The 62,069-nt window shown below is 40.9% G+C and overlaps 2 protein-coding genes across 5 annotated transcripts in view; one reads left to right on the top strand and one right to left on the bottom strand.

Moving 5' to 3' along the window:
* Positions 1–3,658: 3,658 nt before the first annotated feature.
* Positions 3,659–37,095, bottom strand: ANKRD29 (ankyrin repeat domain 29). The gene is made up of 10 exons (XM_017830714.1): positions 37,028–37,095; positions 31,146–31,256; positions 29,201–29,299; positions 27,258–27,356; positions 20,526–20,624; positions 17,703–17,801; positions 11,820–11,918; positions 11,251–11,346; positions 10,093–10,191; positions 3,659–8,475 (listed from the first exon to the last, which is right to left on the bottom strand). The coding sequence occupies exons 1-10, from the start codon at positions 37,046–37,048 to the stop codon at positions 8,392–8,394; spliced, it is 906 nt and encodes a 301-aa protein (XP_017686203.1). The 5' UTR covers positions 37,049–37,095; the 3' UTR covers positions 3,659–8,391.
* A 20,696-nt stretch (positions 37,096–57,791) lies between these two features.
* Positions 57,792–62,069, top strand: part of LAMA3 (laminin subunit alpha 3) — a 106,917-nt gene continuing 102,639 nt past the window's right edge. For all 4 annotated transcript variants that reach the window (XM_017833417.1, XM_017833411.1, XM_017833427.1 and 1 more), the window contains exon 1: positions 57,792–57,900. In XM_017833417.1, the coding sequence (XP_017688906.1) occupies positions 57,853–57,900 (48 nt within the window). In that variant the 5' untranslated portion in view covers positions 57,792–57,852. The remainder of the gene's footprint in view (positions 57,901–62,069) is intronic.

Below are 62,069 nucleotides of genomic sequence, written 5' to 3'. Positions count from 1 at the left end.
CCCAAAAGAGACCACTCCCAGGCCTGGCTGCTCTTTTAGAAGGACATTTATCAAGTTATGTTTTACAAGGTTCCCTTTTAAACCCAGGATTATGCATAGCTGCTAGGCACTGTCCACTTGGAAGGTTAATGGGGAATACTTATTCTGCTTCTCAGCAGCACATACAAAACTAAGTTTTCCTGCCTGGAAGAAGAGGCCAATACTAATTCATTGAACAAGTCCTTTAATTGGCCATTAAGGTTAAATTGGTCCTTTCCCTCACTGGGTACCCTGAACAGTGTAAAGTTGCCTGCCAGGAAGCTCATATAAAATAACTGCCAGCTTTGCTCTGTTCTGTGTCTTTGACTGGAAGCCCTGAGCGTTTCCTTCAGAGGTGGAGGCTTTACTGTGTATCCATCCCTTTACTCAATACAGAAATGAAACTTGTGTTACTGCTTCCACCAGAAACTGAAACACCTAATAGTAATGACCTTGCAATTCCCAGGTGGCAATCTGTCTGAAGAATTACTTGTGTAAGCCAATGGAAACACAGTACGTGATCACTTTGCAGCAAAATCAGTTAAAATGTCCATCGCTGCTTATTCCCCGTAATTTTTTATGAGTCTTTATTATTTCTATTGCGATAGCACCCAGAGGCACTTGCAAGAATTTGGAGCTATAATAAGGAACACCTTGCATATGGGAAAGCACGATATTCTCCTTGGATGTCTTGCAATCTTGCAAGCTGCAACAGGTGAGTGAGAAGTTTCACCCAGTTTCTCACACCTCCGTTTTTACATAGACCCAGATGAAACCACTGTAGCTTGTTCCAAGACTGTTCTTCCAGCTAAACCAGAATAATGCTAGTACTAAACAAACCTGGTGTTTCCCATTTGGTGTTGTAAGTGAATCACATTCTTTTCATCAGCCCTCATTTGTCTGCCTTCCTCACCTGTGGAGGCCTGCTTGGCTTTTTATTATACATGACTCAATGTACCTATTCTTTGGTTAGATGCTCTTGGATTCACCAGGTGGGATCAAATCAGAGCCTGATGCTGCCACTACCCAATTAAACATACAAATAGTATGTCAGGTGATGCTTAATCAAGTCTTTTCCTCTTTCTATGTGTCCTAGCATATTTTGCTCTACCAACCCCATGCCAGTGTGTCCCTATCTAACCTTAAAAAGTCCTATAGTCACTCTTTAAGATCACATCCTTTCTGCATTTATCACTGCAGTAATTGAAACTTTTTTCATTTTTATTACGATCAGGTAAAGTTATTTATTGCCTTGTAGCAAAAGCTGGGGAGTTGATTCAATCGATTCAATGTTTGTTCTGGTTTTGCTATAAACTTGCTGGATGTTCTTGGCAGTGCAATTCCTCTTCCGTAAAGGGGTGCCAATTGCACGACAACATGTAGCTCAAAGTCTCCAAAACCAGGTGTCAGCCACTGAGCTGTTGAAGGAAAACACTGTAGAAACACAGCTTATGATTACAGCAGTCTGGAGACGCTCTGCACTTGTTGCTGTGAGCAAATAAGTGCAGTATGTACTTATGCCAGATACTGAGGGTATGCTGATAAATTCAAAGTTTGACCTACTAACAGCTGTGTATGGTTTGTATTATCAGTTTACTGAGGCCCTATAGCACCATGCTGCCACATGGTGAGGAACTCAGGATTTGCTGTCGAAGTGGAGAATAAGGGCTGAACTGTCACAGAGGAGTCCATAAGGGCACTACCAAAATCTGACTTGGCAGGAGGAAAAGGAGATGGCTTTATTAGCTACAATTTATCTGAGGAAAAGCCTGATTATGATTAGACTTGAAGACATTTTGTCAGTTTTACAACACCTTGTCCCAGTGCATAGGGTCCGATGCAGCAGCATGGCCAAGGCAGCACATGCAGAAACTGTTCTTGGAGTTTTCAGAAAGTGGAATAATTCTTCTGCCTCTTCTTCACACAATATAGTCCAGGCAAGCAAATCAGGAGGTTCTGGTATCACTGTTCCGAGGGGGTTATAGGAACCTATATCCATTTGCTGGATACAAAGTACGTATGCATAGGTGCACATGTATATACCCCATAAGAACACACTTGTGGACTATATATGAAATTGCAGACTGTTTCAGATCTGCATTGAAGGTTAGTGTCATGCTTCATCTGTGCAACCAAGCCAGTGAAACAGCTCCATAGAAAAAGTTGCATCCCTTGTTCTTTCCTGATTTAGCTGTGTTCTCCACCAGCACACCCCAGATGGCTCTGCTGATTCCTGCTCCCTGGCAAGGTGCAGCACTACGCAGCACTTGTGCCAGTTCTGAACCAACTGACTTGACATTAAAAGTAGGACATTAAAACATTAGTCCAGCTAAAATGCCTTGTCAACATTGTGAGAGCGAAATGGATTATTTAGAGACAACTTAGGTATGTGTCTCAGATTTCATTTTGCTGTGCAGCTACAGCCAGAGTTGCTAGGCATATGGTCTTGTTATTGATCTCATGAGAGCTAGCATCTCTCTAAGTCACCGAGGAGATGAAGCAAAAAGTATATTGATTCATATATTTTAAGATCAAGGGGACTCTTATGATTACATAATGTTAGTTCCAGCATATCATATAATTTCACCCAGTAATTCCTGCATCAAACACAAAATGTTTCAGGTGAAACATGTCTTACGTCTTTCAGAATGAAAAGGATTTGTTTGTTGTTTTTTTTTAAACTCAAATTATGAAGGAGTCATCTCAACAATTTGTTTCTTAAATAATTATCCTCACTCCTGAAAATCCACAACTTGAAGTTTGAATTTGTCTAGTTTCAGCCTCTTGATATTGTTTTGATATGCTTTCATGTGCAAAATTAAGGAGCTTCCCACTCCCAGAAGTCATCCTTTGTAGTGATTTAGGCCATGAACAAGTCACAGCACTTTTCTTTGATATTCTCTGAATAGAGGAAGATGCTTTACTGAGTTGAGGCTGTAGGAATTTTTGATAATGACTTAAAATGTAGCTCAACTCAATAGAAAATTGTAAGAATAAGGCAAAAAGCCTGGGATGTCAAACACAAGATGAAAAATATGGTTTTCAGTGCGAACTCTTTGCCCCTTTTATAAAGCGCATAATCCATTGCACACCATAATAAGCATGTCAACAGGGTGTTGACTTTTTTTTTTAACTGAGGTAGGAACATCAGATCAGTGTAAGGGCCAGTTTTACATTTAGGAATAATAACAGAACCACCAAGACACAGTTGACTAAAAGTACAGTCTTATTCCTTTGATTACTATGTTGCTTTTTATAATCTTCCCTTCAGACAGATCTGGCCTAATGGATATTAATGTCATGGGGAGTTTGTTAGTGACATCTGGATCTTTGAAGCAAACCTTCTTATGTCATGCTAAATTAGGTTTTCCTGTTTCTCAAGCCAGGGCACCTGTTTTGTTTTGGTTTGGTTTGGTTTGGTTTTTATTTCTTTCCCATGAATGTCATCTCATCTGCAAGAACCTGGAAAACAATAAAAGCCTAATCAATCAAGTGAAATATAGCAAAGTGGTCTTTGCATAAATAGGAAACTAATTCTGGTATTGTACAAGGAGAAAGAGTAGAATACAGAAGAAAGAAAAGAAATGTTAAATATGCAGAACAAGATAATCCAAATAGTATATTTTTATTGAAATGATGGTATGCAAAGCAACATTCCTGTTGCAGAATATTAGTCTTATATGGAGTTACATACATTTTTATATGTTTTATCAAATTCATAAAAGGTCAGGTCAAAACAAACTGTGGAATTCAGAAAAGTATGAAAAATCATGACATTCCCGAGGGCCAAAAGCAGAGCTGCTGTGAGAAGGCACAACTCCATTCAGTCCTGGGTGTGCAGTACAATATTCTGTTGCTGGAAAAAGGAGCCTTGTGTATTATCTTTGGTTAGGCTCGCAGCAAACATTAACATTTTAACACCGATGACTCAAGGGTTCCAGGCAAGGGCTGTATTTTATGTCCATTCAGTGTTCATATCAAATTAAGTACAAATGGACTGGGGTTTGTGCTACCTCATTTTCTGTACAACAATTCTGAAATTTCTGAGACACTAGATTTGGTTAGCTTATGGCTTTTCCAATAGTCACCGAGACTGGCTGAATAAAGAAGTGTGAATTATTCTTGCAATTAGCTCTGACTCTGAGGCAGATAATCATCGTTGTTAAAGTGCATTAAATATGACCTGCAGCTATTTGATCTTGTGCTCTAATCCTCTCAGCTCTTCTAAACTAAACAAAGGTGGGTGGATCAATAGTGAGATGGTTTCACTCCAGAAGAAGAGCATGTGCAAGTCACGAGGTACAATATTGCCTTTTGTATCATTACGAAATAGATGTTCCTGCACACTGCACTGCAGTGATCATCTAAATGAAGAACTCCATGCATTTGAGGCATGTGAGGCTACACCACTACCGTGTCACTCATGGTATGCCACTTCTCCCTATACCCCATGAGCTTTTCCTTGTGCTCTTCCCCATCCTACAATGGCTTGACACTAGTGAAATAAAAGAAAGATGCCGTATGCTTTTCCTTGACTCACTGGTGTAGCCTGTTGTTTGGTTGCACATTCTTTCTACTCATTTGCAGCTGATGGGAAGCCACCAAGCTAGTAGCACCTGCCTAAATCCCATATGAATAGAACAACAGGCTAGGCCCCTGGATCTGAATGTGCAGAGGAGCAAGCCTAATAGCAGTATGCTAGTGGAGCTGATTCTTTTGGGGTATAAGATGGGTATATATATGGCACTTTCTAGTGAAAAAAAAACTCCAAACCTAATTCAAAAACCAGTTTGGCCTGTTAACCTTTCCCAGTTCTATTTCACAACATTGTATTGTACCAGGATTCATCCTGCCATCTATGAAATAAATTTGCTGCCCCTTAATTTCTAGTCTAAATTTACTCTTATCTATTGACATGAGCTGATGAAGAGCTGCTTCATTTCACTGGCATGTGAATGAAATCATCTATTTCCTTGCTTCCCTCCACAATGCATTTAGGAACTTACAAAGGTAAGAGTGTCCACAGAGCACTTTGAAAGCCTTACACAAAAGGCACCACGACTATGCAAAGGATTACTGTCAATATTAGTGAATCACTTCAGCCACCACAGGAAAGCAGGTTTCTGTTTTAGAACAACAAAGAGACCACAGTGGTATTTACTGAGCACTTTGAAGATAACAACAGCTACATAAATACTAAGAATTATTAAGGTTTCTTTGTGAAAAAGTTAATTGCATGGTGATAAACAGTATTGCAACTTTCAAGCCCATCTACAGGCAGAATAAGCACCTTTTGGTTACAGGGAACCCAAAACTAAAACCACCTCTCTCTCCAAAGGCTCCAAGATGAAACAAATGCTCCCAGCAGGAAGGTTTCCACTAAAAGTCCTGTTTTGGTTGAATAGTGTCTTTGATGAAACTAGATTGAACTTCAGCCTGAGCGGGGCAGAGAAAGACTTGACAGGCAGTTCTCCACCGTGCAGCTCCCCCTAACCCCCAACCTGTGTGCTCTGTCAGCCAACACTAAGAAGAGCAATGAGGGAGCAACAAGCCTCTCCCTTCAACCTGTACTAGCCCTACATTTCAAATTTTATTTAGAAATAACAAAAGCCAGCTATAGCCCAATATCACTGTCTCAAAAAAAAAAAAAAAAAGAGGACCGGGTAGCTGCATTCTCTTGGAAGAAGGTCAGCAGATGCTCTGTACGGGACACAGCACCCCAGGTGTTCTTCACACATCTCTTAAGAGCCCTGGCTGTGGTGACCTTTCACGGAGGCAGCTGGACACAGGACTTGGAAATTCCTACTCTAAATGGTGGGGAGCAGACGTGCATGTTCCATGGACAAGCATAGCTGAGGAAGTTCTTTGCTGAGTAGCTACCCCCTTTGGGGTGAGATGACTCTCCAAAGAAAATAAACCTGGCCACCAGCAGATACTCGACACCGGCATATTGTTTTCTCAGTTTGCTTACTTCAGCAGTTGCAGGACCACTGTTGGCTTGCCTTGTTCTCTTTCCTATGCTCTGCTATCAGGAAAAATTTGGAGACCCTCACCAACAGTGGATGCTTCCACATTGTTTAGAAAGACTGCTTGATCACTACAGCCCATCTGATATTCAGAGTATTTACTGCATGGCTACTGAAGACCTTCTAATGATTATTCATCTCCTTTACCAATACGAAAGAGCTTTTCTTCTTGAGTGTGTGGTTGTTCCCAATTGTTGATCTGAAGAAAATTCAGGGAGAAAGTTCAGTATTGAGACCACGCTGCCCTAGAGTTCTTCTAGTTTTCTTCAAAACAATACGTTCATATTCAGCCAGGCTCTAAATAAACCTGTCCTCTCCAGTGTTGTTTGTTAAAGAAGTCAGAGTGCAGTCCCATCTAATGTTGTGCAACTTAAGTTCTCAATACAGCTCTTGAGATTTCTGCATGCTCAGTATTTTTTAGTCTTTGCAGAACTTAACTCTGGATATAGCCATCCTCTAAGCATCTTGGATAATTCTTTGATTCTGTACCAGTTCATCTGCAAGTTTCTCTTAGGCACAACATTATTTTAATTTAAAAGCAGCATAAATTACCTAAACAAATAGACTTTTCTGGTATCCTATTACATTGTTGGAAAACTTAACAGCTTTCCTCTTTAATGCTGAATAGAAATTGAATAGCAATTCCAGCATGCAAGCAAAGGTACATCCACTTCTGTTCTCTTCACCAGAGCATTGACTTCTTACCTAACTTAGAGATAGAATAACTTTATGATTTGGTAATATATATGGCTAATTTTCACTACACAAATTACATTCATTTGTGCTAGCTCACTAAAAGATCTCCTTTTAACTCACTAAAGCAAAAGTGCAACAGTTCAGCTGAATCCTAGGCAGACATTTTTTAAGAAAATAACATTTCATTTCCTTACAGTCTTTGAAGGCAGGTGAAGTGCCTGTGTTTACGTACTGAACTAACTTTTTACCTCAACTCACTGTAAATTAATCTCTAATGTTTTTGTGGCCAACAGGACATGGTATATACTGTTTATATGGCAAAAATGACTGGATTTTAATGGGCTGTCTTACAGTAACATGGTTAAAACACAGCTCTTTACAAACCACCTGCAATTTGCACTGCCTTCCCCACACAGGCACTAGTAGCATGTCTAAGTGTCTTAACCACAACAAAGGCCAAAACTGCTGCTGAGAGTTCATTTTCCATGCCTGCATTAATTAGTGGGCCTGTTCAGTATGACTACGTGTTACCCTCACCAGCTGTTGAAATACCTGTCTACTGTGCACGTCTCCCTTAGCTCCTGTCACAGACCTGTGGAACAAGTGTGTTGCATAGTAGCTGTGGGTACTAAACCATAGTGTCACATATCTGTGGTTGCAGAACATATGTATACCACCTGCATAGTGTCTGTACTGTTTGTTGTGCCCAACAGCTAAATTTCTGATGTACTTGTGCCAGTGGATTTATGTCCTTGTTGATTTGCTCAATAACTGGTCCTCCCCTACCCAGAAAAATGCACATATGTAGACTGTAAGGTTGGGGATGGATCCCCACAGCACTGCATAGGCATTGTAAAATCAACTGCTCCACTGTGTTTCTGTTGCTGGACAGACTGACAGATCAAGATGCTACAACTGAGAGGACATTTCCTTCCTTTTTGTTTGGTTGATAGCTTTTGGCATCATTTGTAATGCTCTTGATCATTTTTATGGAGTTTCATGTAGTAGCAAAAATGTTACCAAACCCCTGGGCTGGCAGGAGGACTTTTCCTGTTGTGATATTGCAGGCAGGATCTCACCCCTAACCTCACATGGCACTTGGAGATAGAGAGGAATGATCTGAGCTAGCACTGTCAGCAAATGGAGGGCAGCAGCACCATGGGGCCGTGCCAGGACTGTCTGAATCCAAAGAGCTGCAAGGTCTGGGCATCCTTCTGGCACAAGGGCCGAGTGCTCCCAGCCCACACATGCACCCCCAGGCACCTGTTACAGGTATGTGGCCATGGGGATGCGTGTCTGAAACAGCAGGAATGCTCGCCTGTGTGGGGATGTGTACGCTGGAGTCGTGGAGGAGCAAACGTTGGTGCTGGGAGTGGTGGGATCCTGGAGTACAGGCAGGGCTGCGGTGCAAACGCAGCTCCTGGACCGCCCCTGCTCTTGTCATAGTCCTGCGTCTAGTGATGCCGGGCAGAGGCCTTAGCCCGTGGTAACCCTATGGCAAGGGCATCGTGCGTTCAGGGAGCATGTACTGGAGAGGCTAATCAGTTCTGCAAACTGTTCCAACAAGCCCTTCTTGGGTAGCCTGGGTTTACTATCATGCTGCTGTGGTCAGGGCACATCTCTGTCAAACTGCATTTGCTACAGGGCTGCATTAGCTTTTCCTTTGCTTTTCCTTTGCACGGAGCAGTCGGAGGATGCGTTCATTTTTTGTTAGTTCTGCTGGCAGTTCATTTGCCTGGAACAAAAAAAAAAACTTTGAGGTTAGCAGAAAAGAAAGAGTATTTCCCAAATGTGGTTTAAAAGCATTAAACTCTAAAGAAGATGGAACTGGGCATTATAATGATGTGATGTTTTCCAGCGTTGTCTCCTCCACTTTTGAAGGTACCTTAAGAAATTGTCTTTCATGTGCAAGTCTCACTTAAATCTTCAAAATAATCCCAGCATAGAATTTGAGTGATCAGCTTATTTTGTGCTGACTATCCAGGCTAAATGGTATCCCTTGGCCTCCCTATGCTTCTGCCACAGAAATAACAGAGAGCATAGCTGCTGATTTTTTGTGGGAGATGAGGCAGGTCTTTATGTACTAAAGTCCATAAAAATCTGAGGGAAGACTTTAATGGCTATGGAATAGTGGTGCTATGCTGTAAGATTGGTAATAGAATATGAGTTTGGATGGGTTTTCTTCTTAATTTATTGAATACAATTTTGGTAACATAAAGCATTTATAATGAAGCTACTTCTGAAAATCAGTAATTCTGTCCTGCAGATACACTCTGTTGTGCCAAATTGAATGTTATTTAAAAAAAAAATTAAAAGTCAGTAGGAGAGGTTACAGCCACGGACTTTTTTATACTAAACACCCTGCTGCTGCAAATCATTATCAGTAGCAGAAAAATCTTGTACATCGTTTGGATTATAGTATCAAACCAAAGTGCATACTAATGAAGACTACTGTGTGAATGCTGTTAACTCTGCTGCCATCAAGTGGAATAATACAGAAATTAACAGCCACAGATATATTAAATGCGCAAAATATTTAGAAGGTGTGTGCCTGATTATTTGTATTATAAGCTTTCATTCACTTAGTCATAAACCAGAACTTAACACTAGACCATCCATTCACAGCTTAACAAACCCAGCTATATATCAAACGCTATCAGCACAGTTCAGAAACACGTCAGAGGAAAGAAAACATTTTCATTGAAATTATCAAAGATCTAAAGTTAAAGTTAAAACACTTTACAGAATAAAATCAAGACAAGTATTGTACAGATACGTTGCCATTATAAAAAGAATGCAAAACTACTTAAATAAACTAACAGCTTTACAGTATGATATGGGAAAGATGCATGTAATTTTGGAGTGTTTTTTTTTGTATTAGTAATGCCCTGAATTCTAACCAAGTTTTCTCATCAAAGGTACCTAGATATGCATTTTTCTTTCTGCAGAAATATCCTCCTTATACATCATCATGGAGATACGAATATAACTTACGACTTATCAAAACAGTAACAGATTACTGTTTCCCTAAAATGCAACCTAGCTAGCGTATGACTAGTTATAGTTAACAATTTAATCTGTGGTGCTGTAGTGAGTGAGTGAGTGCTTTGGTTTATTCTCAGATTGATGTAAATTCTCAAGACCCAGCATCACCAGTGGCACTGCCTATCACCCTTATAGGTACTTGTATACAGAAATAAATGGACTAAATGGTGGTGCTTCAGGACAGGATCAACAGGCAACCACAGAACAACACGGAAACATGGGCTGCCCACACCTCCAAGGCACACACGGCTCCACTGCTCAGTGATCCCCACTTGCTCCTCCCCTGGGATGGTCTGCCAGGACATACCTTGTTCCTCAGGCATGGGTCCGCTCCTGCCTCAAGGAGCAGTGCCACTGTCCTCACGTTGCCGCTCAGGACAGCTGCGTGGAGAGCAGAGGTCCCATTCTAGAAATGCCAACGGAGGTGTTTGTACCAGACATGGGAAGAAAGTAAAAGGCATTAAAACACAAATGTTTGTAAAGAACAAACCTATGAATGAGAGAGAAGTAACACAGAAGAGATTAGGCCATCAAAGACCTAGTGTCTGGTTTAGATAGGGTGCTGGCAGCTAAGGGGGCTATGAAGGAGGTGATTTTAAATGCTTTAATAAAAATGAGAGTCAAGTTCACTTTACCACAGCAATATTTCCTTTTAAAAATTACCCTTGTCAATAGATTAGAGGTGAAATGAACATAGCACTTGCTTCTGCCTGGCAAAATCAGTCATTAGCAAGTGAAACAGAAGCGCAAGCAGGAATGGAAACCATCTGTGCATTTTATCTTCTTTTTCTGATGATTAATGGCCTCACTGTCAGACAGCTGAATGGTGGGGTTTTTTATGGCTGGCCTTTTCTTTGTGGTTGCAAACTGACAGTTCAAATAAGTGTGGAAGCTATTTCATACTTGTAATTAACATCACATTATCAAGTACATCAAAGTTGCCAATCTGTTGCATGCACAGAGGCTATCAAAGTATGTGACTTATAGACACATAAAATTAGGTCAGCCATTAAAAAGCAGCTTCCAAATATCTGTTATTTTTCAAGTCACTTTATGAATTCAGAGAAAAACAAAATCAAGTAGAGAATCTGCTTGCAACGTATTTCTTAGGACACTATTTTGCTGACTAAATGCAAAAGAGGGCTGAGTATAATGCTAAAAATTGCACTGTCAAGAGCAATTAATTTACAGTAGAAATAAAATCAGGTGACAAAAAGCGGGAGAATTCCTTCTATGACATGATGTGCTTCCTCATTCCAAAACTTAAATTCCCAGATTTGTTTGAAAATATTCTTTTATGTGTGGCATTAAAAGTTAAATAAGATCATTCCATTTTTCTCTTGACTTTTTTTGGGCTCAAGCTCCTATGGTCTTCCACTAGCACAGTCATAAATTCCAGGTCTTTCATCAGACCCTTTGCCTTCTTGAGATTTTGTCTAAAAAATCTGTGTGTTTAACTACTAACCTTGAGGAGGCCAAGCGTAGGAGAGAATTTCAGCAACTCTTCTATCACATTGTTGTATCCTTTAATGGCAGCCTTCAGTAAAGCAGTTGTACCATCCTTTAAAAGAGAGAGGAGGTCAGTTCTGCTGTTGCAGATGCTTTACCTGCATTCCCCTTGGCTGGAGGGAAACACCAGCTCTTGCCTGTGCCTCAGAGAGGAGGATCGCCTCTGCTCATCATCTTTGAGGAGGCACCTCCACAGCATGTGCTGCTGGTTTTAGGGCATCTGGAGGATTGTTCCTCTGGCACGTGAAAACTTCAGGGGAAAATGAACCAGTGACACCATATATCCATCGCCTTTGTCTCTCATCTATGTGGACATTTCCATTCCCCTATTCCAGAAGGTACCTCCAGGAAACTGTCCCAGACACAGCAGGAAAAAGGAAACCCACGGTGGGACTTTTCAACCTGGCAAACATGGAGGACTCTGGGGACAGGGACACCAGGCCTTCAAACAGTCTGACTTATAGTCCCTGGAAAAGCTAGGAGGCATTAAGCTGCAGACAGAGTGCAGGAAGAAGTGCTACTCACATCCCTCGCAGCGTCTCGCTCAGCACCGCGGAGCAGCATGACTCGCACCACTTCACTGTGACCCATCTGTGAGGCGATCCACAAGGGAGCTGTCCCATCCTGCAAGAAAAATAAGACTGCTAATGGTTTCACCTCAAAGTCCTAGGTTCTCTGATATTTTACTGCCCAAGCCTACTGGAACGGATGTACTTCAATTACTCAATGAAATCCTGCATCACAGGGAGACATATGCAGAGCTGTGTCCAAAAACACTTGGGAAGTTGGTGTGTCAAGTTAGAACTGCTTCAGTTTGTGGAGTAGAACCATCCTTATCTGCTTTCTTTTGCATAGTTGGACGGAAATGTGCATTGTTGTGTGAACAGTTAAAGCCCAGTCAGGCACCAGCCGTGTTTAAAATACACCGGTAAGTTTGAAACACAAAGACTAAGGGTATCCTGTGTACTTTGAACTCTAGGTGGTTAGATGTGACAGAAGATACAGACAAACCTCAGCATGCACAGGAAGATTCTGCAGCTGGGTGTCTGTACATAGGGAGTGAAAGTTGTTTAAAGAAGCTAGGGAGCAATGCAAGATGATCATCAACTTTCAATATAAGGTTACATTATACACCCTCAGGGAATCTGGTAAAAATGTCCTGCCCTACAGTGATGGTGAGCATTTTACAAATTTCATCTTCAAGAACTCCACTAGAAAACAGAGCAATTACCAAGGAATCCAGCATGAAGCAATCTGGTTTGGAAAAATTTTCCTATGCAGGCATTATTTGAGCATAAACTCCTAGAAAATGAAATGCACTTTCAGAATAAGCTAAACTTTGTGATGGATTTCCATCTCAAAGGCAAAAGTGAGTTGAAGCACTACAAGTATTTTTCACTGTAGTTAGAATTTAGTTTTGTATCTTCTTCTCCTTTTGCTTCTAAATGGACTGATTCTCGAGATTGCAGGAGGACTTCAACAGTTATGTGGTGCCAAACTGATTCTTGTGGCCCTTTAACAAAAGGCTTTGGCTGTTTGGATTTTAACATAAAAGTGAGGCCTCACATTGCAGGGTGTCTGCTTCTGCCTTCAGCGTTTGCCAGTTCCCCTCACCACCCTTAGCAGCCTGAAGACTTGGCCCGAAAGTGGAAGACAAAATATACTGAGGCTTACAAAAGAGTCTTAATGAGAAGCTTCAGAAGAAATCAACTTTTTACTTTAAATAAAATATTTCCACCTTGATCAAAGAAGTAATCTCTCTTCTCAGTGCCAACTGACTTGGATCATGCAATCCAAAAAACCATTATTGTACCAGTTTTCTGCTTTCTATGGGCTAGACTTAATCCTTTCGAGGAAACAGAAAAGTTATTTCTTCCTTTGATATAAATGTTCTGGGTTTTTCTTTTTCTGATTCCGAGAAAGAGCAAATGCACATCCCGAGATCTTTAGTATTCTGAAATAGCGAGGAACAGGATCTTTGCCCACTCTTGTATAATTTCTCTATAAATTAACTCTTTGAAATTAGTGACTGACCTCATTCTAGTATATATCCTGTTATTGCTATGAGTGTTCTTTGTGATTCAAAAATAACAAAGGCTGTCTTGTGATGTTATTGTGATGGCAAAAACCGTCCCTCTTCAATTTATAGTGTTTTCCCTACCAGTAAGTTGACGCTTCATATTTTTCTAATCTCCCCCCACCAGAGGGCTCTAGAAAATAGCAATAAGGACCCTGGAAAAGCCTTCAAAATTTGGAAAATATCTGAGAGCCGCCTACAATTTAATCTATGTGAAGAATCAATGTTGTGCAAATCCATATGTGTATTTACACAAGAAATACAAACAGAAGCTCGGGGAACATAGCAGCTTTTTTTCAATCACAGTGAAGTCTGTAAGAACAACTCTTATTTTCAGATATAAATGAAAAGGAGCAGAAGGAAATACAAGAGTTGTGTAACATCACTGCTACCATTAACTGTCCTGAAATAGTATTGCTGTTAGACATCATCCTTGGTGTCTCAGTTACAGGCTAGAGGCAAAAATACATTATAAGAAAGACTGGCTGTCTTGAAGGATTTAGCCTGAAGAGAAGAAAGATGCTAAAATTGATGGTGAGTTCACATTGACTGTGGTCATCTTCTTTCTCTAGAGCAAACAGCATCTAACAGGCAGATTTATACAAATATGTAAAATATTTATACAGAGTAGATGAGCTTCTGTCCATTTTCATGGTGAATGGTGCAAAAGAGATATTACATTTTACTAAGAGGTCACATGGGAATTCATGTGTAAACAGATAATAAAGATTGGAGATGAGTCAGGAAGAAAGTCCAAAAACTACTTTCCTTTCCTTGTCCCTCTGCCCACTTAGCAGACTTCAGACTATTACGTTCCTAGAACAATGTTAAACACCCAATATGTTTGTAAATTGTTCTTTTTTTCTGTATTTGATTACAAGCTAGTATATATGGACTACACCTTATTACATCTAGCAGCCAGCAGTTCCAAAGATACTCTGACTGAAATTTCTGATCCTCTTACCCATTAACTACTGACTTTGCTTTGCAGCTTTAAATCTCAACTTTTGCTTATGGCTTGAAGTTTTAGAAAAGGCTGGAGTAGGGTGGGAGGTGAAAGACCCCTTGAATTACCAGTAGGGGATTCCAGGGGCACAGACCCCCTACTCTCAGGCTACTCAGTGTTATCTTCTCCACCGCTGTGCCCATTAGTCCACTTGTACCATTACACCTAATTTGCTAATAGCAAATTGCTTTTTTGCCTGAAGTCCACTCTATATAGGTTTACTGGCTTACATGTAAGTGTAATTGCATATCACATGGTAAGAAAAAAAATATTATTTTTCAGATTATTTTGAATCTGCTTAGCCAGACAGACTAAAGCCTGCTGGGACACAGGCTGCCAAAACAGCATGAAATTCATTGGCAAAGAATCTTATAGCTTTGTTTTTTGAGTTGGAGAAGCATAGAAACCACTCCTGCACCAGGCTTCAGACACTGCGCCCAGCTCTGTCTAGACAAAAAGATGACAATAGAATTCCTGCCCTGCTCCTCAATATTGGAAAGAACAGAAGGCAAATAAAACCCAAGAGAATTCACATTGCCAGGAAGGCTTCACTATTTGGTCTTCTGAGAGCTGAGCTAAAGAGCCTGCACACAAACAGCCAGCACCATCTGAAATGCTCTATGGTGTCATGAGCAACGCTGTAGGATGTGGGAGGTGGGACACCAAACTGAAGGGGAACTGGTACCACTGCAGCAGAAGGAGACATATAATGCAGATGCATGTGCTCAGGCACATGAATTAGGTCTTCAAATTCACAAGGTAGAGAGAAAAAGCTCTATACCATGAGGAAGGAGAAGCATAAACTCACACCTGGCACTCTTCAGTCCTGTATTTGAGGTAATGTTGCCTGGAAATTTCCTACCACAGTGAGAGCAATGTAGCTTGTTACTGACAGTGAGAGTCATCCGGCATCAAAACTGCCCCATCTAGAGCTACATTCCTCATGACCAACACGCCACCTTTGAACAAAGTATAAATTGGTTTGTTAGTAAGAAAGAGACTTAGATCCATCCAACCATTACTTGACTAATTAAACAGTAAAAAAATTCCATTTGTTAAGGAAATGTTTCAGATTACAGTGGGCCCAAATACAAATGCCACGCACTTATCCAGGCATAGTCTTAGCAGGGATTGGAGGTACCCTGAAGCAAAGTAAGCCTGTCCTGCTGGAGATGAAACAGAGGAGCCAGGAGGAACAGTCACACAGAGACAAGTCTTTGCCTCAACTAAGATTCAAAAATGCCTCGTGAAACATTATGTTGTAGAAATTGGATTAGAGAGTTAAAAAAATAGTGTCAGAAAGAATTAGCTGGTGCACTATAATTACAGTTAGCAGAATGCAGTTTTTATGGCAACATGGTTCAGCTAAATCTAACGCTCAACAACTCTATTTTGAATGACTCAAAAGGTATTAATGCATACTTTAGTCTCTCCTTCTACACTGATCTTTTAGACTGTGTTAATTAACAGGCCTTAACATTTCTTAATCTTTTTCTTGGGAGACAGTGTGAAGGCAACTTAGGAACAGCTAATGCATTGATCCAGGGAGTAGCTGCCAGCACAGCTCTGGTGCTGGAAGGTGGGAGGAGGGACAGAAAGAAAACTATTTTAGTTTGGGCACTTAAAATACTAATTTTGTTTCCTTACACCACAACCAGGACTGTACACAGACACCTATAGATGCAGCAAAACTCATATATAGCTCAGTCTCTGTTGCCAAGCTATGATTTGTCAGGCTTTCAGGGTAGATGAAAGGAAATACTGAAAATACCTGGCAAAGCCTGTTGCATGCCACGTTGTTCACTGTTATTAGAGTTTTCGCGTTCATTTGCTCTTGCCTGCTGATTTTTCACTTGCTGCAGTCAGTGATCACAGCCACCTGGCAGCCATACATGACTGATTGCGAGGACAAGACCTTATCCCATCAATTTCAAGTGTGCAGTGAAGACCCAGGACAGCTACCTTGCCTGAGGGTTTCAGCAGATCACAGTGGAGGCTCTCTCAAAGCAGGCAGAGATTCCTGAGAAGCCCTGTCTCTAACCAAACATTTCTACATGCTGGGTTGTAAAGCTAGCTGTGCAACTGCCACATCTGGCTGTTTCGGCACTGATTTTAGAGTCAAGAAACAGCTAAACAATTATGAAACCCTTTTTTTGCAAATCAAGAGAACTTTTATATATGTTTCTGTACACCATGCATGCTTACCTATCCCATGGTTAGTTTAACACCTTGAAAGCCTTTTGCACTCTTATCCAACACCAGCATCCAGTGATAACACCCTACCAGGGACCTCTGAACCAGCCACAAATCTAGCTCAGATATATCACTTAATGATCAAACAACAGCCCCATTGCTTGCAGAGGAGCTAATTTCATGCTTATGGCTGCCACTGGTCATATGTGTTTACAGGATCAAGCCCACTAGAGTAACTAGTTGGAAATGGGGAGAAAGGCTTTCCACATGTATCAAGAACTTCCAGAGATGAAGGTAACATTCATGCTCAAGTTTCAGAGTGCACAGGGATGAGAAAGTAAAACAAACAAACAAAAAAGTAAAACTAAAAATAAAAGCTTTTGTCAAAGATCAACTTTGACATCAAAGCCACAGTATTGCAGCCCTGGAGATTTCAATATATAGATAATATACTCCTACTAGAATTCATGATTTTCAAAAGCTTTTCCAAGGATTTCCAAAAGAAATCACGGATGTGGTAGGCTGTGTAGACCTTCTCAGGTAACATGGTACCACACAAAGGGATCAGTAGTTGCAAAAGGTAGTGCAAGGCCCTTATATTATTATATACAGCTTTATTTTGATTTAGTTTAGTCCATGGCCCAAAGGTGCACGTAGTTCAAACCTGTTCAAATGAGCAGTCAGTGGTTTGATGTGTTTTAGAATCACAGAATCCTTTAAGTTGGAAAAGACCTCTAGGATCATTGAGTCCAATCGTTAACCCAACAGTGCCAAGTCCACCACTAAACCATGCCCCCAAGTGCCACATCTANCACATCTACACATCTTTTAAATACCTCTAGGGGTGGTGACTCATGGGGTGTAAGCACAATGGGTGCAGACCTGGAACAGAGCTTTCAGTTTCACTTCTTCCAGAAATGGTCTAGTTTGTGTGCGAGCAGAAATGACTGAGATACTCACTTCAAAATCACATTACCAATCTGAACTAAAACACAGAATGTGGGCACAGCCACAAACTGCCTTCTTGTGAAACACCTCCATGGGAACCTAATGCCTGGACAAAATTCCAGTGTTAATTTTTCATAACTGTAAAAAATTAGAACCCAGGTCTGCCCTGAGGTTTTGAGCATACCTGCCGTGGCTGGTTAACCTTTGCTCCAGAAGAAAGCAACAGTCGGATGACATCCAGATAGCCTCCTTGTGCCGCCAGGAAAATTGCAGAAGCTCCATCCTAAGAACAAACACAGCCACCTTACATCGTGTTGAAATGATGCCATTTTTCTACACAAAACCAAATCAAACTGAATCAAGTTCTCATTCTTAAGTCAGTATGCTGTGTAACAGCAGATAAAAAGCCATGCTTAAGAAATAATTACCAAAATCCAAAGTCTAGTTCATAATAAACTATGGTAACATTTTCATTCAGCATACGCAAGTATATCAAACTGAGCTTTAAATCCTGGGTCTGGAATACTAAGAATGTAGTTCTTTGAAGCACTGATCAACATAACTAGAAATTAATTCCTGTATAGCAATATAGGTTCATTTAACTTTTATATGTTCATGCAAAGTATTCTGCTACTTAGACACATGGTGAAAACATGTTCAAGTACTTTGCAAAACTGGAGTTCTCAACACTGAAGTCTGCTCTTGAGGCTGAAGGAGTAAAGACTGTGCCATACTCCAGTGTTTCCCCAGCAACTACCATGCCACTGCTCTGGCACATCATGTAGAAGAGACTTCACCTGTAATATAGCAATCTAAAAGTATTTCAGAGCCCTATTAGAAACCAGAATTTTCCTACAAAAAGCTTGTGAAAGAATAAATTTAGAACAAATACAGGATTTTATTTTTCTTCAATATGTCTTTCATGTGCAGATGTTCTCAGAATTGGACTTCACAGAAACTTCTCCCCTGGGAAGAAAATTTAAAAGTCGTATTTCATTAAGTTTTTTTGATGAAACATATTCAAACAGCGTTATAATCCATCCAACCAGCTAGAAATAGAAATCTGTATTGAGGGTGGAACAGGTGTTTACCCATCCTATATCCACAGCACTCAGCACAGAACGTGCTCGGGCAAGTTTTTCCAGAAGCTGAGATTCACTTAGTTTAAATAGAAACATGAATGAACCCCCTCACTGCATCTCAGATGTGCAAGTACACATCTCATGCCAACTCAGGCAGATGCTTATCACAAAATATAGGGCATTTTAATGAAAGCCTGTTGTTGACCTCACTGGCATATCACCAAGTTGGGATGGAATGCTGTTGTCTGCAGAAAGAGTGCTTAGCTACTCCTCTTCCTGCAAAACTCAGCACAGACTCTGTGAAGCATGAGCTGAATATAACGCCCCAGGGACTGAATTTAGAGTGTCTGACATTGATTGCAAGACAAATGTCCTGGTAAACAAAAGAGGTGTCTACTGGCACTATAAATGCACACCCCTGTGCTCTCTGAGGGGCTGTTTTCTCTGGTTGCTATGTGAGAAAAAGGGTGATGGTATCAGAGCCTTTGCAGGCTTCCCCCAGAGACAGATATAGTGAGAACATTTCAATTTAAAAAGTAAACAAGGTTGTGTAATATTAAAAAAGGTCTTTATTGTAGCATCAATCAAGATGGAGAATCTTGCATTTCCTGACACCTATTTGGTTTGAATTGATACTGCAATGAGAAAGCTGTCTTGAGGCTATAACATATTTCTGCAAGAAATACTATTTAATTAAGGTATTCTCTTGTCTTCTGCCCTCTTGAACCCTCACCTGAGTCTATTTAAGACTAAAACATAGATCTCAATGGTTCTGGGAGGAGTATCCAAAGGCATGCTGGAAATCCCTCTCATTTGGTTGCCTGCCAGTGAAACTGCCATCCAGATACCACTTTGCAAATGCAGCTTGGCCATGTCCCACAAAACACTTATTTTCAAGAGATTGTGTTCTTATATTCTTAAGCAGCTGTTTCTGACTGGCTTTGCCCAATATCTGTGAGCAATAAAAATATATTTCTAAATCCAATTGCAAATATAGCTCATTTCCAGGAGACTAACAAGGAAGTTATTTTACTGCCTTCACCTCTGGGTAAGTGTCTGCAGGTGTGGCAGCACAGCTATTTTTAAACTGAGTGGCAACCCCTGGGATTACCGTACAGAGGTATGAATCACTGCCCTCAGATTAGAAAGACAATTGCTATTTGCACAGCAGAAAGGGAGGACCAGCCTTCTTTATAAATAAAGGGTGAGGGCAGCACCAAGATGGGGACCCCCCATATGACCGTGCACAGCCCCTAACCCCCAGTGCACAGCCCCCAGTGCACTGGTGACTTCTGCAGTCAGCAGCCCCTCAGCTGGGAACTGAGAGTGCAACAGCACCCTGCAGATCCAAAGCCAGTGGAAACAGCTGAAAAAACTCGTACATCCTGGGGAAACAACTTCCTCTTTGTCAGTCTTGAGTGCCCTGGGGTAGGAAAGAGTGGTGGGAAGCAGAGGGAAAATCTGCCACTCGTTTCTGTTGAATGCTGAAAAGTTCGACTTATCTGTGTCTCTGTTGGAGTAAATTAAATCCAGAGCTTCATTGGCTCAATCCAACCTTCTGAAAAGTCAACTAAATAACATCAGTTCAGCCACTTTAACCATTCTTTGCCCAAAACACTGACAAACTGGAGATTCACAAATACCAAACAACATAATTCAGACCCAGATTTAGTACATATCCTTCATACAGATAGCAAACCAAAAGGCAGCCAAAGCACCTTTTGTGATTTTGTGCTACTTCTCTCAGCATCATGAAAAGCAGACAGTTAACAAAATTAACATCTTAGAAGAGCAGAGTACTATAAAACCACAACATTTGGCAAATGCCTCTCTGTGCTGGAGCCAGAGTGTCTGCTGTTGTCCAACCAACAGCACATTTGTTCCACCACCATCACTGTCAATATTATGTGTGTCGAATAACTCACGTAGAGCTGATCGTGAATGTTGGCGCCGTGCTTCAACAGAGTTTCCACTACTTTTGCGTGCCCATACTGACAGGCAGCCAGAAGAGCTGTACCTCCATCCTGTGAAAAAGCAAAGAGTGGGTACAGCCAGGTGAGAGGGCGCGTGCCAAAGGCTTTAAGGCTTTTCGGAATTTGGCTCACGGCAGTTTTATAGTGACTAGCTACTGAACCTTTCATAATTTTAATACCAAGTCTTGCCACATAAATCTTTAAACTTGGCTCTGTCATTATTTTTCCCGAGTTTTTTTAGGGAGGGATAGGAACTAAGAAAATTCTGGGTTTTTTCTTCATTTTCTGCTTTGCCACTAGAAGTTTTGTTCTCTTCAAAACTCCAAGCACCGCCATGTCTCTTGCTTTTACAGCCAAATCCCTCGTGCCTGCCAAGCTCTTCCACTGATGGAAGGACAGCACACCTTTCCCCTGCTCCAAAGCCTATGGATTATCTGCTCTTCTTTGGCCAAAACCTTGTGCCCTGTTGTGTCCTGCCTCTCATCTTTGGATTTTTGGACTGAAGACAAGTAGGGGAGGAGGGGGAAGCATTTTAAAGTATGCTAGCTGATTGCAGAAGTGTGAGTTGGACCAAACCCATGATCCCGTTACCTCTGCTTAAGAAACAATCCCTGCAGGTAGGATCAATCCCAGCCAGCTATAGTTGCTGCGTATCACCACTAAAGGGAGACCTAGGCACATGCATTAAATCCTGCTCATAGAGACACTCTCTTGGGAGTCATCTGAGAAGGGAAGCACCTCAGAGTTGCTGGCAATTGACTCTGAACCAGCTGAAACAAATGAGATAGCAAACATAGGTCTTGCCATATTAAGTGCACTGTGACCTACTCAAAAATTACCAGTATTTCTGACACTGATATGGAAGGGAAGTTCTTCTGCCTGGGATGGAACCATGCCATCATGCAGAGATGATGCACAGCCCAAAACATCCACACCACAGGTCTTCTCTCTCCTTCCCTGCATTCTCCCAGTCTCCAGCCTCTCCTCCACAAGATAAGCTATCTAAAGTTCAGATAAATGGTTTCTAGAGCTGTTATTAATGTGGCCACAAGACTGTGTTTTGCCTCAGACTTGTTCTCTGAAATAGCTCCAAAGTTTTGTCTGAAATTTTCCACATAGACAGATATCCAGAAAAGCAGTTACAGCTTGAATGGCCTAAATGGATCTTTTATAATGAGAAGTGCCAATCAAATTTATTAATCAGAGGTGCTATTTCACGGCTATATTAGCCTCATGAAAACTCAAGCTCTGACATGACTGAAACAACCCACGGGCACTGTTTATAGCTATTCTCAAAACCTCGTATTTACCCTTCCTCCCTACAACATTGAAAAGCAAAGAACGCTTGAGTGTCAGAGAAATCACAGATGTAAGGCTGTTGTGTGACAGTCTAAGGATTGCCTACTAATTCTGGATTATTTGAGTAAATATAGTGTGTAATCAGGTCAGTGGAGTTAAGTTTCTCTATAAATACAATGAGACATTAGACATTCCTGCAAAATTAAACTACTGTAATTTAATAGGAGCTGCTGGAACAAAACACAAAAGCAATCACTATTGTTCCTGGATTAAAAAACACCTTATACACACTTAAAAGACAATGGAAAAGGTAATAGCTTTGTGAAACCTGTTTCCTGTCTCCAACCAACCAAAAGCCTCTTTGCCTGAGTGGTGACTTACCAGATCAAAGGGCTACAAACAAAACCCAGACATTTTTAAAGACTCTTCCCCCCCAAGAAAATTGAGAGAGAAAGGTTAGTGAATTAAGAAGAGAAACTATGATACCCAGATTGGAGGTTCTCTGTGGAGAGGCAGGGAAGGATGAGTTTTATGAACCTTAAAAATGCTGAGGTTTCCTGTATCAAGGGTAAATAGGCATGCTCAGTGAGTTGCATATGGGAAAAATTTGTTTATTATTTTATGATCTGGCTTTTGTTTTCTAAAATTTTTGTGTTCCCAATAAACTCTTCTTATTTTTAGAAGATTGACTGGTTATTACCATAACTTCTGTAGGGAACCGAATGACAGGTCCCAAATAAAAGACAGGCCTGCAAAGCTAACCACAGTTAGCATGGCAGAGTTAAAGACCAGCTTGGAATCCAAATGTGTGATCCCATCCTGGGAGATGTGATAGCTTGGGGTTTAAGAAAGGCAATACTACCTCCCAAGAGATGTCTAAGTGACTCAAAATGGAGATCCTGATCAAGTGTTTGATTCAATCCAGTGAATGGCTTTAGACAGAGACTTTTTTTTTCAAAGAATAACACAATTCCAAAATATACCATTTGGATCTTTCAGATTAGAGGGACCAAGTTTTCCTAGATCAGCCTGATCAGAGTCCAGGGGTCAGAAAAAAAGTATTGGGTGGTTCCCAGTTCCATCTGTCCACTCTGAGTCAAATATTTACTGTGTCAGAAAGAACTGGGTAACAACTTCTTGGCTCAAAGATTTGGTCCCTGATCAGGAGGACAACTGAGCTCAAAGACCTGCTCTACTGCATGTCTGATGTATGAAGCTGAATACATTCAACAGAAGGGACTGGGATTCCTCTGCATGCTCTAAGTTGGGGGTACCACTGTGAAAAAGCAGATATAGATCTTTCTGTAATAAAGGCAAGTTGGGGGCAGGAATCTTTTCCACTGACCATGTGGTAAGACAACACTTAGTTAAATCAAGGAATTGTTAAACAGTGTAAAGGTCCATTGTTTCTTAGAAGGAGAAAACTCAGCCCCCCTATCACCCTACTGAGCTTCCATCTGGCTTTCTCTTACACTTTACTCCAGAAGGCTGTAGCTGGACACCCCAACGTTTTACAGACCATGGGAAAGCAGATAAGTTATGGGGGGGAAAAAACACCAGTAAATTACAGAGTTTTAACATCCCTTTCAGCCACGTGATTCCCTTTTTCCTTTTTGGCTTCAGCTGAGACAAGTAAAAAGCTGAAGCAGCATCTTTGATACTGGCAAGCTTCTTGGAAACTCTGAGCAGAGTAGCAAGTGGGAGCTGGACACGTGAGCAAGCACTGAGGCACTCCTGGGGCACTCGCCCTTTTGCAGTGGGCAGGAGGCTGTTGGTGCAGCCTCTGAGAGAAAGCACGTGGCCTTGGGTTCATGTCATGCTCATATCCTGTTTTCCCGACACAATGAAGCTTCTATTACTCCTGCACGGCAAACCCTCCCAGCTCAGATAGGAGCCAGTTCTCTCAGCTACCTCTGTAATTCTTCCCCAGAAAACATTTCTCTTACGCCCAGTCTGTCCTCCCCACTGACAGCACATAACAGCAGCCGCCAATCTCCAATGTAAGGAACTGAAACAGCAGCACTCAGTAAGACCACTCTGTCTATTTGCCTACCCTTCCTCTGCCTGTCGTCATTGCCTGACAGTAGTTTAGAATTATTTTTGTTTTACCATCTCTGAAATATGCTACAGGGGAGGGGAACTGATCTTCTGCAATCACTACTTGCTGCAAAATAGCCTCTAACATACCACTTGACCGGCAGTACTGCTCAGAAAACAGGGTTTGCCACTATGCAAACCCTTTTAAGAACCCACATGCTTATAACATGTATCGGAATAAAAGAAAAAAAGTTTCAATCTATGTTACATACTTTTATGAATGCCAGACTGGGACAATGCAGAATAATATTATTGACTTATATATATATATATATAATATATAATAATTAACCTTCAGTAGTACTATCCATTCTCTTTACAACATCAGCTTTTATTGCTAATTATTTTATTACACTGTGTTAGAATGCTTGCTTTGCCTGCCATAGTAAATATCAACTCTAATGATACAAGGGGTAACAAGAATTGCATGCCTGTATTAAGATAGTTCTCCAGCACTCTCATATATGAGTAACAAATATAGTAATTACAATTTACAGGTAAGTGCATGAAAAGGTGTTGGGCTTTGCATTTCTTTGCTTTAAAATCTCTGTTTTCTAAGATACATTAATTTTTTTTCTTATTTTAATTTCATGTCTTCATTTATAATAGAAATATATATATTGTTTGCAAATTGATCCATTTTGCAGTGCCCTTTAAAAACAACCAGGATCAGCCATACCTTTTCCAGTGCTGCTCCCAACTGAATGTCTTAGTCAGAAAATGCCTTATCTCTAACCTGAAAAGGTTTTTGTCAACTATTTTGTCAACTATATTGTTTCTGGGGTTTGGGAGGGATGGAGGAGCCTGTTACCTTGGTCACATCTTAAGAGAACAATGGAATAATTCCAGGCTATGAAAACCACATTACTGAATCAGAAAATTGGACTGATACAAAACCACACTAGCAGGCCAATGGAAGATGTGCACTGTCAATGCACTACATCTCACTGATGCCTCCTGCTCAAGTGCACACTGCTGCACAAAGTAGTTAGTTTGTCACCCAGTCTCAGTCTAAAAATTCAGTGGGTTACCAAAGTCCAGCCTGGAAGCTGTAAACATCTAGATTCCTGTGTCTAGATCTTCATTTCAAAAGAGCTGCAGTACCCAAGAAAGGAATGAGTGAAAGAATGAACATGGAAATATCCAGGATAGGTCCCACCATTAATGGTGCATTTAGCAAAGCCCTCATACTAGTGTCCAGAGAGAGCAGATCCTCACAGCAAAGAGGGAACGGACATGATAGTCTACCTCAACTTTTTAAACAAGTGTCACTTTCATCTGGCACAGGTTCCTAGTAACTCAGCAATCCTTTGTTCAGCTTCTGAGAACCTTTTCAGGCTTGTGTCACACCGTGAGTGCTGAAGTGATCGATACACTTCTTGAAGAAGGATGAGAAGGAGGGAATACTTGGACAGGTATGTCAGGTGATGCTACTGGAAAAGAGCATCACATGCACATCATCATTTTCTCATGTTATGTCCAGTGGGAGTTGGTGTTGTCTTATGACCAGCTTGTGTGGAAATGGCAGAAAGCTGTGGTCTGGAGAGGAAGAGCATTCTGCAGCTTAAAAGATACTTAGGACTGGCATATGGGCCAAGTTAGGTCTGGATTCAGAAGAAGAGGCAGGCAGGAAAAGGGGAGCTGGAGGCAGTTTCAAGGCAAGCAACAGAAGAGCCCAAATTTGCATTTGTCCAAAGATGGAAGCCATTTGGAGCAGCTGAATGCAGAAATATTTCTTTTTAATTTAGATCTTCGCTCCCTTTTATCTGCCCTAGTGTCTTACATCAATATATTTTGCATGCTTCATAAAAGATCATATATTGTCATGAAGGATCAGACAATTTCAAGCCTGCTGTTCACCTTCTGGATCAAGTCTTGGCCTCTTCACAAACTCCTAGTTTACAGGCTGTGGAAAGATTCAGTGAAAATGTAATTGTCCCTCTAGATAGAACAAGGTATGACTTCCCAGCTGAATGCAAGGGAAGATTCCCTTTCTGAATCTTGTTAAGGCTCACCTATATCCTGAAATAAAAGTCAGAGAAGCAGTGCTTATTTTAATGTGCAGCTTTACCCTATAATCTGTCCCACATGAGATTATTCACCACTTTAAAATCCAGCTACTGTATTTAACATTGCAACCTCCTGCATTGCCAAGTTCCACAGCTGCACTTGCTGTTGTGTTAAACAGCTACAATTTCATTCATGTTTTTATTACTGATTGCTGCTGTGGTCAGAGAGCTTTTCGCCACAAGTATAGCTCCCTGGGGTACTGGAATACTACTCTAAGGGCATGTGTGGACTCTGTCCACAAAACCTTAGGATTTCTAGCCCCTGGAGCATAAAGAATTGAGTTTCTGATGTTCCATCAATTTCCTTCATATTTAGACCCTTTATTTCCAGGGACTGCACAAAGCAGGTATGGATTGAGGGAACCATTCAAATCACAGCCTAGAGTATCTTGAAAAATTGGGTGATGTGGGATAAAGAACTATTCCTTCTTCAAACACAATGCTATGGATCCAGAGTAAGTGACTGACAAGTGTCCTCCCCAGATTATGGGAATGCTTCAAGATGTGGCTAGCATGTCAAGGACAAGTATATTTAATGAAAATATGTTGCTTTTGGTTCTGTTTGCTGAAGGCAGAGGTGCTAGTACTGCCTTGTGCAAAGAAACTTAGTTGATGTACTGCTGTCAGTGATGAACTGCTGTGCTTGTTGCTGTTGACCCCATGAGGGGTGACGAACCCAGGCTCTGCTGCCTGTGTTTTTGACTGTTCTAAGATGTTGTAAAAGGACCTGCTTGAACAAAGAAATAAAAGCTCTGAGGTGTATTTCATCTTCTTTTACAGATGGGTAAATGGGAATTTAGGGAGGACTGAAGCCATTATACTCCTATGCATCCTATGGTGGTATGCAGAGATATCCCAATGCAGATGGAATATCTGTCTATGCAAGTGAAGTACATAAACACCTAAATTGGGATCCTATCTAACATGTACAAAAAGACCCTTTGATCTTGTATTGGAGGATGGCTTAAGAGGAAAGACTGATATCACTATTAAGGGACAGATCTTTGATCAACTTATGCTATTAAGTCTAGGTAATAAAAGCTAGTCGCAAGTTAATATTTTTACAATGTATTGCATTATGCATATTACTCAGAAAATGTTCAAGTGAGGAAATCCTTTTATCATCTTAGCACTGTCTTGTCATGTTTCATGAGAATATGAAAAAACAGCCTTGATTGTCAGAACGTATCATCATGCAAAAATAGACCCATCATCTTACTTTATTCTTAAATTCAGTGGAGGCTCCAAATGAGAAGAGAAACTTCACTACATCATTGTGGCCTTGTTGGGCAGCAAAGAACAGAGGAGTTGCACCTGACTGTAAGAGAAAAATGTATTAAAAGAACTCCAAACACATAACACACTCGACTGAATATACATGCAAATAAGGACTGAGTATACATTTCCAATGAAAAAGTATAGAGCTCAATCAGTTGAATATCAGCTGAATGATGATTTTGAGGACTGCAGAGGACACTAGGTATCTTAACTCAGTCTTCTTCCCATTGCACTGGGAAATCTGTCCAGCATCATACACTTGAGTAAAATCCAAGAAGAACTGAAACCCTGTATTTTATACAAGTTGTGTAACATACTGTCATTAACAAGTGAGCAAATCAAGACCCAAAAAATCATTATGTAAGCTTTTAATGGCTGGATTGAAGGGAGAAAAAAGGGAAGGAAGGAAGAAAGAGAGAAAGAAAAGACACATAGGTTTTCCTGACTTTGGGCTCTCTCATCCCACACAGAAGTTGCAGGAAAGGGGAGCTACACATGAAATTCACTCCAGTACCAAAAGCCTTTACAATAGCACATGGCCCCTTTAGACCATTTCAAAACCCCTTCTCCTGGAGACACATTTATGGGGCACTCACTTCCCCAAGCTTCACTACAACGTCAGAGCACAAGAGCACTGGTTTGAGTATGTGTATTTAATTGCAGAGCAATGCCACTGGTCTTTAGGGCTTAAACTTCATCTGTTTTGCTCCTTTTCTGCAACAGAGTGATTTTGGAGGCTTTCAATGTTTCTCTTTTTGTTGGCTTGTTGAATCAGTATATCCTGAGTGATACTCATGAGCAGCTCCATAAAACTGTTCTCAACTTTTTCTTTTGTAGCTGCTTTCCAAGCAATATTTACCTGGGGGAAGGCACATGTTTAAATATATGTTTTGTTAGAACAGGACCCCACTGAAAGACACTGACAATCATGATTAGAGCAAGTTTAGGCCAGTAAGTGCAAAGACACTTATATCATCAACCATGGCATTCACTGACTCAGTAACTTACAGATGTCAGCATGAGATTAATGCTCTAGTTCCAGGTAACCAAGGAAAGTAAGAAACATTGGCTTGTATTATTAGAGCAACCAGCATACTGCTGTCCTGCACTACATGCTGCCACCCCATGTAACTGCACGTCCTCCTTAAGCTGCTCTTAGGACCAGTACAGCTGTGGTTATCCCAGAGCAATTCTGCTCTGTGTAGCCAACACACAGACCAGAGTAACTGCAAGTACTCCTTACAACCATTTGCATGGAGCATGAGTGAAAGGCTGTTTCCCAAAATGAGTCACTGATGTCCATTCCACAAGCAAGCATGTCATGGTGCAAGAGATGCAGTGAATGCAAAGCAGAGAAGTAGGGAAGGGTATGGGTGACCAAGTTGTGTGATTGTTAGAGATGAATTGTCTCAGACTAAGAGGCAGAAACTCCAAAGAATACCGAGTCAAAATAACCCCTGTGCTAGCAATGGCACCTACTCAATTTTAACGACCAGGATGCAAATTAAAAGGTAAAGGATTTATCATTTTTTCCATCTAGAGAGCTGTAAATTATTGTGCCAATAAGTAAAACTGCAAATACATAAATGGCATAACCTGTGAGGGGGTTACATCTCAGGTGTAACTGACCCTCCCCAACCATATGTGCTGAAAATGTTTGATAAGTTATTTTTAAATGTACCTCTGGCATCTCATTTTCTGTTATAAACTCCAGATATCTGATTCTCTGATGCTGTCAGGAGAACAGACCCTGTTATACATGCACTGCACAGCAAGTGACAAAGAAGCAACTGGCAAAAAGCCACAGACAACTGTCTATTATTATTTGTAATAAACAAACAACAAACTTAATCAAGCCCTGTTTGAATGCAGAACTTCTCCTACCTCTCTCTGCAGATTGATATCTGCTCCTTGCAACACCAATTCCCGTACACAATCTATGTGGCCATAGTAAGATGCCACCATCAGAGCTGTTGTGCCAAGCTGGGGGTAAGGAAAAATAAGTCAGTACCTTCAACAGACACCTACAGCAATGAATCAGGCTGTCTGAAAGAGACAGCACCTCTTCTGAAAAGCTGAAGGAAGCTCATGATCATCAAATAACTTGCTATCATTTTAAACTTACTATCAAGAATACTTTGAAAATGAGCAATTAGCAGGTGTTTAAGCAAAAACATTACAGACTTGCCTGCAGCGTTAAGGCCTGACTGTTCAACAGATATGTATAAAAATACTTTGCCTTATTGCCCGACAGTAAGTGCCATAAGAATAAAAAGAATGTTTTTTTTTAATACACAGGCTTTTTTAAATCACAGAATCCCAAAGATCTTTGCATCATTTCCAGAAGAATAACCTTAGACACAGGAGCTGAGTGACTCAGCTGAGTCACTTATTCTGAGTCACAGTCAGGAGTAGGGGCTGGGTGATTTGAACACTAATTCCCTATTCAAACAATCAGAGCAAACTCATTCTGTGACTCTTCACATTATAAAAGAGAACTTTCTGTCCAGAAATATGTTCCCTCAGTACACTATAAGGTCACTGTTCCAGTGAGCCAAGTAAGACTGAGGTTATATGTGTGTGGTGTATGGATAATATGGGAAAATCATATCGATATAAGGATGAAACTCATACTTCTAAAACATTCCCTCACACCACTTCAATTTAAAGAAGAAATAGGTGACATTGCAAAAAAGAAGCATGTGGTCTTAATTGTACAAAAATAATTTAGTCTAGAAAATGTGTATGTCTGATACAATTAATAATGCAGTGCAGTGTGAAAATTCTTGACCAAAGTTAGTCTTCTTTTGTGAAAAAAAATGAGCAGTAGTGGACCTTATTTTTTTACATTGATCTCTGTCCTGTTTACTTCAAGCCTCCATCTGAACATCCTTCCCTCCCTGGCAGAAGGACAGTCATAGCACCAGCTCCAGAAGTACTGTAGGACAAATTCTTGCCTACACGGCAAAAATGAAATGAAAATGAAAAGATAGGTTAAAGTCAATGTGCTTAAAAAAATCTCTTGCACTTTGAGGGTATTCAAAGTGAGAGAAGCTGTGGCAGGTTCATGTTTCAGGCTTGAAATGGCACTAATCCTGTACAACACTGGCATGACAGTCAGTCCCCATGCCAAGGGAAAGAAACCTGGAACTTCCCAACCTCAGTTTTCTCCTGCTCTTTGACACAGCTTAGCACAATCAAGTATCTCACCATATGTTACAGGCAGAATAGAAAGAAATAGTCATTATCCGTATTATCAACCCATTTCTAATCTCAAAACTAATTTCAACCCATGTCAATTACAGCAAGAAAATGCCCATGAAATCTCTCTGTCACGTGTCTGGGCTCCTCTTTGATTGGCAGTCTTGTGCCTTCATGTTGGTGCCCAGTCCAGAGATACTGGAGGGGAGGAGGAAGAATTTAGCAGACCACCAGTTCTTCTAATTATGAGGAGTTCTGCTAGCTGACAGAATCGTTGCTACCTGGGCTTAATTGAGCTAACTCTTCACTGTGATCTATTACTACAATGACATTTCTTTGCAAAGAGAAGCCCGAGGTGCTAGGATCTGTGTTTTAAATGTCAGCCCCACAAATAACTGTGTAAGACACATTTTTGAATGCTGGCAAATTCTTAACCCCTTGCCACTGATGTAAATCATGATCTTAAGTTTCAAACTTGCTTCCTGACAAGAGAAGGTTTTAAATCATCCTTAAGTGCCTTAAGACTCTCAAATGTCTCATGTTAGATTCCTACCACACCCTCTGCACAGTGGACTATGGAAAGTGATGCAAAATCAGTGGTGTGGGTGTAGGTGCACTGTGTGCATACGCTGTCTTTGCAGTCCACATCTACTCGCCCACTGTTCAGCAGCAGCTGGAGGAGAGCCAGGTTTCCTTTTCTTGCAGCCCAAAATGCAGCATTGGCAAGTGGTGTTTCTTTCTGGTGAAAAAAGAGAAAGAAAAAAAATAAAAAAAGCAGAAATAAACCATTTTGGAAGATACATTGGACAAACATACACATTGCATACATTCTGCATTCAAGCCAGGCAAGTTTCAGCTTAGCATGCTGTTCTTTCAAGCCCAGAGCATGGAAAGGAAGCTAATCTAATTTCTTTGTGCAATTAAAGAGATCAGACTTCCTGTGCTACCTCATGTTGTTTCAAGTCTTCCCTATGTCTGTGGCAGCCTGTATCTCTTAGATTGCTCTGTAATGAGAGATGATGATGCTAGACCACAGGGAGACATCATAGAAAACAACATATTAATTGGTACCTGTATTGTTTGCTTCTGTGGTGGGGCTGGCCACAGTTAGGCTGAAGCATCCTGCTGACATGTCCTGCTGCAGGACATCCTCTTGGCTTTCAGGTTAGCTTTCTGTCATCTCCTTCTTTTCTGTATATAAACTTCCAATACACAAAAAGTATTGCTCATGTGTTTCCTAGACTGCTTGGTCTGCCTCCTCCCTGGAATTAACACCCTGTAACTGTGGGCATGTGTGATATCTCCTGGGTGATGCTAGAAAAAAGGCTAAAATCTGGCTGTTTATAGACTTTTGGATTCATTTACTAGGTATGCAAGGCAACATGAAAGGCAAAATTAAGAAACTCTGAAAACTAGATAACACAGGCCACTGCTGAACAAAATAATAGTAACATAATACTCTTTTGAGGCTTTCTTGCTCTTAGAAACAATGCCACAGTGTTAATTCTCCTGGGTAGGAGCAAATTATCACTGCCCCAGCACAGGAAGAGGGCAGAAAAAAAAGCCATGGGCTTTGCTCTTAACCTCCTTATCTGATCCATGCAGACAGCTGCCAATATGCTGCCCTGACAGGTAAGCACTGTGACAGGGAGAAACAACACTGTGATGGCAATTATACATATCCTAGAGAAGGCTCATGCTGCTGATTTTTTAATAAGGCCCCAAACCACCAACAGTTCAGTAAAGTATCACTTCACTGATACTTATACCAAAAACTGTATAAGTCAAAAATACCCAGGGGCCTTGCCTTCCAGTGAATCCTGCCTTCATGATAAGAGAGTTCAGAGTAGATATAAAAGTCAATCATTCAGCTTCAGAAACGTAATAGTCACTTCTTGTCTAAATGTCAGTGCGCACATGTAATGTGGTAGAGAATCAGGATTTAATGGTTTTACAGTTGATACTTAAAATGCACATGTACGGCAGAGCTTAAATTGCTCCCTTCACTGACATACAGATAATAAACTTTGCAGAAACCAGCAGACACAAGACGAATCATGAATCTCAATCTATCTCAGGTCCACTGCACTGAGCACTTTCCTTGGGATGCATTTTTAATATTCATAGGTTTGAAAATCGGCAGCTGTTCGAGACGAGAGAAGTTCCAACAATTCAATAAATTATAAGTCACTTCCTATGAATTGATAACAATATTTCTTGTACCAGCACATATAGCTGCAGAAGTCTGAATATTTTGGCAAGCCCAATAAGCTAAATTCTGATCTTCCCTTCATAGCTCATGGATTTCCCTGGAGAATCTGTAGATAATGTTGATCAAAGAAGAGCTTGCAGTTTATATCCTCCTTGCAGGCAATGCTGTAGTGTCTTCCTATCTTTAGCCTTACAACCACTAAAATTTTATGTAAATGCAAACAATTGACCCAAACACACAGTGGCCCATGTTGCCCTTTTTCCTCTGATTTATTAGACAGATATTTATAACTTATTTATAGAGCTGGCAGTTAGGAATATTGTCTTATTGGCTGTATCACTATGATATTCAGTGGAAAGCTATTGCAAAAGAATTATATTTAGACCTTACTGAATGGAAAATCAAATTCTTTACCTGTTATTGTCTCACTCTATCCCTTAAAGTTTAGAAAGCTTTGGGGTATGGCAATATATCCATAAAGGGAAAGATTTATTTAATCCAGCCCAGTTTACACTACAAGGGCACAGTAGCAACTGCATTTTATTATTCATACCATACACCACCACCACCTTCATTGGTCAGGTAGGTAGGAACTGGAATGAATATTTAGGAACTCCTTACCTGCTTTCACCAGTTCACATGAGGAGAGAAAAGAACTAAGTGTCCAGTGTTACCTTGGGCTGGAAATAGAAGCCCAAAGTCTTTAGCCTTATGAGTCATAAATTCCTACCTCTTTCCCCCCCCACCCGCCGCCTCCCCCCACCCCCTGTAGCTCCTACAGTAGCTCTTCAGCAAAGTTGTCCTTGTGCTTTGGATCAGACCCAAGGAATAGAAGAATCCTCCAGTGTGTCAAGGACACAAAACCAGATTTTTCCCTGTGGTGCTTTCAACCCAATTGGCAATGACTGCTACTAGTACTTCTACTACCCCTCGTGCTCCCTCATTGCTGGGGATTCCTTGTACAAAAGTAGAGTATACAGCACACTCACACCATCAACCATCCAGTGATTAGACTAAAATAAGCAAATACAAATCAGAGCTATTTTACCTCCTAAAGTGAATGGTAAGTGCAAAATCATTCAGATGATAAAGAACAGCCCCATTGAGTACCATGTGGCAATTTCTCTTCTGCTTGCAAACAAGGATTTATACCTCTGTGCTCTTCACTTTCAGGTGATATCAGCACTACTGACATCACTGATAGGTAAAATGTAAGACACTACTTTGGGATTAATAATTCAAATAATTGAATAATTTTTTAGCAATAAATGGGTTTTAAGCTGCAGGATGTGACTGTTGTTGTTCAGTTATGAACTCAATCTTGTTCTCATCAGATACGCCTTAGGGAGAGGTAATGTTAAATTTCAAAAGATTAACCGGATAAAATTTTCACGTAATTCTTATTATAAAGCTAGTCTGCTCCCAAAGCATCCTTAAACTAAACAACCGATCCTCAGCACTGACAGTCTGGAACAGAATGTGATAAACGTTTTAAAAAGTGATTAGTTAATAGCTTTGGTGAAAATAGCTCGTTTCATTATGTCATTTGCTCCAGCATCAGCAACTTTCAGGATAAAATTTCCTTCGCTTCATCAAGTTCTCTAAAGCTTTATTTCAAATTCTGGCTGTTCTATTAATTTTGATTGTTTATGTGCTTTTACAAGAGCCCATAGATGAAAAGCTGGCATTATAGTCATGCTGTATTGACATTAGAAAAAATACTTATTCAAAAATGGTCTAGAGGAAAATATATATTATAAATCTGACAAGACCATTTCTGTGCAGGGATGCAGGAAAAAATAAATTGTGCTAATATATCTGTGTTATCTTAGGAATATTGAGGGGAAAAATATAATTTAAATGCTGTTACCACCAGCACCCTGGGCTACCTTTGACTTGCTGTTTGCAGAGAAAAGACAGGTGACAGTGGGGTAACAGCTAAGGAGGAAGACTGCAGTTCTTAAACAGAGGTCTTGCAGATGAAAGAAAAGAGGCAGTAGGAAAAGAGAAGAAAAGAGAGGAGAAAGAGAACACCAGCCCTGGTAGTGGTGTGTTCCTCTTACTGTCAAAATACAAGAAAATTCTGTTTTCTTTCTTAGTTTCCAATCCAGTCCTAATGGAAAGGAGGAATTGAGTGAAAAATTTTAAGAAGAAGAACTGGAAATCAGGATTAAGCATATGATGGAAAAGGTTAGTGATACTTAGGAGCAAAGAGTACTTTATTAGATAGCAATATATCTTACATGAAGGATCCTGATAAAAAAGAAAGGTCACTCAAGATATAAATGTTGGTTAGACAGGCAAAAGCTGGTAGAAGAAGAGAGAATAGTCGTGTATATACACAGTGAGAAAGAAAGACAAATGGTACATCGTGGGTAAGCAGAATATTAAGATGGAAAACATGAATAGACAGTAGCAAACTGGGACAGTAGGGATCGAAGCAAAATACAGTTTTCTGAGAAGAAGAGAAAATGCAAAGCAAAAAGACAGAAAAGAGAAATAAAGCAGAGGGAGGTGCAGGCTGCAACTCTCCAGAGGGGCAGGAAAGCAGTGAGCCACCTTGAACAGGAGTACTTTCTCACAAAGTGAGAAACAGGGCACAGAATAAGAGCTCACAGAGACATAACAGAAAATAAGACCTGAAGAATGGGAGAAAAAACCAAGGAAGCAAAAAAAGGAGAATACAAGAAGACAGGGCTGGCACCACTAGGAACATGAAGCTAGGGTGGATGCTTGTGAGAAATGAAGGTGGAAAAAAACTCACAGAGACAGAATGAAAGGACAGAAAAGACTAACTAAGGGAAAAAAAAGGAGGTATGAGACCACTGCAGGACCAAAATGGGAATAAACCACAGAGACTGCACTGTAGCCAAAATGGGAATAAACCACAGAGACTGCACTGTAGCCAAGTGTATCCTGGGCTACACCAAAAGAAGTTTGACCAGCAGGTTGAGGAATGTGGTACCCTCTATTCTGCTCTGTTGAGACCACACTTGGAGTACTGTGTTCATCTCCAGGGCCCCCACATTTTCACAAGGGCATATAGTGACAGTATAAGGGGAAATGGCTTTAAACTGGAAGAGGGCAGGTTTAGATCAAAATAAATTCTTTATTGTGAGGGTGGTGAGGCACTGGAACAGGTTGCCTAGAGAAGTTGTGGATGCTCCATCCCTAGAAGTGTCCAAAGCCAGCTTGGATGGGATTTTGAGCAACTTGGTCTAGTGGGAGGTGTCCCTGCTTATGACAGAGGGGTTGGAACGAGATGATCTTTAAGGTCCCTTCCAACACAAACCATTGCATGACCCTGTCATTTCACCACCAAGTATAAGGCTGAACTGCACTGTGAACAAAGGTATTCTCCTGCTTGCCAAGGCTATAACTGCAGGTGGAAATCACCTGCTACACCACCACTGAACTGACATGGTGCCTCTGAAGCACTGACACTTCATGGGGGAGATAACTTGACAGGAGTGAGAGGCAGGTACAGGGAATAATCCATCAAATGAAGTAATGCAACACAAGCAATATGGCAAAGGACTGGCACCGAGCTGCTGATCAATAAGAGAAGGGCAAGCACAGCATCCAGAAAGTGCATAACTAAGGAGAAGATGTACATCCATCATAAATATTATCTGTTAACATAATTAGTAAATTGCTGCTTGCTTCCCTCTTTGCCAAATAACCTTTTTAATCCTGTCCTCAGATTAAAAAACTTATTTCAGGCAATCTTTTGAAATGAGAGCTCTTGCATGGGTTTGGTTGGAAGAAGTACAAAAAGTGACAGGAATTGGAGGCAGCAAAGGGAATGAACCAGCCTGGCTTCAGTGGACACCACAGCCTGAAAGGAAAAGCACGGATAAAGGCTGCCTCCTAACTATTACACAACCAGCACCAGCAGAGACGGTTGGAAAAGTGAAGAGGAGGCTCCTGACTGCACCAAAACCCACAGCACAGGAGCCCGGCCACCCTAAAGCCAGCTTTACGCTCCAAGGAGTCTCGCAGTTTATGTAACACAAGCCACGCACCCTTTTGGGGCTGTCAGCTGTGGAAAGCGTCCGCTCTATCAGCTGCCACCGCAGCACTCCCAGTGCACCCCTTAGCCCGGGAAGGACGCTGCTGTTTTCTTTCCCTCCGCCCTAAACCACCCTCGTTTTTCCTAAAAAAAAAAAAAAAAAAAAATCAAATCAATCCCCGAACCCATAATATGACGGAGCACTTCACGGACTGCCGGCACGGCAAGCGCAAAGCGGGAACCCAAAGGCGCATCCCCCCGCCCCTCTCCCCGGCGCCCGGCTCACCTTGAACGACATCCTGCACATCGCCGCGCTCCGCCTCCGCCCCGCTCCGCTCCGGCCCGCGCAGCTCGGTCCGCACCGCTCCGCGCCCGGGGCTGCGCGGGGCCGGGGCGGGGCCGGCGCCTCCCTCCGCATCACTTTGTGCTCAGGGGTTTCTGGTTATTATTATTCCCCTTTGAAGGTTTTGGTTTTTGGTTGTGGTTTGTGGTTTTTGTTTTTTTGGTTTTTTTTTTCTTTTTTTTTATGCAGGAGGAGAATATTTGGGATTAATATTATTATTATCCTTAAGAATATAAAATTAGAAAATAGTAGAATATAATTAATTATTTTTAAGCATATAATTTCATATAGTTACATAGAATTTTATTCTATTGTTATTGGTGGTATTATTATTGTTATTGTTGCTGTTATTATTAGTAGTAGTAGTAGTAGTAGTAGTATCCCCCGGCTTCAGCAGCGGCATCCTGAGAAGCCAGCCCCCGCAGTGGGGGCCCCATTGCTCTCAGCCTCTCGTTCAGACCTATAGATCAGGCCTCTGTGGCTCAGAAACAGAAGAGAAATGGTCCAAAACTCGGGTACCCTTACCCCAGCCCCATCACAGAGCTAATGCCACCTCCACAGCACCTCCTTTGTACTTCGCAGCCTTTTCCCTTCATGTCCAGGAAAACCTTGTTAAGAGTAATGGTTGTGAGTACACCCATGCTGCTGCCACACAAGCATGTGGGGGTGAGCACCCCTTCACCTTGCATGCATCCAGCTATCACCAACACTATCTCTCATGGGTGATGTGCTCTCATTAGGAAGCCAGTGAGTTCTTAAGAGCTTAATTTTAAGCTTTTAAAAGTGAACAACCATAAAGCCAATGCATGTCCTGTTTTGCCTGGCTGCCACAGATTTCATTCAAAGTCTGCATGATATAAAATAGGCAAAGCAGGGCATGCTCTGGTGGGAGATTCCTGAATTTCTTTGCTATTGTTGGTTTAAACTGAGCCCTTAGGGATTTTACTCTTTTGATGTGCACACATAAATCCCATTCATGGGAAAATTATGCGCGTGCACTGAGAGCAAATACTTGTGCTGAGATCCAAATAGTTTATTCTACAAATCTGCAAGTGAAGGATTTTCTACAGATCTTTTTCCTGAGGCAATATTCATCTGTGCATACAGTAAAACAAACAGTAGGGAAGCAGATGAAAGCCACTAATAGCACAAGCTCATCTCAGAATGCATGGCCTGGTGTGAACCTCACTTTAATTACTGAGAAGATCATACAAACATGGATGATCATTCTGATTTCTTCTTAAGCTTAAAAATACGGAATAAACTGAGTAGATTACATAGTTAAGAGTCATCCTTGCTCTGACCCAATTGCACAGAGTTGCTTGCCCACTGACAGAGGAAAATATTACTGATCTGTACACACTCCTTACCTCACCCTTGGAAAATCCCTGTATTTATTCAATCTATTGTGAATAACATGCTAAATTTTTCACATTCATGAGCCAAAATATTTGACAAAGGAAAAACAAAAAATTCTTTGGATAAACAACAAAAAAGGAGACTAAAGCAGTACAGGTTTTTTGTGTCTGTATTTTGGATGTCAAGGGAAAAAATTTTGAAGTGCCTTTCTTAATTTCCCCACAAAATCTGAAACTGCACCTATTTTCTGTTGCACACGGTCTCCTGTGATTTTTCTGTTCTTTTATTCAGGTGCAATAATTTGTCAGAACTGTTGAATACAGAAATGTATATATAAGATATGTTCTTTTTTGGTGATCCTTTGAAAGTTTATCCCAGAATGCATTTAGAAACTCTGGTTTTTGATCTCTATCTATTGTTACACTCAAAATCATGTTTATGGGCAAAGAGGAAACACGTCTCATATATATAAAACCAAGAATTTATAATTAGTATAACTGAATCTTAACAGTCTAACACAAGAACCACTACTAGAGCAGATACAATTATTGCAGAAAAAGAAGTCCATACAGGAAAAAAAAGGTAATATTAATAATACTACAGTTAAAACCTATACACACTTTCTAGTTTTTACTCCTTTTCCTGATATTATCCTCACCTTTCCCCTCCTCTGCTAGGTCCCAAGGTTGGTGGTTTCATTCTGATGGCAGTGCTTTGGGATGTTGTGGTGAGCTGTCAGCATCGGGAATTGGTCGCTGCAAGGAATATGATGTTCATGGTAATGGCTTCTTCCCTCTAGGGTCTGCATAACATCAGTTTATATGTTTGCTAACATGCTTTTACATCTGACTCTTTCTTCACCAGTCTACAGCTCCACATTGCAACCAAACTCTAATTTCAATTAGAAGAACCGCTGTTAGAGCCAAGCCATGTGAAACAAAGTTGAGGGAGGTCAAGAAAAGTTTAAAGACAGTAAACCTGACAAGGCTCAGCCCTGATGCCTTGCAAACCCAGTGTCTGCTACTAGCTGTGGGAATACTGCATTTTAGGGCTATGTGGTGATGCTACCCACATCTCCCTTATTTTTGATTCTTGGCAGAATACTTAAGATTGCAAGATACTTGAATGGATTGGGAATTGTTACCTGTTAGGCAAAATTCATCTGCAGGGCAGCAGGCTGCATTCCTATCACCCAGTATTTCATCACAGTGATTATTTCAAATATCCTGAATCACGTTGTCTTTTACAAATCTGAAGGCGATCTAAGATGAATTGCAGGAACAAATCAAATTATTGCCTTTAAAAGCTGAGTCAACCATTCTGTGTAAGTCACAGACAAACTTCACATAAGCCAGAACAGTTCAGGCACATCTATATATGAAGGATTAAAAGAAGTAGCACAAATTTTGGATTAGCCAAAACATTCATTTGGAGCTCTTGATCCAAACATCTACAAGTTTTTATGCAAAGACAACATTAATTTCTATTTGCTTTAAAAATAGCCATCAACAAACAAATACCCATTTAGAAACGTGAGTGAAGAGTAATATAATTTTGCTTGCTGTGTATGGAAATGGATACATATATTTCAGCAGATAAGATGATCAGTGTATGTTTTGTAACTTCAGCAAACTCTGACATGAGATTCTGCCCCCATTTTGAGAACCTGTTGCTAAATTTGACTGCCATCTTCAAGACTCCAGAGCTCTTTACTGCAGGGTGTGTCACACAATTGCATCTGCGTAACTCAGGAGATATGGCATTGACAAATATGTTTCCGCGTTACCTTTTCTCATTTCCCATATGGCTGTGTGTCAATAGTGTCAATGCATTTGCTTTCAATATCACCTGGATAAAGATCATTGATGAGAGCCTGTGACATTTATCCTCCGCTTGTAACTTACTTTTCTTCTGAAGTTTTGCAAATGGTGGAGATCTTAGTATAATGTTATTGATTTCAGCTGTATCTACATTGTTTTCTTTCCTCAGACATTTGCTTCCACTAGCATTTAGTTATTTAAATATTTTTTTAAATGCGAATAGGTTTATATGTTTTTCCAGAAATAAACTACTTTACCCAAAGATTAAAAACAAAAGGCAATTTAAAATGTAAAATGGAGCAATCTTCAGCAGTTTCAGCTACAAATTCTGAAGCCTGGTTTTACCCAGACAACAGTAATATGCCTTGCTACTGTGAACAGCAAACTCTATTTCTATTTTACTAAAGGTATAAATCCTCCATACTACTCTAGTTCTCTCTGCATGATTTCAAAATCCTGGATCATTGCCTCTTAGATGACTGTTGTACGTTTCTGCCTATGACCTCCTGTGTGGGCTTAGGCAAGTCTTTTGTGCTGAAATCTTCAAAAATGGCTTCTCAGTTTGGCTTCCTTACATTCTCTTGCCTTATAACTCAAAATGCTGACACCAGGACAAAGATTACTTTTGAAACCATCAGCCTAAGGTTTTCACACATCAGTTTTTGTCAGCAAGATTCAATACCAGCACACAGTAAGAGAGCAGCTCTAAAATATTTTCTCTTTCCCGACCTTTGGACTCTTTATGTTGCTAAAATCACTCTTGATCTTGGCTAAAGCCTGCAATGCACTGTGGAGTGAATTGAGCTGGCAAGCTCAGACACCACCAGCAGTTCTGCTGTGCAAGCATGGACATCTGCATAGACCAACAAAACCAACTGCTTGGATTGCTAAATCAGTTCATGCTGACTTCTCTGGGGACATTCACATTAGAGTTCTAGTCTGGATGAGGAGTACACAGCCGAAGTGACTCTCCCGATTGTCTCTCTTTACTGTGCTCTTTTCTTACTGTGGAGGAATCTTGCACTATGCAAACTGGATCTGTTTTGAACTAACCTCAAAGAATTTCTCCAGGAGCAGACTCAGTGGACTGCAGCTGCATTCATGTCCTGGGATTGAAAGAGAGCTAATCTGAATTAAAACAAACACACAAACACAACATTAAATGGTACAATGTAGAATTCAGGTCTTCAGCACCAACTATTTGCTCTACAGACTCTTGTTAGGCTGCACTACTTGCAAACACAGACAGCCTGTGTTGTGCTACTACTACCACAGCTAGCTTAGGTATCTCTACACTGCAATGCAGTCATTGATGTAGAAAAAACACCTTATGATAAGATGTCTGGTACAGCCATGTTGGCCCCCCCTCCTGACTGAAAATTATCCAAAGCCTTGTGCCACCAGCTCTTCTCTTTGCCCTGTGTGTGTCCTCTCATTCAGTGAGAATCTGGAAAGTCTCAGTATTTGCCAGACATCCTGCAGCCCCTACAAATGGGCTGCAAACTCTCTGGAGATCCTAAGCCTGTGAACTGCAGTTTAGTATAGGTTTCATGTGTGTGTGCTCCATCAACCCTCTAGAAGGACATGGTGAACCTGATTTTTTCAGGGTTCACTATGCATAAGCAAATTCATGGTACATAGGATACACAATAAATGTGATACTTTCCAAGCTTGTTGTATCTACTGAAAACAGCTTATGTCATCAACTTGTATGTGTCCAACAAGAGTGATACATTCTGGAGTGCCTGGGCATGCCCATCCTCTGTCTGGGAGTATTAATCATTTCTAGCATGCTATACTACGTGTGAGTATTCTTCTGACCAAAAGGAATCCTTGGCTGCCTCTTGGCTGCAACTTTTGATGCCCTTTGGCTCCTTCATAGGCACTCAATGTTGAATAAATGGGCTTGCTTCTTTCAATGAGAATAGCACTGCTCATTTCACGGGAAACACTTGAACAGCCACAGATGAAAACAACAGCATGTCTCAGATGGATCATTGTTTATGTACTTGCCAACCTTTGCATGCAAAATGCTAGGACATTATGAGTTGAATATTACTTTGAGTGCAACATATTATTGTAATTCCAATTGTCTTTCAATATATGTTTAGATAACTACTCATAAGAAGAGAAATAGTGACAGATCTGAGAGGCACTTCTAAACTAATTCAGCGAACTGGTATTTTAATTCCAGCATTCACCTGTGTACAAGGAGTTTTAAATCAGGAAAGTGCCAGTACATATCCATCAATGTGTCACTGTGAAAATGCATAGAAATACACACATGGCCTTGCTGCTGCGGTGGTATGTAATTCCCTAACTTGATCTATTTATGAACAAAAACGATGATACTCATTTCAAGCCAAAATGTTATTCTTGCTAGCACTCCATGGACAACGATTTCAATAACATAACTTCATGAAGATCTGATACTTCGGACACCAAAATCAGTAAATCCTACCATACGGTGACAACTCTGATGATTAACTCATCAGATCACATCAGGCTAATTCACGCTGTCATGTCTTTCCAGTACATTTGCACCTTCTTTTAGGAGACTGATTTCAGGATTTGGGAAGCACTTATGCGTGATTCTTTAAGGAATTTGACCTGGTTTTGTTGATATCTTTGTTGTAGAATCTAATTTAATTTGAAGAGGGAATATTGCAAAATTCAGGGCAAAGGAAGCTAATAGATTGACCGTCAATTTTGCATTTACTAGGAACATTATAGTCTTCAAGTTGTATATTGCACTTTTCATGTTAATATCTTAATTTTTTTTGACTGTTAGTTAATTTAAATTTTACATGTTCAAGAAAAGGCATTTAAATTATCAGCAATAAAGCAGTCTATAGAGTAAAAGTTTTGCCATCTGGTCTGTCATTTCCATGAATCTTTCCCTTGCTAAACTGTAGCATAGCCAGCTACATGGGCTGTTCCTTATTTCCATAATATTAAAAAAAACCCGGGTCTATTTTACAAAAACTAGTGTATAAAGAAAGTCCTGTGAGCTAATAGTGATAATGAGAGAAATAGTAAAACATCCTTTAAAACAAATCTTGCAGACTTTTCAGGAAAACTGTACCAAATATTTATGAATCCCATAAACTTTTTAAAAATAGAATGGAGAATTTACAAAACTGGACCTGAAAATGGAAAAGTTTATCTAATAATAGAAACAGTTTACCCAGCATGTTCATAACTGTATGCATTCATCCTTTTAGGGAGCTCTTACCTTGAATCTGTCTTTTCAATACATGGCCCTTTTGCTGAGGCCTCCTATGATATCCAATTTCATACCAAATTTGCTAGTATAAGCTTGTGTAAGGACATGTAGCTGCTAGGAATCACAAGAGTGTTATTAACTTCCTTCATGTGAACCTTTGAACTGATGCCCGAGATAATGACCTGGGATTCAGAGGGAAGTTAGCACAGCATTTAAAAAAGTAGTAGAGAGCAATTTCCACGAATTGTCATTTGAGTGTTTCAATGCCTTGCTCTTTTCTCTTTTCCATTTGTTCAGGGCAAATTAACGCTTTTTGCCACAGATATAAAGTGACAGGTCAAGGAAGTCAGTGAAAGGACTACAACCACCATTTAAGACCAATTTCTAGTCCAGCATAAGAACCAACGTGTCATCTTCACTTAGGTGCATGGAAATGCCTTTCAACGTTCAAACAGCTCCAATTTAAACATCTCTATGTTAGCATCTGTACAGATACAACATACTCAAGTTTTTTTTTCATCCTTCTCTTCCCAGTCTTAGAATATTGCTCTCTTCAAGGTACATGGTTTTAAGACAGCGAGTACAGGTTGTGACTGTATGTTTTCTTCATCTGTCATTTCCTTTTGCTTTCCCTGCTTATCCTCTGTATATGCTGATTTAATGACTCAGTCTGAAGCTAACTGTTTACCTGTTTCCCATCTGCTCAGCCAGAGAGAAGTCTGTGAGCCCACATTCAAGTGCTTTGAGTTTGCAAGCTTTCTAATTCCATGCCTGGCGCTTAACTGCTGGTGGATACTCATGCAGACAATGAAACCATCCAAGTCCACAGAGAGTCTAAACTTGATGGGCAGTGAAGTTGTCTAAATATAAAGGTAGATTCGAATTAAATAATATCACAGTCATTTTTCCCAGGCATTGTTTGTATATTGTTGTGTATAAGTTTACTGTGGGAGGTGTTGTGGTTCCGAAAACATACATGTCACATGAGTGTGAGAACAATGCATGGTATATCCCATAAGCTACTGTAGCCTAAGTAAACAGATTTGTTAAGGGGTAAAACCTCATTAGCACTGCACAGGAACCACAAAACTGCTCTGTATTTAGCATGGAAGCACAAGATTCTTGCCATCTCATTCGCATGAGGTGTTCTGAACAGCAAAACCATATGTGTTTCGTTATTTCTTCTCTGTCCCAAAAGCCTTGTCCAGGGACAACAGAAGCCATTGAGGAACACAACTTTCAGGATCCATCTCTGAGATGGCTTCCTGGGAGCTTAGAGTCTATACCACTCAGTAAAACTGATCTGGTTGATTGGTTTTATCTTCAGCTGCAGAGAGTGGAGGTCTTCAAAGGAAGGGACTGAGGACCTTGGGCTGAGGGTAAGAATGACAGGGCACAAGGAAGTTCCATGGGAGTCAACTCTACACATGTGAGAGGAAAACTACTTACATTGCCAGGTACAAAATTTATTTAAGCTACTGGCTACCGCTCAATCTGTTCAGTTTCTCTGTCTTATGCTCTGCTGCTCAGAAAATCAGTCCACTAATGGAAAAGAAAGGACTTGGCTAAAGGACACAGGCATAAATACCCAAATGACTAATACCACAGCAACACTAAGAAGCTATCACTATCACAATCTCCTAATGAAGCATCTGATAATTAACATGTCTGAAACCAGTTATTAAAAATAAACAAAAAAATTAGGGATTTATAAGAGCTATAACTTTTATAATTATAAACTCTCTTCCAATGAGAATTTTTGTAGTGTACTATGTCTGTCTTACAGAAACCTGTAATTGTGCTAAAAAACGGTGAAAGTATTCTCCACTAATTCTGCACTTTCACAAGGGATTTGTTTTAAATTTACTATATTTTCCAAGTTACAAAAATAAAAATAAGTAAATCATAAAGTTCTTGCACTGTACCTGTTTGAATTTTTAGTTATATTTGTCGCCTGATCCTCAGCTGGAATAAATTGATATAGCACTGTTGTCTCCTCAGTTTATACTGCTAGAAGTCTGTCTTCCTATCACAATTAAACATAAGGTTCTATTTAAAATTTAAGAACTTGATGGTCAGGCTAGAGCTGAGACTGAAGTAAACCTGAGGCAGTTTGTGACAGCAACACTATCTAAGAGTATAAAAACTTTTCTGGAAACAGATCCCAGGAAAAACACTGCCTAATTAATAGAGATCAGATCACGGAAAATTCTTGCAGAGAAAACTGTGAAATCCAGATGCCACTCTAATTTAACTAATGGTTAAAAAAGCCTGCTAAGAAAAGCAGTTTACAAAGAAGTGGTTTCCATGAGGAGCTGCTTGGTGTACTGTGGCAGGGAGTCTGTGCAAGGCTGTTTTCCTTCATGATGGCCAAAGGAGTAATAATAGCACCGATGTCAGAAAAATAAAAAAGGAGGATGTGAAAAATACAAGAGTAGACATTTTTCCCCAGATACTTGACTGACAAGTCTTTGGATACTGACCAAAGGAAGCATGTGCTTCTTCACAAAGGACCAGGCATTATATGACCAAGACTTGTTTTCTTCTTTTTGAACTTTAAGTCCATGAGCAACTCTATGAAAAATACAGGAAGCCAAGAATAAAAAGGAAATCGATTAAGAAGTAAAACAATAAAATGGATGGATTTTAATGTTGTCCATTAGAAAGTTTCTTCAAGTTAAAAAAAAAAAGAGAAAGATACACATTGTCAACATGAGTTACAGTCAAGCATAGTTTGCTTAGGGAATCTTAAGTTAACTATACCTTTAGCTACACACCTCAGAGTATTTCTCTTGACTTGTTATTTGGAATTGAATGGCAAAGAAGTTGTGTCTCCCTTCCAGGGTTGCACTAGCCCAGGACACTCAGTGAGTAAACATACAAAGATCAAAACCGGGAGGGACAGGCATGACTTTTACACACTGGTTACTGATGAAAACTCATGGGTTTGCCTTGAAAATGGAATTTGCCTTCTCACGAATGAGGAAAGTGTTGTAAAGTACCAAACATTCACCTTCCCTCTTTGGCTTAGCACTTCTCTGCAGTGAAAGAGTTTGAAATAATAAAGCTAAGTCTCGCATCAGCCACATAGACATTTTTAAGTTTTTTCCCATCAAGCCATGAGCACCCACTAGTAAGTTGTTTGTAGCCAGGACATTTCCAGAAAGACCAAAAGATATAAAAAGAGCTATGATGAGAATGCTCTTCAGATGTTGCAATTTACCTTAAGAGCCCTTAGAAACTGAGAGTATTCACAGTGGCTTTCTATTATAAGAATACATCAAGTAAACTTAGGAAGCAGAATATACAGGAAAAAGTCCATGAGATTTCTGGGTGGCAGAAGAAAAGATAGCCCTCATATTAGGCTGCAGAAGGATGCTAAGTAAATGGTAGCTATTAAACCAATATGCAACAAGCACAGTTGCATGGTACGACAACATCATGCAGACAATTAATTGTGAAAAAGTTGTAAGTACCTCAGCTGAGATACCTGAATCATGAGAGATGATAGGATGGGCAATATGAGAGGCTCCATTTGCATGGGTAATGAGATCTCCCAGGCACAGTACAAGGACATTCAGAAAAAGATGGTCTGTGAAGAAGGATGGCATCATCCTAGCATGTACATCCAGAAAGAAACAGGGGAAAGAAACAAGAAAAAAAAGAAATCAAACCAAAGGACAAGGCAAAAGTGCAGTTTTGAATAACTGAGTTTGGGATACACTAAGTACTCTAGGCATCTAAACTGTTTCTGCTGACAGAACTGCATTTTAGACCTAGGTCCCAGCTTTTTTTGTGTCTCTATACCGGTTACATGGAGGATAATTTATCTTTTGCAAAGAGACATGGCACAGTCCTCAAATACTGTGGCACAAGAAATTTCTGGAAGATGAAAAGGCTACTTTTATCAGAATAGCAGAGACCCACATGATCTTAACAGAATGCATCTTATTTAATGACATTCAGTGAAGACATGGGTTGTGCCAGCACATAACTGTACACTGCACCATTTTTCTGTTAAACCAGAGTGCCTGCAAGGAACCTTAGTTTAGTCTAGTTGTACTGCAAAAAAGCTTTATTACAACTAATGAAAGTTTACTTATAGATGCCATCTGAATATTAACCATGCATAAACATTTATGATAGGATGTGATAAATGTCTTATTTCCTTGTAAAACTAGGGAGTCTAATATGAGCTAGAAAGCTTCTGGTTGGGTATTAGTACTCTGGGCTATGTATGTGCTTAACTGATTATAATTTTCAAGAAAGGTTCAGTACTTTGCAGGAAGATTCTTCCACAGACTAAATCTTTAGGACTGGCTTCAACATAAATGCCATAGATGAAACTTTTATGGGGGAACAAGACACACAATTTAATCTTTAATGACCACTGACCAGAGACTCTGGACTAAATAATCTGAGAGACTTTCTAGCTACCTGCTGGCGTATTGATTCATTATTATCTCAAAAAAGAGCAAATTTCCGTATCACCTGATGTGGCAACATAGGTTGGTAATATAGGAACTAAATAGTACCACTAATTACTCAGTGAGTAATAAAAAATATTGCTCACTGAGATTATCTATTGATGATCTCATTTTTACTACAAGTTTATAACATAACATTTATGAAACAGCAGTATGAGATGAGATGTGCTATACTGCACATATCACTAAGAGAATGAAACAGAGAAGTTATATCAGCAAAGCTAATTCTGAACAAACATTCTTGATTTGAAATTTTAAATGAACATATTTTAGAATAGAAAGAATTATCTATAGTTATAGTAGCATAAATGCCTACTAATGTAATGTAATCTGTTTATGGCCTTTTTAACCACTAGTGCACTTGTAACAAACATGGGTAGTGCTCTCCCCAGGTCTTCATTCACAAAGTCTAGCCATGATGATGTTAAAATAATACAGACCCACAAACATTTTCAATTGCTTACATTTATTCAATAAATCAATCAACTAACAAAGTTTACTCCTTGCAGACAGGAAGAAATAGGGAAAGTAAATCTTATAAAGGCTGAACAAAAAAGGATGAGAGGCTCTACTGTGGGGAAAAAAGGGCATGTCACTGGAGAAGAGCATTTTCTGCAGAGAAGCACTGTTATATGCTGATTGCTGAGCTGCCAGCTAATAAATTCTTACCTGTGTTTCTAGAAACTGTAATTACAACAAAACATGACATGAGGGGAAGATGAAGTATCATTGCATGAATTATTGATAGTGACCTTTTTACAGGATGAAGTTCTACGTTAGATGGGGTGAGCCAAAACTCAGTGAAGTCAGCAAGTGCTTTTCTGTGTATTTCTGTTGGCTTTGGTTGTGGCTTAAAATAGATTAAAAAAAAAGAGAGAGATACAGAGTTTAGAAATTTGGACAGTTCCATTCAATAAAAAAAATTTCTCACTCTTCTATTCTTATTTTACTTTTACTTCCCATGGTCCTAAAATCCCGCAAAAGCCAGGATAGACTCATGGTCATACCGCAGCTTGCACAGTGCTTACCAGACAAAGACAGCACTGCAAATTTTCAGTTTTCCATCTGCTAGGGACAGGCCATGCTGTCATTATCATCTCCATGTATACATCCACGCTCCTGCTTCTGTCTGCTTCCTCACATAATTAGTTCACTATGGCTTCACATAGTCCCAGGGTTTTCTGCATAGAATTTTGGTCACTTTGTATAGGAATCAAGTTATTTAGCACCCATGTTGGGTGCTAAACATTTTCTCCCAACTGCTTTGAGTCAAAGGCAAAAGTTGTCATAGCATTTTTCATAATATATGCCCACATATTTAGGTATCTCTGGATCTCTAGAGATTTGTCAAGAAAATCTAAAAGGTGGCACTTTGATCTCCATTTCTAGAAAACACAGCAAATTAAAAAAAGCTTGTTTGGCATAAGTGTTTAACAAAAGAACAGAAAAATCACCTAGAAGGCCAACAAAATATTTTTGAACGTTCCTATACATTAAGGAAAATAGACACTTTTGTGAGGGAAGGACCAGGAAGCTTGGAACAGAAGAATTTTTTCCTCTCTTTTTCTACCACATAGGCTAATTTTGTGAATGTTTACAGGCATGTTTCATGCCTGTTTTTAACTTCTAGGAAACCAGATCCAAGAACATGTTACTATTTTACCAAGCTGTTTGGTTCTTGCTCATGTAAGCCACATTTTCTATGTGATACTTCCCAATAAATTCTGTGATATTCCCCGTTTGAGAATAGACATCTCTTGTGAGCAAGGACTGCCTTTTGTGCTGTGCAACGTACCAAACAGCTCACAAGAATCGTCTCTTTAAAATGAGATTGCAAAGGATTTCCTGAACCTGAACTACCCAAAACAACCTGTGCAGGCCCTTGTAAGAGCTTGGTTGCTCTGGACTTACATCAGATACTTCCAGATCTCCATTTCTGAAAACTGATTTACTCCAAGATATACTTCGGATTTCACCAATTTTCAAGAAATAGTTTAAAAGATCAGTGGCTATCCTATCTGATAACATGGCATTTTGTTTAACGGAACATTTGTTTGTATTCAAAGCTCTCATATTTTTTATGAAGTACAATCTATTGTACGAAATGACATGATATACACATGCAATAAGATAATTTCCTTTCCACAATGCCACAGTTGGAAAAGGGGAGTATTTTTAAGGTGCTCTAGAGATTGAAGGCATTTATGAAATCTGATATATATGAACTGACAGCATGCTACATTTATGAAAGCCAGCTTTTACTATGGAGGACACAAAAACTGTCTCCCACAGACGTGTCTCTATGGGGTGCTAAAGCCATAGTGGTAAACAAACGAGGGTGGTGATATTTTCCTGTAGGCAAAATCAATAGCTTGTGGCTGGTGCTTCCTGTAACAGTACACCAGGGATTTCCCTTGCTACTGCTGTGTGGCATGTAGCAAAGCTTTCCTAAAGTTATGAAATACCCTGCAACTAACATGAATCACTATTAAAATATTGTAATTATGTATATCTAACCACATCTTTTGTCTAAATCCTGCAAATTTGGTTAAGAGCACTGAACACTGGGTGTGTATGTGTGGGGTTGGAAATGTGAACAGGTATGAAACTTAGGATAGCAATGCCATTAAGCAGTGTAAATCCTGATACAGATGACATGGTTCTTTGACCTCCTTCTCCCTCTCCAACATCCCCTCCAGCTCCTGTGTTACCCAAAGCTTGTGCCAAATAGCTTCAAAAAGACAGGAGGCTCATTGTCTGCTCTGGATGAGTGTGAACACCCATTTCACAAGGAGCTGTGCATTGCAGCAGGGTGACCCAGGCTGCACAGCAGCCTCAGAGCACTGAAAATGGCAAGAGGAGATGCAATTTCTGCAGCATAGTCATGCAGGATGTCTTCCTGAAGGTCTGCTGAGAGAAGGGTATACCTTATGCGGGGGTATCCCTGCTCAAGGAGAAGGGTGGGAAACTTCAACTTGTCACTCACTGTATGTGACATGACAGGTTGGGGGTTATCACAGAATCACAGAATGGTTTAGCTTGGAAGGGACCTTAAAGATCATCTCGTTCCAACCCCCCTGCCCTGGGCAAGGACACCTCCCACTAGACCAGGTTGCTCAGAGCCCCATACAACCTGGCCTTGAACACTTCAGGAATGGGGCATCCCCATCTTACTGTATTGTGGACAAATAACGAGGGCGGGATGCTCTGAGATTGCTCCACGGTCTGTCGATAATACTAACCCTCACATTTATCCAGGAAGAGGAGGATCAAAGATCGCCAGCTGAGCCGGGGGGTGGCACCTCTCGGCATGCCCGCGCAGCTGGGCGCTTGGGCACACACCTGGAGCAACCCCGCCGGCCCGGAGACCCTTCCCCCGTCCCGTCCCGCCCCGTCCCACACACCCGCACGCCCGGGAGACTCGGCCCGCCCCGCATCGGGGCTGCGTCTCGTCCCGCCCCAGCCCGCGCAGCGCAGGCAGGCAGAGCGTGAGGGAGGTGCGGGCAGAGCGCGGGCAGCCCCCCGCCGGCTCCGGCTCCTTCTCCTGCTCCCTCTCTTTCTGCTCCCGCCCGCCCACCGCAGCTGCAGTGCCGCCCCGGGGGCGGCGAGGGCAGAGCCCGGCGTAGGATGGCCGCGACGCCGGGCTCCCCGCTGCTCTGGGCGCTGCTCCCGCCGCTCCTCGCCCTGTGCCCCGCGCAGCCGGAGCCCGGCGCCTCCCGCGGGACGGGGCTCAGCCTCCACCCGCCCTACTTCAACCTGGCGGCGGCGGCCAACATCTGGGCCACGGCCACCTGCGGGGAGGGGCCGGGCGGCGGCGGGCGGCCGGAGCTCTTCTGCAAGTTGGTGGGGGGCCCGGCCGCCGCGCCCCTCGGACGCGCCATCCAGGTAACTGGGCGACCCCAGGAGCCGGGGAGGGCAGCGGCGCCGGGACCCCCTTCCCTTCGCACCTGCTCCCTATCCTGCGCCGCCTCCTGGCGCTGCGGAGCGGCGGGGGGCTGTGTGTCTTTTGGGGGGGGGGGGGGGGCTGGCGCTACCCTGGGATGCGTGGTCTCGTTTTCTCCTGGCTGGGCGTGGGCCACGAGCATGGAAGGGGAGCGTGGACCGGCGGGAGCCCAGGCAGGGAAGGGCTGGGCAGCATGGAAGCGGGCAGCGGCGGTTCTGCCCGCACATCTGCCCTCAGGTGCTCCGGTACTTTCTGGAGACACACACCCACACACCGCCCCCGCCACGGGGAGCGGCCGCTTCCCCTCCGGCCCCGATGCCCGCGGTGCACGAGGTGCTGCGGCTTCTCCCGGGGATGCCTGAGCTGCTCCTCCCGTCGGGCACCTGGAAGTGCCTTAGAGGGAACTCAGGTGGTGGTTTGTGGCCTCAGTGCGTGGCCTATGGTCCGCAGTGGGCAGCGTGATGCTTCTGGGGGTAAGGCAATGAGCTCAGGGGGGATGGATGGGGCGGGGCTGCAGTGGCAACCGCTCGCTGGAGAGCAGGCATCGCTCCGACGGGAAAAGAGGTCCGGGTTTAGCCAAGTATTTTGTGGCTCTGTGGTATTTTGCAAGCACTAAATGTGAGGCTTATCGTCTGTGCCTTGCGTTGCTTGTGGGAGGAAGCCAGAGACTCCTTGGAACTCTGACAGGGAGTATAAGCACAGAGGGCAGCGAGGATCATGTTGTTCTCCCCTAGCATAGCACAAGATTATTGCACTCCTTTTGTGCCAGTCACAAGAAAGATAACAATAAAGTGCAAAACTCCCGGCAAAGGATTAATGGAAATATATTTTTCCTTTGGTAGAAACTTGTATTGACATGTCTGTTAGAGAGAAAGGAAGGAGTAACAAGCTGGTTCACTGCGATTGATGCTCAGTATAAGTTTGATCAGAGCTGTGTTACAAGGGGGGACTTTCCTGAAGCATCAGACCTTCCGAAGTTATTTTATTTGTATTATCTCTTGGTGGGAGAAGAGAGCCAAAATGAAACTGCAATTTGAAAGGGATTTTGAAAGCTCTAAGGTCCACTGTCTGACTCCAGGCAATACAGAAAGAATGCAATTAAATTTTTAGTGTCTTGGAAGAAGGGTTAGTGTTTCAAAGTCTTATGAGGTGCTTGTGTCTCTAATAGTGAAATAACCCTGCATATTTGGTTTCAGAAGGGGTTGCAGTGGATAAAAGAGTTGTTTTTCTCATTTCTTTATGAGAATAGATGCTCAAGAAAGGGGGGAGAGGACTAAGAAGGTGAAGCATATGTACTTCTTGTCATGTACCATCATTCAGGGAGCATGCACCATCATTCAGCCTGCCCTCGCAGTTCATTAGGCAGCCACAGTCAGCAGTGTGCTTTGCTCTGGGCTTCCCTCTGCCATGACTCTCTGCTGCACCATGAAATCTCAATTTACCTTATATCTTTGTACTGCCCTCAGTCATAAAAAAAAGCTCAGAGTGAGTTGGAGATGCTTACACGCTGAGTAATATACAGTTTTACTAATAGGAAAACTGGGACACAGGTATTACATACTTAAACTGAGGTTACAAAAAAGAGTTGTAATGATCAGCAAGCTGCTTCCATAATGAATGCAGCAACACCCATGTTTAAAGTTGCCTGAAGCAATGATACCAGGAGGTGAACAGCAAGCCCAAAAATCTCTCAGCAACTTGCTGTAGCCCACTGCTGCAGTGAAATCTCATACTGACATGTCTTGAAATATCAGAAATCACAGGATAATAAAAATCAGCCAAAGCAAACACCAGACAAACATGTTAAGCAAGCAGAATGAAGCCTGTTGTGTGATGCATGTTGCCATTGATGGTTTTTGTAATTATTCCCTTTATAGACTAACACCCAACTGGTAATGAGGGTTTGCTGTATAAAGGAAGAGGGAGGCTAGAAAGGAGGGAGCTCCTACTGTTAAATAGTTGACTTGCAGGTCCTAGGTTAGAGAGCTGTTATGGTTCATGTCCAATTCAAGTTCCCAGAAGGAGTACTGATAGCTCAGCCCTGGCACAAGGAAGCTTGTTGTGCCTCTTACAGCGTTTGTGTAAGCATGGATACAGCAGCATTTCTCTCCAGTTTTAACAAAGCTCCATTGAGATACATAACATGAATACTTCTGAGATTTACCAGTAGTTGTTGTGGTTCAACAAGGATTGGGAGGTCTTTCAAAAGGCCAGGGAAATCCAACAAGGGAAAATGTGATAACAGCACAATGTGCATATTTTCAAGCCACTTCACCTCACAAATTCAAAGACACTGTAAATAAGATAATCTCTTCTTTCATGGAAAATTGGAGAGAAGTGCATTAAGCTTTTACAGAACCTAGGCATAGAAGGATTTAAAATCAGCAGAAGTATTTATGTGTTGTTTCTTAAAAGAGTCTGAGGGAAGGTCATGTGACATTTACGTAAAGTAATAGGTGTAATAGCCCCTGTGTTGGGCTGATGCAAGTTCAAGTGACACCACACACTTGAGTCACTCTCTTTTTGTCTCCTCTACAAGGCTGGATTGTGGCTGTTGCTCTATGAGCAAAGAAATTGTGAGGTGTGCAGAATGATCCTCATTCTGTCAAAGGGAGCACACAGCTCTGTTGCTAGTGCTATCTGAAAATGAGGCAAAGAGAGGAAAAGCAGACACAGCTTTATTTCCACTGCTCTGCCATTGGTCATTCTTGTTCAGCTTGTCATTTGGTGGAGTGTGTTTTAGTGAAGCCTGAATTATCCAGCAAATCCAAAAAGAGTGTTTGGAGGTTGTTTAAAGGTGATTAGTGGGATGGACAGTCCCTTCCTGGGCAGCTCAACCAAGGCTCTTAAGACAGTGCTGGACATGCCCTCTGGAAAGCAGTGTATTTCCCTTATGCAGCGCATCGACATGTAGGACAATAACTTAATAAGAACAGTGTTGAGTGAAGAAATGTACAAGAGTGTAAAATATTTCAGCAGCTGATAGATAAATGGCATGCCTGGTTTTGCCTGCCAGTCTGTCCACAGTGGTGTGCGGGTGTGCATTAAAGTCTAACTGCATACCTGTCCTGCCCTGCCAGTGTGCACAGAACTGCTAGGTATGAAATAATGAACAAGTTCTTCATTGTTGTCACTTTCCATAACTTACAGGCAAGACGTTTTCATCCCTGGGTGTCTCAGGTCCACACTGGCGTATTTCAGCAAACCCTTTCATGCAGTTCCAGGTTTCTCCTTCGCTCAGGAGAAGCAGGGGAAAGGAGGGTAACAAGGTCACAGCAAATGCACACCTGCCTGCCTGATGAACTGCAGCCAAAATCAGACCAAGTCTCGAGCCCCAGTCTCCTGGAATGGAGACGTGTCCTATAGCAGTTCCTGAGATACTGTCAGTGAGAAGGAAGGCTGCTCTGTCCAATATTTTTTTTTCTTTCATTTTTTGTTTTGCTGCCTAGTTGGCAGATTGCTGGAATGTAATTTTAAATAACTGAAACTCCAGCTGTTGCAATGAAATTCTTTGAATTATGTGCCCAAAAAGAAAAAGATGGTATCTTGAGTTCAGATCAAGTGCTCTGGTATACTGAAATCACCTAAGTGGATGTAAATTAAATGCTTGGTTTTAGTAGTCCCCATTGTTTACTGCTCATTCAGCCTTTCTTTGAGGTTGTTTCCAGATCAGAGCTGAAACTGCTGTAGCAGCAACTGTTTCCTGTGTATTTCCAGTCTGATCATCGTGAATGTGAATTTAAACTGTGTTTCAAGCACATTATAAAGCTATTTAGGGATGCTTGTACTGTTGTAACATATATGTCAGAACTCGAGCATGCATTTGTGAGGAAAGATGCTGTGATGTGGTAGTAGCTGCAGTTGTCGGTGCATAGATTGATTTCTCAGGGTATTGATTTTGCAGACAGCAATATGATTCTGTTTGTCATCACTGCAGAAACTGGCAACGTTGCCCGTGGCTAGCATGGGCTGATGTGGTATCTGCTGCAGCAAACTACCTGAATACAGCAGTGTCCTGGCATATTGTAGTTCATATGAAAATCAGCCAAACCATCTTCGCTAGCAGAGCTGGAGGAGGATCGTGTTATAACATGACCCCAGATAAAGTTAACTGACTTGTGTATGCGAGTTGTAAGTCCCTAAACAACTCTTTGAATTCTCGAGAGTTAACCCTCAGTCATGTTGGCACTGGCAGTGCTGAATCAGAACAGCTAATGGTAGACATGGCCTCTGGAAACAGCGTCATATTCTGGGCTTTCCAGAAAAGGAGGATGAGGATGGAAGTATTGTTAGATGTAGACACTGAAATTACTGCTATTGATTAAAAAATATTCAGTGAATATCTGTGTTTTGTGTTTGAAAGACACAAGATGGTGTATTTGTATCACATGAGAATGATGAAGTATTTTCCAATCCATTAGTAACTATGGTAGATGTTAAATAAATTCCACTAGAGATAAACATCTTAAATTCACCAAGCTTGCAAGACTGTTCCCAGAAAGAATGTGAGAGCCCTTATGTTATTCCTCTGTTAAAAGTGGACAAGTATGATTGCTCCAGTTACTTCACACTGGTTAGTCTGACAGCAGTGACAAACAAAATAATGGCAGTTATATGGGATTCTCTAAATTCTTAAAGGGTAGGAACATGCTTCATGCCAGGCAATGTGGATTGCGGAAACAACAAAAGAATTGTCATGTATTTGATGAAAATATGCTAAGTTGAGAAGGTAACATTTACCCCATTCTTTTTGTTTTAATTGGGAGCCCAACAGTGTCAGCATCTCACAGGCTGATGGATTAAGCAACTGTCTGACTTAAGTAACTGTGATGGGTGTACTGCCTCAATGCAAATGTAATTTTTTCTATTGGGGTTCTACAAAGTTCTGTGCCCGGCACAGTTTAGCATTTTCACTGATTATCTCCACCCAGTGATTGGAATAAGAAATGCATAGGACAATAAAAGATTCCTTAATAACTAATTAAACTGTTTCAGCACTAATCTTAGTGGACTGTAAAATGTGTTTTCTTGGAGATAAAAATAGCTTGTAGGGCAAGCCAAGATGTGAAATCAAAAGACAATTAAATTTCCTGAAGTTTATTCATCATTATTGTACAAAGAGCTTTAGAGAATCTCAAAGGGCATCTCTGGAGTGTGGCTTTAGTTGTGTGCTGGAAATTGGGCAGTAACTTCTGGAAATGAGGATACAATGGGATTCTTTAAAGGGAAACTTAAAGGGAACAGTCTATAGGTTCTGTTGCATTTTCCATGAGTACATGTTGTTCAGAAACCTCTGATTCATAATGTATTATAATGGCATGAAAAAGAATGAAAACAGTGTTATAAAATTCTAACACTAAACTTATAGGCAAGTAATGGAGGGGTTTTTTATGCTTTTATTAATACCAGGCTATGTGCATATGTGGATATTTCATGGGAGAATTGAGGATAATTTGTTTGTTGGTCCTAATCCAGTTATAAGGAGCTTTGCTTTATTAATTTCCTGCAAACACCACTGTAGATGTCATGTAGGTAATTTCACCAAAATGTCAATAAGTTAGTTAATAAAGGAAGATTTACTGTAGCCCCTTCATTGAGATTCTGAAATTTTTGTTTGTAACATAAATGTTAGTGTGTTTCAGAGTATGGGTGTGTAATTTAATTGCCAGGGGAATAACTTACTCTCTAAAAATTATACTAGGCAAAGAAACAAAATTTAACCCCAGTTTTAGTCAACACTCTAGATCAGAATCTCAGTTAACAACCGCATGTGTCGCCAGTGCGTAAGATTTCGTCTGAGATGATCTTTTTAATTTATTGTGTTTCAGGGCCAGTTTTGTGATTACTGCAATGCTGCTGATCCCAGCAAAGCTCACCCGGTAACCAATGCAATTGATGGCACGGAGCGCTGGTGGCAGAGTCCTCCTCTTTCTATGGGCTTGAAGTACAATGAAGTCAATGTCACTTTAGATCTGGGACAGGTAAGTGCATGAGCAGTTGGGTGAAGTTTGATCATTTCTTGCATTTATAAATATGCTTTGCAATTGGGGGAGACTTTTGAACTGATGATTTTGACTTCCAACAGCACAGCTTTTTTGTCTGATTTATGTATGTCGGTATTTTTTTTGCTGAGTTAACTATATTAAAGTGATTATTTTCCTTTAGGAATTTGGAAGGTAGGAGTTCCTGCCACTGGCATCACATAAATGGTGTGCTTTTTTGCACAGACATTTTAACTTGTTAACCTGAGGTTACACAGGAGGACCTCTTAGTTGAGGGCTCTGTCTTCCATTTAATATTTTCCTTTTCCATGAGCACAGAGAGACTGCATGATCTCTGTGCATGTACGTGATTTGAGAATAATGTTTGGAGTCTGCTTTTGCCTCAGGGGTCCTTCTGGTTTCTCTGTCATCCAGCAAGATCTTCATGATAGACAAATACTGATAACATGGTCTAAAAGGGAAGGGACAGCAAAACCAATGTAATATTAATTAATAATGAGACAGTAACATGAGCACCCATATTTCCTGTGCAAGTGATGGGCAAGTAGCTGAGTAAAGCCTCTGTATATGTATTTTAAGTCACAGGGATGGATTCTCAGCTGCCATAATTGGGCACTGATCCAGTGAAATTAGTTGCGCTGTGCAAGTTCACAACAGCTGAAAATATATGACTATAAATACATGTGTGGGTCTACATAGTATATGTATATGTGTGCATGTATATTTTGGACAGTAGTAACTGTTTATTGACTGATTATATTGGACAGGACTTTTTCAGTGGGCGTTCAATGTAGTTGACAGCAAAGGGAGGGATAACTAAGCAAATGTTTCTCTCTGAGACTCACCTACCATTTTACTGGGGATTCAGGTGCAACGTATTTTACGTCTTCTGTTACATGGTGTTTTACTGCTTGTGTCCCTCACATGTCTGTAATGGTTCTCATTTTGAGAATATCTTCATTAGGTGTTTTTGTATCTGGTATAGCCGCAGTGCAGAAAGGCCAGACAGTTAAAGACAGAGGATATCAGTAATTTAAACCAAATTGCTGTGAATTCTGAATTTGTATTTCTTTTGATTACACTAATAACATGCCTATTTTCTTAGTTGCTTTTCTGCACTGTGCCATGAAAGAAAGGAGAGCTATGTAGAAGCTAATGAATTTTGAGGCCACAGCATCAACATTAGCTTGGTAGACAGTAGCTTGACCCTTGTGAGTTGTGTTGCTCTTTCTGCTACACTGTACAGTTGAGGGGGGTTGTATCCCCACTGCTTTGTGCTCCTGTGAAGCAAGTCTCTCAGTTGTTCTTTTCCAGCAAACTCCAGGGAAATGTTTGTTTCAGGCTGAACAAGCAGACTTGGGACACTGAATGCAGAGCAGGGTGCTATGAATAGGCACAGGAAGGCAATCGCTTCCCAGTAAGGCAGACCTTGCTTTTTGAGCTGTTTGTTAGGGTCTCTGCAAGACACAGGATTAGGTTACAGGCTGTAATTTGTCTTGTGGTGTAACCCAGTATATTTGTGACCAATGCTTGTGCTGCATCACCATCACCCTCTTGTTTAACACGTTGCTCCATCCAAAACTTTTATTCCCACTGTGCACTTGTTATCTTCTTTGGAGAACCTACTAACACACATCATACTTTTTATGTGGAGTTAACTTCTGAGAAACCTCCTTCTTTCAGGGGAAGGATATGAACTGAGTGCCCTCTTCTCATAAGACTCCTTGGAGACCAATTGCTATGTGTTTCTCATTACTATGATATGTCTTGGAAAGGTGATTCTGAACTCCCTTACTTGGAAACAAGAGGAACAAGACAAAGGTGAAAATTACCTCAGGTCTTGTGATCAGGAAGGAATCATTTTAGCTGCTGGATGGATGAGGGTTTAGTAGGATTCATATATTGTTTTTTTCCCCCATTTCAGGGACATTATATTATATCTGCATTCATCCAGTTAAAGCTTAATCTCAGGATTTGTTTGAATTTGAGATTCGCTTTTGACGTTTTACTTTGTAGTCTCACACCCCAAATTCATATAGTAGCACACAGTACTATTAATGAAGAAGAACAGTAAACACTGTGACAGAGTAAGTCTATTCAAGAGAACAGGTAAACACTGAGACCCCAATTCACCTTACCTTACTTCAGGGTCCTAAATACTAAGAGCTTGGTGTGTGTTAGTCATGCAGACTTTCTTAGTTAACAGAGACAATTTTTCAGAGCGCAGTTCCCCCTCGGGTGAGCTGAGATGAAGGGTTTGGTTTTTAAGGAAAAATAAATCTTAAAGTTAGATATGTGTCTAAACACTTTGCAGAACCACAGGCTGTAATATTGAAAAGATAGCAGGGATGTACTTTTCCTCACTGAATATTTGTCCTCTTTGTGGTTTTGTTTTTGTGGGTTTTTTTGTTTTTAATACAAGTCACCTTTTTCTGCAAACAAAATACGGAAATGTTTTTGCATGTGCAGAATGTGACAATGAGTAAGGTACATATGCGTGCAGAGAAGCAATGACTGAGTGTAAGCTGGTCATCAAGTATCCACAATTAGAGGAAGCAAAATTTAGAGCAGAGTCAAAAGCTTTTAATTTACTATGTTCCTGCTCTATATCTTTCTGATTGAGAGCAGAGTCCCAGTGGAGCCTTTTGCCATGGTCTCATAACAATATTTAATCGAATAGTTGCACCACTGTGGAAGTTTTAGCATTCGCTACAATGGAGTTGGAACAGAACACCCACCTGGTCCTGCTTCTGTTTCACAAGGGCTAGGGGTGATTTTGAAAGTCAAAATCCCTTCAGGATGCTAAAGCTTTCTGCTAGAAGAATGCTCATTTTGCTGCACTTTGTAATATGAGAAAAAGCAAAAACCTTAAAGCAAAAGCCCTGCTTTACTTCCCTTTCTGACTTTCTGTACTATAGTTACACTTCTAATCAATCACAGTCCTTCTGAATAACAATTATAATGTTGATCCCTGAGGCTGTCTCTCCGTTCTGTTAACATACCTGCTTACACTGTGGCTATTCCTGACTTGTTTAAAGTATTTGGATCAAATGAAGTCTCAGTTATTCCTTTAATTGGTCATGTTTTTCCCGATGTAGTTTTCACCATATTTTAAACTTCTGAATTCAGAATGTCTGGCTGAAGTTAATTGCCCTTCCCCTGACTCTTTGGATTGCCTAATTTTAGCAGGTGTGCCCTCATCTTTGGCTTGCTTAATGCTCAGCAGATATTACAGTAACACTCCCCCAGGTATTTTTTTGAACTTTGTCTTCAGAAGAAGATGAAGGTTCAGTATAGCGTATGATGAAAAAGAAATGTCTAACTATTACACTTCAAAAAGTATAGCCCACAAATTTTATTGTTGCTTTAGTTATATGTTTTTTTTACTGTGCTTTTGTGGCAATAATGTAGTGCTGAAAGACTCAAGCTTGGTGAAGTCTTGTGCGCTAATATGTTCAATAATTTTTATGTAATAATGTTATTAGTCACTGTTGTAAATTAAAGGCACACAGTGGAATGTAATGTCCAAATTAGTACTTTTATTAGGGAAGGAGACAAACTCAACCATAAATTTAAGATAAGTGCTATGGCCTGTGGAGGAGTTCATGATTTTGTTTTCTGCCAATTAAAGCATATAAACATTTTGTAAAAAGCCTCACAGTTTGTTACATCTTCTGAGTTGCTTTTATATGGTAGGGGTTTAATTTTTATGTTTGATAACAATCCTTTATGTCCGTAGGTTTGTTGTGGTGAATATAAGTAGCTCTGACTAACTGTTGTCATTAAAAACAGTTGTTCTTAACTTATAAAGGATTGACATAATAATTTTAAATGTTTCTGAAGTTGCAGTTAATTTAATTATCCCTCTGTAAAATGTAGTATCCTGTAGGCCCTTCTCCTGTAGGGAGAATCTGTCAAGGTGGTGGGAAATTTATCGTAAGCTATGTTGAACTGGGCTTCCAAAAATAGTCATTGCACTCATTGTACTTGGCTGTTAAAGACTTTGTAGTATTGCTGACCCTGAAATTAGGCCCAGGTCTGGTGTGAAATTGCATAACCTCTGTAATAACACTGAGAAGTCCTACAGATTAGGGCATGAGAACCACTGCATGAAGCTTCTGCAGTCCTACAGAACTGCCCCAGCAGTA

This window comes from Lepidothrix coronata, unplaced genomic scaffold (assembly GCF_001604755.1).
Source record: "Lepidothrix coronata isolate B3197 unplaced genomic scaffold, Lepidothrix_coronata-1.0 Scaffold6, whole genome shotgun sequence".
NCBI lineage: Eukaryota > Metazoa > Chordata > Aves > Passeriformes > Pipridae > Lepidothrix > Lepidothrix coronata.
This window is presented reverse-complemented; position numbering and strand designations above follow the sequence as displayed.

Bases quoted from the DNA above. Each gene is read 5' to 3' on its own strand.
- ANKRD29 (XM_017830714.1), bottom strand. From the start codon at position 37,048: ATGTGCAGGATGTCGTTCAAG. The intron at 11,347-11,819 runs GTGAGTAGCACT...TCTCTTTTAAAG, and splicing joins AGCGAGACGCTGCGAGGGAT to GATGGTACAACTGCTTTACT. The intron at 8,476-10,092 runs GTATGTCCTGGC...TTTTTGTTCCAG, and splicing joins ACCCATGCCTGAGGAACAAG to GCAAATGAACTGCCAGCAGA.